Raw genomic sequence first — 71,840 nt, forward strand, 5'->3', positions numbered from 1 at the left:
TGAAAAACAAGTTTTGAAAACTGTGCTGTTCCTGCCCTATAAGTTACATGGGGGTGACCAAAGTTGCCAAAACGTGTTTATTTCTGCTGAAAAACACGTTTTGACAATTTCTGATCACTGGGGTTAAGGGCTGACTCAGTGTGCTCTTCTGAGCCAGGCAGTTACACTGCGATTCCAAGGGCTGACAAAAAGCGTTTATTTCGGGCTGAAAAACACGTTTTGAAAACTGTGCTGTTCCTGCCCTATAAGTTACATGGTGGTGACCAAAGTTGCCAAAACGTGTTTATTTCTGCTGAAAAACACGTTTTGACAATTTCTGCACACTGGGGTTAAGGGCTGACTCAGTGTGCTCTTCTGAGCCAGGCAGTTACACTGCGATTCTAAGGGATGAGAAAAAGCGTTTATTTCGGGCTGAAAGACACGTTTTGAAAACTGTGCTGTTCCTGCCCTATAAGTTACATGGTGGTGACCAAAGTTGCCAAAACGTGTTTATTTCTGCTGAAAAACACGTTTTGACAATTTCTGCACACTGGGGTTAAGGGCTGACTCAGTGTGCTCTTCTGAGCCAGGCAGTTACACTGCGATTCTAAGGTTTGAGAAAACGCGTTTATTTCGGGCTGAAAAACACGTTTTGAATAGTGTGCTGTTCCTGCCGTATAAGTTACATGGGGGTGACCAAAGTTGCCAAAACGTTTTTATTTCTGCTGAAAAACACGTTTTGACAATTTCTGATCACTGGGGTTAAGGGCTGATTCATGTGCTCTTCTGAGCCAGGCAGTTACACTGCGATTCTACGGGCTGAGAAAACGCGTTTATTTCGGGCTGAAAAACAAGTTTTGAAAACTGTGCTGTTCCTGCCCTATAAGTTTTATGGGGGTGACCAAAGTTGCCAAAACGTGTTTATTTCTGCTGAAAAACACGTTTTGACAATTTCTGCACACTGGGGTTAAGGGATGACTCAGTGTGCTCTTCTGAGCCAGGCAGTTACACTGCGATTCCAAGGGCTGAGAAAAAGCGTTTATTTCGGGCTGAAAAACACGTTTTGAAAACTGTGCTGTTCCTGCCCTATACGTTACATGGTGGTGACCAAAGTTGCCAAAACGTGTTTATTTCTGCTGAAAAACACGTTTTGACAATTTCTGATTACTGAGGTTAAGGGATGACTCAGTGTGCTCTTCTGAGCCAGGCAGTTACACTGCGATTCCAAGGGCTGAGAAAAAGCTTTTATTTCGGGTGAAAAACACGTTTTGAAAACTGTGCTGTTCCTGCCCTATAACTTACATGGGGGTGACCAAAGTTGCCAAAACGTGTTTATTTCTGCCGAAAAACACGTTTTGACAATTTCTGATCACTGGGGTTAAGGGCTGACTCAGTGTGCTCTTCTGAGCCAGGTAGTTTCATTGCGATTCCAAGGGCTGAGAAAAAGCGTTTATTTCGGGCTGAAAAACACGTTTTGAAAACTGTGCTGTTCCTGCCCTATAACTTACATGGGGGTGACCAAAGTTGCCAAAACGTGTTTATTTCTGCTTAAAAACACGTTTTGACAATTTCTGCACACTGGGGTTAAGGGCTGACTCAGTGTGCTCTTCTGAGCCAGGCAGTTACACTGCGATTCTAAGGGCTGAGAAAAAGCGTTTATTTCGGGCTGAAAAACACGTCTTGAAAACAGTGCTGTTCCTGCCCTATAAGTTACATGGGGGTGACCAAAGTTGCCAAAACGTGTTTATTTCTGCTGAAAAACACGTTTTGACAATTTCAGATCACTGAGGTTAAGGGCTGACTCAGTGTGCTCTTCTGAGCCAGGCAGTTACACTGCGATTCTAAGGGCTGAGAAAACGCGTTTATTTCGGGCTGAAAAACACGTTTTGAAAACTGTGCTGTTCCTGCCCTATAAGTTACATGGGGGTGACCAAAGTTGCCAAAACGTGTTTATTTCTGCTGAAAAACACGTTTTGACAATTTCAGATCACTGAGGTTAAGGGCTGACTCAGTGTGCTCTTCTGAGCCAGGCATATACACTGCGATTCTAAGGGCTGAGAAAACGCGTTTATTTCGGGCTGAAAAACACGTTTTGAAAACTGTGCTTTTCCTGCCCTATAAGTTACATTGGGGTGACCAAAGTTGCCAAAACGTGTTTATTTCTGCTGAAAAATACGTTTTGACAATTTCTGCACACTGGGGTTAAGGGCTGACTCAGTGTGCTCTTCTGAGAAAGGCAGTTACACTGCGATTCTAAGGGCTGAGAAAACGCGTTTATTTCGGGCTGAAAAACACGTTTTGAAAACTGTGCTGTTCCTGCCCTATAAGTTACATGGTGGTGACCAAAGTTGCCAAAACGTGTTTATTTCTGCTGAAAAACACGTTTTCACAATTTCTGCACACTGGGGTTAAGGGCTGACTCAGTGTGCTCTTCTGAGCCAGGCAGTTACACTGCGATTCTAAGGGCTGAGAAAATGCGTTTATTTTGGGCTGAAAAACACGTTTTGAATAGTGTGCTGTTCCTGCCCTATAACTTACATGGGGGTGACCAAAGTTGCCAAAACGTTTTTATTTCTGCTGAAAAACATGTTTTGACAATTTCTGATCACTGGGGTTAAGGGCTGATTCAGTGTGCTCTTCTGAGCCAGGCAGTTACACTGCGATTCTAAGGGCTGAGAAAACGCGTTTATTTCGGGCTGAAAAACAAGTTTTGAAAACTGTGCTGTTCCTGCCCTATAAGTTTTATGGGGGTGACCAAAGTTGCCAAAACGTGTTTATTTCTGCTGAAAAACACGTTTTGACAATTTCTGATCACTGGAGTTAAGGGCTGACTCAGTGTGCTCTTCTGAGCCAGGCAGTTACACTGCAATTCTAAGGTCTGAGAAAATGCGTTTATTTTGGGCTGAAAAACACGTTTTGAATAGTGTGCTGTTCCTGCCGTATAAGTTACATGGGGGTGACCAAAGTTGCCAAAACGTTTTTATTTCTGCTGAAAAACATGTTTTGACAATTTCTGATCACTGGGGTTAAGGGCTGATTCAGTGTGCTCTTCTGAGCCAGGCAGTTACACTGCGATTCTAAGGGCTGAGAAAACGCGTTTATTTCGGGCTGAAAAACAAGTTTTGAAAACTGTGCTGTTCCTGCCCTATAAGTTACATGGGGGTGACCAAAGTTGCCAAAACGTGTTTATTTCTGCTGAAAAACACGTTTTGACAATTTCTGATCACTGGGGTTAAGGGCTGACTCAGTGTGCTCTTCTGAGCCAGGCAGTTACACTGCGATTCCAAGGGCTGAGAAAAAGCTTTTATTTCGGGTGAAAAACACGTTTTGAAAACTGTGCTGTTCCTGCCCTATAACTTACATGGGGGTGACCAAAGTTGCCAAAACGTGTTTATTTCTGCTGAAAAACACGTTTTGACAATTTCTGATCACTGGGGTTAAGGGCTGATTCAGTGTGCTCTTCTTAGCCAGGCAGTTACACTGCGATTCCAAGGGCTGAGAAAACGCGTTTATTTATGGCTGAAAAACACGTTTTGAAAACTGTGCTGTTCCTGCCATATAACTTACATGGTGGTGACCCAAGTTGCCGAAACGTGTTTATTTCTGCTGAAAAACACGTTTTGACAATTTCTGATCACTGGGGTTAAGGGCTGATTCATGTGCTCTTCTGAGCCAGGCAGTTACACTGCGATTCTACGGGCTGAGAAAACGCATTTATTTCGGGCTGAAAAACAAGTTTTGAAAACTGTGCTGTTCCTGCCCTATAAGTTTTATGGGGGTGACCAAAGTTGCCAAAACGTGTTTATTTCTGCTGAAAAACACGTTTTGACAATTTCTGATCACTGAGGTTAAGGGATGACTCAGTGTGCTCTTCTGAGCCAGGCAGTTACACTGCGATTCCAAGGGCTGAGAAAAAGCTTTTATTTCGGGTGAAAAACACGTTTTGAAAACTGTGCTGTTCCTGCCCTATAACTTACATGGGGGTGACCAAAGTTGCCAAAACGTGTTTATTTCTGCTGAAAAACACGTTTTGACAATTTCTGATCACTGGGGTTAAGGGCTGATTCAGTGGGCTCTTCTTAGCCAGGCAGTTACACTGCGATTCCAAGGGCTGAGAAAACGCGTTTATTTATGGCTGAAAAACACGTTTTGAAAACTGTGCTGTTCCTGCCATATAACTTACATGGTGGTGACCCAAGTTGCCGAAACGTGTTTATTTCTGCTGAAAAACACGTTTTGACAATGTCTGCACACTGGGGTTAAGGGCTGACTCAGTGTGCTCTTCTGAGCCAGGCAGTTACACTGCGATTCCAAGGGCTGAGAAAAAGCGTTTATGTCGGGCTGAAAAACACGTTTTGAAAACTGTGCTGTTCCTGCCCTATAAGTTACATGGTGGTGACCAAAGTTGCCATAACGTGTTTATTTCTGCTGAAAAAAACGTTTTGACAATTTCTGCACAATGGGGTTAAGGGCTGACTCAGTGTGCTCTTCTGAGCCAGGCAGTTACACTGCGATTCTAAGGGCTGAGAAAACGCGTTTATTTCGGGCTGAAAAACACGTTTTGAAAACTGTGCTGTTCCTGCCCTATAAGTTACATGGGGGTGACCAAAGTTGCCAAAACGTGTTTATTTCTGCTGAAAAACACGTTTTGACAATTTCTGATCACTGGGGTTAAGGGCTGACTCAGTGTGCTCTTCTGAGCAAGGCAGTTACACTGCGATTCCAAGGGCTGACAAAAAGCGTTTATTTCGGGCTGAAAAACACGTTTTGAAAACTGTGCTGTTCCTGCCCTATAAGTTACATGGTGGTGACCAAAGTTGCCAAAACGTGTTTATTTCTGCTGAAAAACACGTTTTGACAATTTCTGATCACTGGGGTTAAGGGCTGACTCAGTGTGCTCTTCTGAGCCAGGCAGTTACACTGCGATTCCAAGGGCTTAGAAAAAGCGTTTATTTCGGGCTGAAAAACAAGTTTTGAAAACTGTGCTGTTCCTGCCCTATAAGTTACATGGTGGTGACCAAAGTTGCCAAAACGTGTTTATTTCTGCTGAAAAACACGTTTTGACAATTTCTGCACACTGGGGTTAAGGGCTGACTCAGTGTGCTCTTCTGAGAAAGGCAGTTACACTGCGATTCTAAGGGCTGAGAAAACGCGTTTATTTCGGGCTGAAAAACACGTTTTGAAAACTGTGCTGTTCCTGCCCTATAAGTTACATGGTGGTGACCAAAGTTGCCAAAACGTGTTTATTTCTGCTGAAAAACACGTTTTGACAATTTCTGCACACTGGGGTTAAGGGCTGACTCAGTGTGCTCTTCTGAGCCAGGCAGTTACACTGCGATTCTAAGGGCTGAGAAAACGCGTTTATTTCGGGCTGAAAGACACGTTTTGAAAACTGTGCTGTTCCTGCCCTATAAGTTACATGGTGGTGACCAAAGTTGCCAAAACGTGTTTATTTCTGCTGAAAAACACGTTTTGACAATTTCTGCACACTGGGGTTAAGGGCTGACTCACTGTGCTCTTCTGAGCCAGGCAGTTACACTGCGATTCTAAGGTTTGAGAAAACGCGTTTATTTCGGGCTGAAAAACACGTTTTGAATAGTGTGCTGTTCCTGCCGTATAAGTTACATGGGGGTGACCAAAGTTGCCAAAACGTTTTTATTTCTGCTGAAAAACACGTTTTGACAATTTCTGATCACTGGGGTTAAGGGCTGATTCATGTGCTCTTCTGAGCCAGGCAGTTACACTGCGATTCTACGGGCTGAGAAAACGCGTTTATTTCGGGCTGAAAAACAAGTTTTGAAAACTGTGCTGTTCCTGCCCTATAAGTTTTATGGGGGTGACCAAAGTTGCCAAAACGTGTTTATTTCTGCTGAAAAACACGTTTTGACAATTTCTGATCACTGAGGTTAAGGGATGACTCAGTGTGCTCTTCTGAGCCAGGCAGTTACACTGCGATTCCAAGGGCTGAGAAAAAGCTTTTATTTCGGGTGAAAAACACGTTTTGAAAACTGTGCTGTTCCTGCCCTATAACTTACATGGGGGTGACCAAAGTTGCCAAAACGTGTTTATTTCTGCTGAAAAACACGTTTTGACAATTTCTGATCACTGGGGTTAAGGGCTGATTCAGTGGGCTCTTCTTAGCCAGGCAGTTACACTGCGATTCCAAGGGCTGAGAAAACGCGTTTATTTATGGCTGAAAAACACGTTTTGAAAACTGTGCTGTTCCTGCCATATAACTTACAGGGGGTGACCCAACTTGCCGAAACGTGTTTATTTCTGCTGAAAAACACGTTTTGACAATGTCTGCACACTGGGGTTAAGGGCTGACTCAGTGTGCTCTTCTGAGCCAGGCAGTTACACTGCGATTCCAAGGGCTGAGAAAAAGCGTTTATGTCGGGCTGAAAAACACGTTTTGAAAACTGTGCTGTTCCTGCCCTATAAGTTACATGGTGGTGACCAAAGTTGCCATAACGTGTTTATTTCTGCTGAAAAAAACGTTTTGACAATTTCTGCACAATGGGGTTAAGGGCTGACTCAGTGTGCTCTTCTGAGCCAGGCAGTTACACTGCGATTCCAAGGGCTGAGAAAAAGCGTTTATTTCGGGCTGAAAAACACGTTTTGAAAACTGTGCTGTTCCTGCCCTATAAGTTACATGGTGGTGACCAAAGTTGCAAAAACGTGTTTATTTCTGCTGAAAAACACGTTTTGACAATTTCTGCACACTGGGGTTAAGGGCTGACTCAGTGTGCTCTTCTGAGCCAGGCAGTTACACTGCGATTCTAATGGCTGAGAAAACGCGTTTATTTCGGGCTGAAAAACACGTTTTGAAAACTGTGCTGTTCCTGCCCTATAAGTTACATGGGGGTGACCAAAGTTGCCAAAACGTGTTTATTTCTGCTGAAAAACACGTTTTGACAATTTCTGATCACTGGGGTTAAGGGCTGACTCAGTGTGCTCTTCTGAGCCAGGCAGTTACACTGCGATTCCAAAGGCTGAGAAAAAGCGTTTATGTCGGGCTGAAAAACACGTTTTGAAAACTGTGCTGTTCCTGCCCTATAAGTTACATGGGGGTGACCAAAGTTGCCAAAACGTGTTTATTTCTGCTGAAAAACACGTTTTGACAATTTCTGATCACTGGGGTTAAGGGCTGACTCAGTGTGCTCTTCTGAGCCAGGCAGTTACACTGCGATTCTAAGGGCTGAGAAAAAGCGTTTATTTCGGGCTGAAAGACACGTTTTGAAAACTGTGCTGTTCCTGCCCTATAAGTTACATGGTGGTGACCAAAGTTGCCAAAACGTGTTTATTTCTGCTGAAAAACACATTTTGACAATTTCTGCACACTGGGGTTAAGGGCTGACTCAGTGTGCTCTTCTGAGCCAGGTAGTTACACTGCGATTCTAAGATTTGAGAAAACGCGTTTATTTCGGGCTGAAAAACACGTTTTGAATAGTTTGCTGTTCCTGCTGTATAAGTTACATGGGGGTGACACAAGATGCCGAAACGTGTTTATTTTTGCTGAAAAACACGTTTTGACAATGTCTGCACACTGGGGTTAAGGGCTGACTCAGTGTGCTCTTCTGAGCCAGGCAGTTACACTGCGATTCCAAGGGCTGAGAAAAAGCGTTTATTTCGGGCTGAAAAACACGTTTTGAAAACTGTGCTGTTCCTGCCCTATAAGTTACATGGTGGTGACCAAAGTTGCCAAAACGTGTTTATTTCTGCTGAAAAACACGTTTTGACAATTTCTGCACACTGGGGTTAAGGGCTGACTCAGTGTGCTCTTCTGAGCCAGGCAGTTACACTGCGATTCTAAGGGATGAGAAAAAGCGTTTATTTCGGGCTGAAAGACACGTTTTGAAAACTGTGCTGTTCCTGCCCTATAAGTTACATGGTGGTGACCAAAGTTGCCAAAACGTGTTTATTTCTGCTGAAAAACACGTTTTGACAATTTCTGCACACTGGGGTTAAGGGCTGACTCAGTGTGCTCTTCTGAGCCAGGCAGTTACACTGCGATTCTAAGGTTTGAGAAAACGCGTTTATTTCGGGCTGAAAAACACGTTTTGAATAGTGTGCTGTTCCTGCCGTATAAGTTACATGGGGGTGACCAAAGTTGCCAAAACGTTTTTATTTCTGCTGAAAAACACGTTTTGACAATTTCTGATCACTGGGGTTAAGGGCTGATTCATGTGCTCTTCTGAGCCAGGCAGTTACACTGCGATTCTACGGGCTGAGAAAACGCGTTTATTTCGGGCTGAAAAACAAGTTTTGAAAACTGTGCTGTTCCTGCCCTATAAGTTTTATGGGGGTGACCAAAGTTGCCAAAACGTGTTTATTTCTGCTGAAAAACACGTTTTGACAATTTCTGATCACTGAGGTTAAGGGATGACTCAGTGTGCTCTTCTGAGCCAGGCAGTTACACTGCGATTCCAAGGGCTGAGAAAAAGCTTTTATTTCGGGTGAAAAACACGTTTTGAAAACTGTGCTGTTCCTGCCCTATAACTTACATGGGGGTGACCAAAGTTGCCAAAACGTGTTTATTTCTGCTGAAAAACACGTTTTGACAATTTCTGATCACTGGGGTTAAGGGCTGATTCAGTGGGCTCTTCTTAGCCAGGCAGTTACACTGCGATTCCAAGGGCTGAGAAAACGCGTTTATTTATGGTTGAAAAACACGTTTTGAAAACTGTGCTGTTCCTGCCATATAACTTACAGGGGGTGACCCAAGTTGCCGAAACGTGTTTATTTCTGCTGAAAAACACGTTTTGACAATTTCTGATCACTGGGGTTAAGGGCTGACTCAGTGTGCTCTTCTGAGCCAGGCAGTTACACTGCGATTCTAAGGGATGAGAAAAAGCGTTTATTTCGGGCTGAAAGACACGTTTTGAAAACTGTGCTGTTCCTGCCCTATAAGTTACATGGTGGTGACCAAAGTTGCCAAAACGTGTTTATTTCTGCTGAAAAACACGTGTTGACAATTTCTGCACACTGGGGTTAAGGGCTGACTCACTGTGCTCTTCTGAGCCAGGCAGTTACACTGCGATTCTAAGGTTTGAGAAAACGCGTTTATTTCGGGCTGAAAAACACGTTTTGAATAGTGTGCTGTTCCTGCCGTATAAGTTACATGGGGGTGACCAAAGTTGCCAAAACGTTTTTATTTCTGCTGAAAAACACGTTTTGACAATTTCTGATCACTGGGGTTAAGGGCTGATTCATGTGCTCTTCTGAGCCAGGCAGTTACACTGCGATTCTACGGGCTGAGAAAACGCATTTATTTCGGGCTGAAAAACAAGTTTTGAAAACTGTGCTGTTCCTGCCCTATAAGTTTTATGGGGGTGACCAAAGTTGCCAAAACGTGTTTATTTCTGCTGAAAAACACGTTTTGACAATTTCTGATCACTGAGGTTAAGGGATGACTCAGTGTGCTCTTCTGAGCCAGGCAGTTACACTGCGATTCCAAGGGCTGAGAAAAAGCTTTTATTTCGGGTGAAAAACACGTTTTGAAAACTGTGCTGTTCCTGCCCTATAACTTACATGGGGGTGACCAAAGTTGCCAAAACGTGTTTATTTCTGCTGAAAAACACGTTTTGACAATTTCTGATCACTGGGGTTAAGGGCTGATTCAGTGGGCTCTTCTTAGCCAGGCAGTTACACTGCGATTCCAAGGGCTGAGAAAACGCGTTTATTTATGGCTGAAAAACACGTTTTGAAAACTGTGCTGTTCCTGCCATATAACTTACATGGTGGTGACCCAAGTTGCCGAAACGTGTTTATTTCTGCTGAAAAACACGTTTTGACAATGTCTGCACACTGGGGTTAAGGGCTGACTCAGTGTGCTCTTCTGAGCCAGGCAGTTACACTGCGATTCCAAGGGCTGAGAAAAAGCGTTTATGTCGGGCTGAAAAACACGTTTTGAAAACTGTGCTGTTCCTGCCCTATAAGTTACATGGTGGTGACCAAAGTTGCCATAACGTGTTTATTTCTGCTGAAAAAAACGTTTTGACAATTTCTGCACAATGGGCTTAAGGGCTGACTCAGTGTGCTCTTCTGAGCCAGGCAGTTACACTGCGATTCCAAGGGCTGAGAAAACGCGTTTATTTCGGGCTGAAAAACACGTTTTGAAAACTGTGCTGTTCCTGCCCTATAAGTTACATGGGGGTGACCAAAGTTGCCAAAACGTGTTTATTTCTGCTGAAAAACACGTTTTGACAATTTCTGATCACTGGGGTTAAGGGCTGACTCAGTGTGCTCTTCTGAGCAAGGCAGTTACACTGCGATTCCAAGGGCTGACAAAAAGCGTTTATTTCGGGCTGAAAAACACGTTTTGAAAACTGTGCTGTTCCTGCCCTATAAGTTACATGGTGGTGACCAAAGTTGCCAAAACGTGTTTATTTCTGCTGAAAAACACGTTTTGACAATTTCTGATCACTGGGGTTAAGGGCTGACTCAGTGTGCTCTTCTGAGCCAGGCAGTTACACTGCGATTCCAAGGGCTTAGAAAAAGCGTTTATTTCGGGCTGAAAAACAAGTTTTGAAAACTGTGCTGTTCCTGCCCTATAAGTTACATGGTGGTGACCAAAGTTGCCAAAACGTGTTTATTTCTGCTGAAAAACACGTTTTGACAATTTCTGCACACTGGGGTTAAGGGCTGACTCAGTGTGCTCTTCTGAGAAAGGCAGTTACACTGCGATTCTAAGGGCTGAGAAAACGCGTTTATTTCGGGCTGAAAAACACGTTTTGAAAACTGTGCTGTTCCTGCCCTATAAGTTACATGGTGGTGACCAAAGTTGCCAAAACGTGTTTATTTCTGCTGAAAAACACGTTTTGACAATTTCTGCACACTGGGGTTAAGGGCTGACTCAGTGTGCTCTTCTGAGCCAGGCAGTTACACTGCGATTCTAAGGTCTGAGAAAATGCGTTTATTTTGGGCTGAAAAACACGTTTTGAATAGTGTGCTGTTCCTGCCGTATAAGTTACATGGGGGTGACCAAAGTTGCCAAAACGTTTTTATTTCTGCTGAAAAACATGTTTTGACAATTTCTGATCACTGGGGTTAAGGGCTGATTTAGTGTGCTCTTCTGAGCCAGGCAGTTACACTGCGATTCTAAGGGCTGAGAAAACGCGTTTATTTCGGGCTGAAAAACAAGTTTTGAAAACTGTGCTGTTCCTGCCCTATAAGTTACATGGGGGTGACCAAAGTTGCCAAAACGTGTTTATTTCTGCTGAAAAACACGTTTTGACAATTTCTGATCACTGGGGTTAAGGGCTGACTCAGTGTGCTCTTCTGAGCCAAGCAGTTACACTGCGATTCCAAGGGCTGAGAAAAAGCGTTTATTTCGGGCTGAAAAACACGTTTTGAAAACTGTGCTGTTCCTGCCCTATAAGTTACATGGTGGTGACCAAAGTTGCCAAAACGTGTTTATTTCTGCTGAAAAACACGTTTTGACAATTTCTGCACACTGGGGTTAAGGGCTGACTCAGTGTGCTCTTCTGAGCCAGGCAGTTACACTGCGATTCTAAGGGATGAGAAAAAGCGTTTATTTCGGGCTGAAAGACACGTTTTGAAAACTGTGCTGTTCCTGCCCTATAAGTTACATGGTGGTGACCAAAGTTGCCAAAACGTGTTTATTTCTGCTGAAAAACACGTGTTGACAATTTCTGCACACTGGGGTTAAGGGCTGACTCACTGTGCTCTTCTGAGCCAGGCAGTTACACTGCGATTCTAAGGTTTGAGAAAACGCGTTTATTTCGGGCTGAAAAACACGTTTTGAATAGTGTGCTGTTCCTGCCGTATAAGTTACATGGGGGTGACCAAAGTTGCCAAAACGTTTTTATTTCTGCTGAAAAACACGTTTTGACAATTTCTGATCACTGGGGTTAAGGGCTGATTCATGTGCTCTTCTGAGCCAGGCAGTTACACTGCGATTCTACGGGCTGAGAAAACGCATTTATTTCGGGCTGAAAAACAAGTTTTGAAAACTGTGCTGTTCCTGCCCTATAAGTTTTATGGGGGTGACCAAAGTTGCCAAAACGTGTTTATTTCTGCTGAAAAACACGTTTTGACAATTTCTGATCACTGAGGTTAAGGGATGACTCAGTGTGCTCTTCTGAGCCAGGCAGTTACACTGCGATTCCAAGGGCTGAGAAAAAGCTTTTATTTCGGGTGAAAAACACGTTTTGAAAACTGTGCTGTTCCTGCCCTATAACTTACATGGGGGTGACCAAAGTTGCCAAAACGTGTTTATTTCTGCTGAAAAACACGTTTTGACAATTTCTGATCACTGGGGTTAAGGGCTGATTCAGTGGGCTCTTCTTAGCCAGGCAGTTACACTGCGATTCCAAGGGCTGAGAAAACGCGTTTATTTATGGCTGAAAAACACGTTTTGAAAACTGTGCTGTTCCTGCCATATAACTTACATGGTGGTGACCCAAGTTGCCGAAACGTGTTTATTTCTGCTGAAAAACACGTTTTGACAATGTCTGCACACTGGGGTTAAGGGCTGACTCAGTGTGCTCTTCTGAGCCAGGCAGTTACACTGCGATTCCAAGGGCTGAGAAAAAGCGTTTATGTCGGGCTGAAAAACACGTTTTGAAAACTGTGCTGTTCCTGCCCTATAAGTTACATGGTGGTGACCAAAGTTGCCATAACGTGTTTATTTCTGCTGAAAAAAACGTTTTGACAATTTCTGCACAATGGGGTTAAGGGCTGACTCAGTGTGCTCTTCTGAGCCAGGCAGTTACACTGCGATTCTAAGGGCTGAGAAAACGCGTTTATTTCGGGCTGAAAAACACGTTTTGAAAACTGTGCTGTTCCTGCCCTATAAGTTACATGGGGGTGACCAAAGTTGCCAAAACGTGTTTATTTCTGCTGAAAAACACGTTTTGACAATTTCTGATCACTGGGGTTAAGGGCTGACTCAGTGTGCTCTTCTGAGCAAGGCAGTTACACTGCGATTCCAAGGGCTGACAAAAAGCGTTTATTTCGGGCTGAAAAACACGTTTTGAAAACTGTGCTGTTCCTGCCCTATAAGTTACATGGTGGTGACCAAAGTTGCCAAAACGTGTTTATTTCTGCTGAAAAACACGTTTTGACAATTTCTGATCACTGGGGTTAAGGGCTGACTCAGTGTGCTCTTCTGAGCCAGGCAGTTACACTGCGATTCCAAGGGCTTAGAAAAAGCGTTTATTTCGGGCTGAAAAACAAGTTTTGAAAACTGTGCTGTTCCTGCCCTATAAGTTACATGGTGGTGACCAAAGTTGCCAAAACGTGTTTATTTCTGCTGAAAAACACGTTTTGACAATTTCTGCACACTGGGGTTAAGGGCTGACTCAGTGTGCTCTTCTGAGAAAGGCAGTTACACTGCGATTCTAAGGGCTGAGAAAACGCGTTTATTTCGGGCTGAAAAACACGTTTTGAAAACTGTGCTGTTCCTGCCCTATAAGTTACATGGTGGTGACCAAAGTTGCCAAAACGTGTTTATTTCTGCTGAAAAACACGTTTTGACAATTTCTGCACACTGGGGTTAAGGGCTGACTCAGTGTGCTCTTCTGAGCCAGGCAGTTACACTGCGATTCTAAGGGCTGAGAAAACGCGTTTATTTCGGGCTGAAAGACACGTTTTGAAAACTGTGCTGTTCCTGCCCTATAAGTTACATGGTGGTGACCAAAGTTGCCAAAACGTGTTTATTTCTGCTGAAAAACACGTTTTGACAATTTCTGCACACTGGGGTTAAGGGCTGACTCACTGTGCTCTTCTGAGCCAGGCAGTTACACTGCGATTCTAAGGTTTGAGAAAACGCGTTTATTTCGGGCTGAAAAACACGTTTTGAATAGTGTGCTGTTCCTGCCGTATAAGTTACATGGGGGTGACCAAAGTTGCCAAAACGTTTTTATTTCTGCTGAAAAACACGTTTTGACAATTTCTGATCACTGGGGTTAAGGGCTGATTCATGTGCTCTTCTGAGCCAGGCAGTTACACTGCGATTCTACGGGCTGAGAAAACGCGTTTATTTCGGGCTGAAAAACAAGTTTTGAAAACTGTGCTGTTCCTGCCCTATAAGTTTTATGGGGGTGACCAAAGTTGCCAAAACGTGTTTATTTCTGCTGAAAAACACGTTTTGACAATTTCTGATCACTGAGGTTAAGGGATGACTCAGTGTGCTCTTCTGAGCCAGGCAGTTACACTGCGATTCCAAGGGCTGAGAAAAAGCTTTTATTTCGGGTGAAAAACACGTTTTGAAAACTGTGCTGTTCCTGCCCTATAACTTACATGGGGGTGACCAAAGTTGCCAAAACGTGTTTATTTCTGCTGAAAAACACGTTTTGACAATTTCTGATCACTGGGGTTAAGGGCTGATTCAGTGTGCTCTTCTTAGCCAGGCAGTTACACTGCGATTCCAAGGGCTGAGAAAACGCGTTTATTTATGGCTGAAAAACACGTTTTGAAAACTGTGCTGTTCCTGCCATATAACTTACATGGTGGTGACCCAAGTTGCCGAAACGTGTTTATTTCTGCTGAAAAACACGTTTTGACAATTTCTGATCACTGGGGTTAAGGGCTGATTCATGTGCTCTTCTGAGCCAGGCAGTTACACTGCGATTCTACGGGCTGAGAAAACGCATTTATTTCGGGCTGAAAAACAAGTTTTGAAAACTGTGCTGTTCCTGCCCTATAAGTTTTATGGGGGTGACCAAAGTTGCCAAAACGTGTTTATTTCTGCTGAAAAACACGTTTTGACAATTTCTGATCACTGAGGTTAAGGGATGACTCAGTGTGCTCTTCTGAGCCAGGCAGTTACACTGCGATTCCAAGGGCTGAGAAAAAGCTTTTATTTCGGGTGAAAAACACGTTTTGAAAACTGTGCTGTTCCTGCCCTATAACTTACATGGAGGTGACCAAAGTTGCCAAAACGTGTTTATTTCTGCTGAAAAACACGTTTTGACAATTTCTGATCACTGGGGTTAAGGGCTGATTCAGTGGGCTCTTCTTAGCCAGGCAGTTACACTGCGATTCCAAGGGCTGAGAAAACGCGTTTATTTATGGCTGAAAAACACGTTTTGAAAACTGTGCTGTTCCTGCCATATAACTTACATGGTGGTGACCCAAGTTGCCGAAACGTGTTTATTTCTGCTGAAAAACACGTTTTGACAATGTCTGCACACTGGGGTTAAGGGCTGACTCAGTGTGCTCTTCTGAGCCAGGCAGTTACACTGCGATTCCAAGGGCTGAGAAAAAGCGTTTATGTCGGGCTGAAAAACACGTTTTGAAAACTGTGCTGTTCCTGCCCTATAAGTTACATGGTGGTGACCAAAGTTGCCATAACGTGTTTATTTCTGCTGAAAAAAACGTTTTGACAATTTCTGCACAATGGGGTTAAGGGCTGACTCAGTGTGCTCTTCTGAGCCAGGCAGTTACACTGCGATTCTAAGGGCTGAGAAAACGCGTTTATTTCGGGCTGAAAAACACGTTTTGAAAACTGTGCTGTTCCTGCCCTATAAGTTACATGGGGGTGACCAAAGTTGCCAAAACGTGTTTATTTCTGCTGAAAAACACGTTTTGACAATTTCTGATCACTGGGGTTAAGGGCTGACTCAGTGTGCTCTTCTGAGCAAGGCAGTTACACTGCGATTCCAAGGGCTGACAAAAAGCGTTTATTTCGGGCTGAAAAACACGTTTTGAAAACTGTGCTGTTCCTGCCCTATAAGTTACATGGTGGTGACCAAAGTTGCCAAAACGTGTTTATTTCTGCTGAAAAACACGTTTTGACAATTTCTGATCACTGGGGTTAAGGGCTGACTCAGTGTGCTCTTCTGAGCCAGGCAGTTACACTGCGATTCCAAGGGCTTAGAAAAAGCGTTTATTTCGGGCTGAAAAACAAGTTTTGAAAACTGTGCTGTTCCTGCCCTATAAGTTACATGGTGGTGACCAAAGTTGCCAAAACGTGTTTATTTCTGCTGAAAAACACGTTTTGACAATTTCTGCACACTGGGGTTAAGGGCTGACTCAGTGTGCTCTTCTGAGAAAGGCAGTTACACTGCGATTCTAAGGGCTGAGAAAACGCGTTTATTTCGGGCTGAAAAACACGTTTTGAAAACTGTGCTGTTCCTGCCCTATAAGTTACATGGTGGTGACCAAAGTTGCCAAAACGTGTTTATTTCTGCTGAAAAACACGTTTTGACAATTTCTGCACACTGGGGTTAAGGGCTGACTCAGTGTGCTCTTCTGAGCCAGGCAGTTACACTGCGATTCTAAGGGCTGAGAAAACGCGTTTATTTCGGGCTGAAAGACACGTTTTGAAAACTGTGCTGTTCCTGCCCTATAAGTTACATGGTGGTGACCAAAGTTGCCAAAACGTGTTTATTTCTGCTGAAAAACACGTTTTGACAATTTCTGCACACTGGGGTTAAGGGCTGACTCACTGTGCTCTTCTGAGCCAGGCAGTTACACTGCGATTCTAAGGTTTGAGAAAACGCGTTTATTTCGGGCTGAAAAACACGTTTTGAATAGTGTGCTGTTCCTGCCGTATAAGTTACATGGGGGTGACCAAAGTTGCCAAAACGTTTTTATTTCTGCTGAAAAACACGTTTTGACAATTTCTGATCACTGGGGTTAAGGGCTGATTCATGTGCTCTTCTGAGCCAGGCAGTTACACTGCGATTCTACGGGCTGAGAAAACGCGTTTATTTCGGGCTGAAAAACAAGTTTTGAAAACTGTGCTGTTCCTGCCCTATAAGTTTTATGGGGGTGACCAAAGTTGCCAAAACGTGTTTATTTCTGCTGAAAAACACGTTTTGACAATTTCTGATCACTGAGGTTAAGGGATGACTCAGTGTGCTCTTCTGAGCCAGGCAGTTACACTGCGATTCCAAGGGCTGAGAAAAAGCTTTTATTTCGGGTGAAAAACACGTTTTGAAAACTGTGCTGTTCCTGCCCTATAACTTACATGGGGGTGACCAAAGTTGCCAAAACGTGTTTATTTCTGCTGAAAAACACGTTTTGACAATTTCTGATCACTGGGGTTAAGGGCTGATTCAGTGGGCTCTTCTTAGCCAGGCAGTTACACTGCGATTCCAAGGGCTGAGAAAACGCGTTTATTTATGGCTGAAAAACACGTTTTGAAAACTGTGCTGTTCCTGCCATATAACTTACAGGGGGTGACCCAACTTGCCGAAACGTGTTTATTTCTGCTGAAAAACACGTTTTGACAATGTCTGCACACTGGGGTTAAGGGCTGACTCAGTGTGCTCTTCTGAGCCAGGCAGTTACACTGCGATTCCAAGGGCTGAGAAAAAGCGTTTATGTCGGGCTGAAAAACACGTTTTGAAAACTGTGCTGTTCCTGCCCTATAAGTTACATGGTGGTGACCAAAGTTGCCATAACGTGTTTATTTCTGCTGAAAAAAACGTTTTGACAATTTCTGCACAATGGGGTTAAGGGCTGACTCAGTGTGCTCTTCTGAGCCAGGCAGTTACACTGCGATTCCAAGGGCTGAGAAAAAGCGTTTATTTCGGGCTGAAAAACACGTTTTGAAAACTGTGCTGTTCCTGCCCTATAAGTTACATGGTGGTGACCAAAGTTGCAAAAACGTGTTTATTTCTGCTGAAAAACACGTTTTGACAATTTCTGCACACTGGGGTTAAGGGCTGACTCAGTGTGCTCTTCTGAGCCAGGCAGTTACACTGCGATTCTAATGGCTGAGAAAACGCGTTTATTTCGGGCTGAAAAACACGTTTTGAAAACTGTGCTGTTCCTGCCCTATAAGTTACATGGGGGTGACCAAAGTTGCCAAAACGTGTTTATTTCTGCTGAAAAACACGTTTTGACAATTTCTGATCACTGGGGTTAAGGGCTGACTCAGTGTGCTCTTCTGAGCCAGGCAGTTACACTGCGATTCCAAAGGCTGAGAAAAAGCGTTTATGTCGGGCTGAAAAACACGTTTTGAAAACTGTGCTGTTCCTGCCCTATAAGTTACATGGGGGTGACCAAAGTTGCCAAAACGTGTTTATTTCTGCTGAAAAACACGTTTTGACAATTTCTGATCACTGGGGTTAAGGGCTGACTCAGTGTGCTCTTCTGAGCCAGGCAGTTACACTGCGATTCTAAGGGCTGAGAAAAAGCGTTTATTTCGGGCTGAAAGACACGTTTTGAAAACTGTGCTGTTCCTGCCCTATAAGTTACATGGTGGTGACCAAAGTTGCCAAAACGTGTTTATTTCTGCTGAAAAACACATTTTGACAATTTCTGCACACTGGGGTTAAGGGCTGACTCAGTGTGCTCTTCTGAGCCAGGTAGTTACACTGCGATTCTAAGATTTGAGAAAACGCGTTTATTTCGGGCTGAAAAACACGTTTTGAATAGTTTGCTGTTCCTGCTGTATAAGTTACATGGGGGTGACACAAGATGCCGAAACGTGTTTATTTTTGCTGAAAAACACGTTTTGACAATGTCTGCACACTGGGGTTAAGGGCTGACTCAGTGTGCTCTTCTGAGCCAGGCAGTTACACTGCGATTCCAAGGGCTGAGAAAAAGCGTTTATTTCGGGCTGAAAAACACGTTTTGAAAACTGTGCTGTTCCTGCCCTATAAGTTTTATGGGGGTGAACAAAGTTGCCAAAACGTGTTTATTTCTGCTGAAAAACACGTTTTGACAATTTCTGCACACTGGGGTTAAGGGCTGACTCAGTGTGCTCTTCTGAGCCAGGTAGTTACACTGCGATTCTAAGGTTTGAGAAAACGCGTTTATTTCGGGCTGAAAAACACGTTTTGAATAGTGTGCTGTTCGTGCCGTATAAGTTACATGGGGGTGACCAAAGTTGCCAAAACGTTTTTATTTCTGCTGAAAAACACGTTTTGACAATTTCTGATCACTGGGGTTAAGGGCTGATTCATCTGCTCTTCTGAGCCAGGCAGTTACACTGCGATTCTACGGGCTGAGAAAACGCGTTTATTTCGGGCTGAAAAACAAGTTTTGAAAACTGTGCTGTTCCTGCCCTATAAGTTTTATGGGGGTGAACAAAGTTGCCAAAACGTGTTTATTTCTGCTGAAAAACACGTTTTGACAATTTCTGATCACTGAGGTTAAGGGATGACTCAGTGTGCTCTTCTGAGCCAGGCAGTTACACTGCGATTCCAAGGGCTGAGAAAAAGCTTTTATTTCGGGTGAAAAACACGTTTTGAAAACTGTGCTGTTCCTGCCCTATAACTTACATGGGGGTGACCAAAGTTGCCAAAACGTGTTTATTTCTGCTGAAAAACACGTTTTGACAATTTCTGATCACTGGGGTTAAGGGCTGATTCAGTGGGCTCTTCTTAGCCAGGCAGTTACACTGCGATTCCAAGGGCTGAGAAAACGCGTTTATTTATGGCTGAAAAACACGTTTTGAAAACTGTGCTGTTCCTGCCATATAACTTACAGGGGGTGACCCAAGTTGCCGAAACGTGTTTATTTCTGCTGAAAAACACGTTTTGACAATGTCTGCACACTGGGGTTAAGGGCTGACTCAGTGTGCTCTTCTGAGCCAGGCAGTTACACTGCGATTCCAAGGGCTGAGAAAAAGCGTTTATGTCGGGCTGAAAAACACGTTTTGAAAACTGTGCTGTTCCTGCCCTATAAGTTACATGGTGGTGACCAAAGTTGCCATAACGTGTTTATTTCTGCTGAAAAAAACGTTTTGACAATTTCTGCACAATGGGGTTAAGGGCTGACTCAGTGTGCTCTTCTGAGCCAGGCAGTTACACTGCGATTCTAAGGGCTGAGAAAACGCGTTTATTTCGGGCTGAAAAACACGTTTTGAAAACTGTGCTGTTCCTGCCCTATAAGTTACATGGGGGTGACCAAAGTTGCCAAAACGTGTTTATTTCTGCTGAAAAACACGTTTTGACAATTTCTGATCACTGGGGTTAAGGGCTGACTCAGTGTGCTCTTCTGAGCCAGGTAGTTACATTGCGATTCCAAGGGCTGTGAAAAAGCGTTTATTTCGGGCTGAAAAACACGTTTTGAAAACTGTGCTGTTCCTGCCCTGTAACTTACATGGGGGTGACCAAAGTTGCCAAAACCTGTTTATTTCTGCTGAAAAACACGTTTTGACAATTTCTTCACACTGGGGTTAAGGGCTGACTCAGTGTGCTCTTCTGAACCAGGCAGTTACACTGCGATTCCAAGGGATGAGAAAACGCGTTTATTTCGGGCTGAAAAACACGTTTTGAAAACTGTGCTGTTCCTGCCCTATAAGTTACATGAGGGTGACCAAAGTTGCCAAAACGTGTTTATTTCTGCTGAAAAACACGTTTTGACAATTTCTGATCACTGGGGTTAAGGGCTGACTCAGTGTGCTCTTCTGAGCAAGCCAGTTACACTGCGATTCCAAGGGCTGAGAAAAAGCGTTTATTTCGGGCTGAAAAACACGTTTTGAAAACTGTGCTGTTCCTGCCCTATAAGTTACATGGTGGTGACCAAAGTTGCCAAAACGTGTTTATTTCTGCTGAAAAACACGTTTTGACAATTTCTGATCACTTGGGTTAAGGGCTGACTCAGTGTGCTCTTCTGAGCCAGGCAGTTACACTGCGATTCCAAGGGCTTAGAAAAAGCGTTTATTTCGGGCTGAAAAACAAGTTTTGAAAACTGTGCTGTTCCTGCCCTATAAGTTACATGGTGGTGACCAAAGTTGCCAAAACGTGTTTATTTCTGCTGAAAAACACGTTTTGACAATTTCTGATCACTGGGGTTAAGGGCTGATTCATCTGCTCTTCTGAGCCAGGCAGTTACACTGCGATTCTACGGGCTGAGAAAACGCGTTTATTTCGGGCTGAAAAACAAGTTTTGAAAACTGTGCTGTTCCTGCCCTATAAGTTTTATGGGGGTGACCAAAGTTGCCAAAACGTGTTTATTTCTGCTGAAAAACACGTTTTGACAATTTCTGATCACTGAGGTTAAGGGATGACTCAGTGTGCTCTTCTGAGCCAGGCAGTTACACTGCGATTCCAAGGGCTGAGAAAAAGCGTTTATGTCGGGCTGAAAAACACGTTTTGAAAACTGTGCTGTTCCTGCCCTATAACTTACATGGGGGTGACCAAAGTTGCCAAAACGTGTTTATTTCTGCTGAAAAACACGTTTTGACAATTTCTGATCACTGGGGTTAAGGGCTGATTCAGTGGGCTCTTCTTAGCCAGGCAGTTACACTGCGATTCCAAGGGCTGAGAAAACGCGTTTATTTATGGCTGAAAAACACGTTTTGAAAACTGTGCTGTTCCTGCCATATAACTTACAGGGGGTGACCCAACTTGCCGAAACGTGTTTATTTCTGCTGAAAAACACGTTTTGACAATGTCTGCACACTGGGGTTAAGGGCTGACTCAGTGTGCTCTTCTGAGCCAGGCAGTTACACTGCGATTCCAAGGGCTGAGAAAAAGCGTTTATGTCGGGCTGAAAAACACGTTTTGAAAACTGTGCTGTTCCTGCCCTATAAGTTACATGGTGGTGACCAAAGTTGCCATAACGTGTTTATTTCTGCTGAAAAAAACGTTTTGACAATTTCTGCACAATGGGGTTAAGGGCTGACTCAGTGTGCTCTTCTGAGCCAGGCAGTTACACTGCGATTCCAAGGGCTGAGAAAAAGCGTTTATTTCGGGCTGAAAAACACGTTTTGAAAACTGTGCTGTTCCTGCCCTATAAGTTACATGGTGGTGACCAAAGTTGCAAAAACGTGTTTATTTCTGCTGAAAAACACGTTTTGACAATTTCTGCACACTGGGGTTAAGGGCTGACTCAGTGTGCTCTTCTGAGCCAGGCAGTTACACTGCGATTCTAATGGCTGAGAAAACGCGTTTATTTCGGGCTGAAAAACACGTTTTGAAAACTGTGCTGTTCCTGCCCTATAAGTTACATGGGGGTGACCAAAGTTGCCAAAACGTGTTTATTTCTGCTGAAAAACACGTTTTGACAATTTCTGATCACTGGGGTTAAGGGCTGACTCAGTGTGCTCTTCTGAGCCAGGCAGTTACACTGCGATTCCAAAGGCTGAGAAAAAGCGTTTATGTCGGGCTGAAAAACACGTTTTGAAAACTGTGCTGTTCCTGCCCTATAAGTTACATGGGGGAGACCAAAGTTGCCAAAACGTGTTTATTTCTGCTGAAAAACACGTTTTGACAATTTCTGATCACTGGGGTTAAGGGCTGACTCAGTGTGCTCTTCTGAGCCAGGCAGTTACACTGCGATTCTAAGGGCTGAGAAAAAGCGTTTATTTCGGGCTGAAAGACACGTTTTGAAAACTGTGCTGTTCCTGCCCTATAAGTTACATGGTGGTGACCAAAGTTGCCAAAACGTGTTTATTTCTGCTGAAAAACACATTTTGACAATTTCTGCACACTGGGGTTAAGGGCTGACTCAGTGTGCTCTTCTGAGCCAGGTAGTTACACTGCGATTCTAAGATTTGAGAAAACGCGTTTATTTCGGGCTGAAAAACACGTTTTGAATAGTTTGCTGTTCCTGCTGTATAAGTTACATGGGGGTGACACAAGATGCCGAAACGTGTTTATTTTTGCTGAAAAACACGTTTTGACAATGTCTGCACACTGGGGTTAAGGGCTGACTCAGTGTGCTCTTCTGAGCCAGGCAGTTACACTGCGATTCCAAGGGCTGAGAAAAAGCGTTTATTTCGGGCTGAAAAACACGTTTTGAAAACTGTGCTGTTCCTGCCCTATAAGTTACATGGTGGTGACCAAAGTTGCCAAAACGTGTTTATTTCTGCTGAAAAACACGTTTTGACAATTTCTGCACACTGGGGTTAAGGGCTGACTCAGTGTGCTCTTCTGAGCCAGGTAGTTACACTGCGATTCTAAGGTTTGAGAAAACGCGTTTATTTCGGGCTGAAAAACACGTTTTGAATAGTGTGCTGTTCGTGCCGTATAAGTTACATGGGGGTGACCAAAGTTGCCAAAACGTTTTTATTTCTGCTGAAAAACACGTTTTGACAATTTCTGATCACTGGGGTTAAGGGCTGATTCATCTGCTCTTCTGAGCCAGGCAGTTACACTGCGATTCTACGGGCTGAGAAAACGCGTTTATTTCGGGCTGAAAAACAAGTTTTGAAAACTGTGCTGTTCCTGCCCTATAAGTTTTATGGGGGTGAACAAAGTTGCCAAAACGTGTTTATTTCTGCTGAAAAACACGTTTTGACAATTTCTGATCACTGAGGTTAAGGGATGACTCAGTGTGCTCTTCTGAGCCAGGCAGTTACACTGCGATTCCAAGGGCTGAGAAAAAGCTTTTATTTCGGGTGAAAAACACGTTTTGAAAACTGTGCTGTTCCTGCCCTATAACTTACATGGGGGTGACCAAAGTTGCCAAAACGTGTTTATTTCTGCTGAAAAACACGTTTTGACAATTTCTGATCACTGGGGTTAAGGGCTGATTCAGTGGGCTCTTCTTAGCCAGGCAGTTACACTGCGATTCCAAGGGCTGAGAAAACGCGTTTATTTATGGCTGAAAAACACGTTTTGAAAACTGTGCTGTTCCTGCCATATAACTTACAGGGGGTGACCCAAGTTGCCGAAACGTGTTTATTTCTGCTGAAAAACACGTTTTGACAATGTCTGCACACTGGGGTTAAGGGCTGACTCAGTGTGCTCTTCTGAGCCAGGCAGTTACACTGCGATTCCAAGGGCTGAGAAAAAGCGTTTATGTCGGGCTGAAAAACACGTTTTGAAAACTGTGCTGTTCCTGCCCTATAAGTTACATGGTGGTGACCAAAGTTGCCATAACGTGTTTATTTCTGCTGAAAAAAACGTTTTGACAATTTCTGCACAATGGGGTTAAGGGCTGACTCAGTGTGCTCTTCTGAGCCAGGCAGTTACACTGCGATTCTAAGGGCTGAGAAAACGCGTTTATTTCGGGCTGAAAAACACGTTTTGAAAACTGTGCTGTTCCTGCCCTATAAGTTACATGGGGGTGACCAAAGTTGCCAAAACGTGTTTATTTCTGCTGAAAAACACGTTTTGACAATTTCTGATCACTGGGGTTAAGGGCTGACTCAGTGTGCTCTTCTGAGCCAGGTAGTTACATTGCGATTCCAAGGGCTGTGAAAAAGCGTTTATTTCGGGCTGAAAAACACGTTTTGAAAACTGTGCTGTTCCTGCCCTGTAACTTACATGGGGGTGACCAAAGTTGCCAAAACGTGTTTATTTCTGCTGAAAAACACGTTTTGACAATTTCTGATCACTGGGGTTAAGGGCTGACTCAGTGTGCTCTTCTGAGCAAGCCAGTTACACTGCGATTCCAAGGGCTGAGAAAAAGCGTTTATTTCGGGCTGAAAAACACGTTTTGAAAACTGTGCTGTTCCTGCCCTATAAGTTACATGGTGGTGACCAAAGTTGCCAAAACGTGTTTATTTCTGCTGAAAAACACGTTTTGACAATTTCTGATCACTTGGGTTAAGGGCTGACTCAGTGTGCTCTTCTGAGCCAGGCAGTTACACTGCGATTCCAAGGGCTTAGAAAAAGCGTTTATTTCGGGCTGAAAAACAAGTTTTGAAAACTGTGCTGTTCCTGCCCTATAAGTTACATGGTGGTGACCAAAGTTGCCAAAACGTGTTTATTTCTGCTGAAAAACACGTTTTGACAATTTCAGATCACTGAGGTTAAGGGCTGACTCAGTGTGCTCTTCTGAGCCAGGCAGTTACACTGCGATTCTAAGGGCTGAGAAAACGCGTTTATTTCGGGCTGAAAAACACGTTTTGAAAACTGTGCTGTTCCTGCCCTATAAGTTACATGGTGGTGACCAAAGTTGCCAAAACGTGTTTATTTCTGCTGAAAAACACGTTTTGACAATTTCTGCACACTGGGGTTAAGGGCTGACTCAGTGTGCTCTTCTGAGCCAGGCAGTTACACTGCGATTCCAAGGGCTGAGAAAAAGCGTTTATTTCGGGCTGAAAAACACGTTTTGAAAACTGTGCTGTTCCTGCCCTATAAGTTACATGGTGGTGACCAAAGTTGCCAAAACGTGTTTATTTCTGCTGAAAAACACGTTTTGACAATTTCAGATCACTGAGGTTAAGGGCTGACTCAGTGTGCTCTTCTGAGCCAGGCAGTTACACTGCGATTCCAAGGGCTGAGAAAAAGCTTTTATTTCGGGTGAAAAACACGTTTTGAAAACTGTGCTGTTCCTGCCCTATAACTTACATGGGGGTGACCAAAGTTGCCAAAACGTGTTTATTTCTGCCGAAAAACACGTTTTGACAATCTCTGATCACTGGGGTTAAGGGTGATTCAGTGGGCTCTTCTGAGCCAGGCAGTTACACTGCGATTCCAAGGGCTGAGAAAAAGCTTTTATTTCGGGTGAAAAACACGTTTTGAAAACTGTGCTGTTCCTGCCCTATAAGTTACATGGGGGTGACCAAAGTTGCCAAAACGTGTTTATTTCTGCTGAAAAACACGTTTTGACAATTTCTGATCACTGGGGTTAAGTGCTGATTCAGTGGGCTCTTCTTAGCCAGGCAGTTAAACTGCGATTCCAAGGGCTGAGAAAACGCGTTTATTTATGGCTGAAAAACACGTTTTGAAAACTGTGCTGTTCCTGCCATATAACTTACATGGTGGTGACCCAAGTTGCCGAAACGTGTTTATTTCTGCTGAAAAACACGTTTTGACAATGTCTGCACACTGGGGTTAAGGGCTGACTCAGTGTGCTCTTCTGAGCCAGGCAGTTACACTGCGATTCCAAGGGCTGAGAAAAAGCGTTTATGTCGGGCTGAAAAACACGTTTTGAAAACTGTGCTGTTCCTGCCCTATAAGTTACATGGTGGTGACCAAAGTTGCCATAACGTGTTTATTTCTGCTGAAAAAAACGTTTTGACAATTTCTGCACAATGGGGTTAAGGGCTGACTCAGTGTGCTCTTCTGAGCCAGGCAGTTACACTGCGATTCTAAGGGCTGAGAAAACGCGTTTATTTCGGGCTGAAAAACACGTTTTGAAAACTGTGCTGTTCCTGCCCTATAAGTTACATGGTGGTGACCAAAGTTGCCAAAACGTGTTTATTTCTGCTGAAAAACACGTTTTGACAATTTCTGCACACTGGGGTTAAGGGCTGACTCAGTGTGCTCTTCTGAGAAAGGCAGTTACACTGCGATTCTAAGGGCTGAGAAAACGCGTTTATTTCGGGCAGAAAAACACGTTTTGAAAACTGTGCTGTTCCTGCCCTATAAGTTACATGGTGGTGACCAAAGTTGCCAAAACGTGTTTATTTCTGCTGAAAAACACGTTTTGACAATTTCTGCACACTGGGGTTAAGGGCTGACTCAGTGTGCTCTTCTGAGCCAGGCAGTTACACTGCGATTCTAAGGTCTGAGAAAATGCGTTTATTTTGGGCTGAAAAACACGTTTTGAATAGTGTGCTGTTCCTGCCGTATAAGTTACATGGGGGTGACCAAAGTTGCCAAAACGTTTTTATTTCTGCTGAAAAACACGTTTTGACAATTTCTGCACACTGGGGTTAAGGGCTGACTCACTGTGCTCTTCTGAGCCAGGCAGTTACACTGCGATTCTAAGGTTTGAGAAAACGCGTTTATTTCGGGCTGAAAAACACGTTTTGAATAGTGTGCTGTTCCTGCAGTATAAGTTACATGGGGGTGACCAAAGTTGCCAAAACGTTTTTATTTCTGCTGAAAAACACGTTTTGACAATTTCTGATCAGTGGGGTTAAGGGCTGATTCATCTGCTCTTCTGAGCCAGGCAGTTACACTGCGATTCTACGGGCTGAGAAAACGCGTTTATTTCGGGCTGAAAAACAAGTTTTGAAAACTGTGCTGTTCCTGCCCTATAAGTTTTATGGGGGTGACCAAAGTTGCCAAAACGTGTTTATTTCTGCTGAAAAACACGTTTTGACAATTTCTGATCACTGAGGTTAAGGGATGACTCAGTGTGCTCTTCTGAGCCAGGCAGTTACACTGCGATTCCAAGGGCTGAGAAAAAGCTTTTATTTCGGGTGAAAAACACGTTTTGAAAACTGTGCTGTTCCTGCCCTATAACTTACATGGGGGTGACCAAAGTTGCCAAAACGTGTTTATTTCTGCTGAAAAACACGTTTTGACAATTTCTGATCACTGGGGTTAAGGGCTGATTCAGTGGGCTCTTCTTAGCCAGGCAGTTACACTGCGATTCCAAGGGCTGAGAAAACGCGTTTATTTATGGCTGAAAAACACGTTTTGAAAACTGTGCTGTTCCTGCCATATAAGTTACATGGGGGTGACCAAAGTTGCCAAAACGTGTTTATTTCTGCTGAAAAACACGTTTTGACAATTTCTGATCACTGGGGTTAAGGGCTGACTCAGTGTGCTCTTCTGAGCCAGGCAGTTACACTGCGATTCTAAGGGCTGAGAAAACGCGTTTATTTCGGGCTGAAAAACACGTTTTGAAAACTGTGCTGTTCCTGCCCTATAAGTTACATGGGGGTGACCAAAGTTGCCAAAACGTGTTTATTTCTGCTGAAAAACACGTTTTGACAATTTCTGATCACTGGGGTTAAGGGCTGACTCAGTGTGCTCTTCTGAGCCAGGTAGTTACATTGCGATTCCAAGGGCTGAGAAAAAGCGTTTATTTCGGGCTGAAAAACACGTTTTGAAAACTGTGCTGTTCCTGCCCTGTAACTTACATGGGGGTGACCAAAGTTGCCAAAACCTGTTTATTTCTGCTGAAAAACACGTTTTGACAATTTTTGCACACTGGGGTTAAGGGCTGACTCAGTGTGCTCTTCTGAACCAGGCAGTTACACTGCGATTCCAAGGGATGAGAAAACACGTTTATTTCGGGCTGAAAAACACGTTTTGAAACCTGTGCTGTTCCTGCCCTATAAGTTACATGAGGGTGACCAAAGTTGCCAAAACGTGTTTATTTCTGCCGAAAAACACGTTTTGACAATTTCTGATCAGTGGGGTTAAGGGTGATTCAGTGGGCTCTTCTGAGCCAGGCAGTTACACTGCGATTCCAAGGGCTGAGAAAACGCGTTTATTTCTGTCTGAAAAACACGTTTTGAAAACTGTGCTGTTCCTGCCGTATAACTTACAGGGGGTGACCTAAGTTGCCGAAACGTGTTTATTTCTGCTGAAAAACACGTTTTGACAATTTCTGCACACTGGGGTTAAGGGCTGACTCAGTGTGCTCTTTTGAGCCAGGCAGTTACACTGCGATTCCAAGGGCTGAGAAAAAGCGTTTATGTCGGGCTGAAAAACACGTTTTGAAAACTGTGCTGTTCCTGCCCTATAGCTTACATGGGGGTGACCAAAGTTGCCATAACGTGTTTATTTCTGCTGAAAAACACGTTTTGACAATTTCTGCACACTGGGGTTAAGGGCTGACTCAGTGTGCTCTTCTGAGCCAGGCAGTTACACTGCGATTCTAAAAGCTGAGAAAACGCGTTTATTTCGGGCTGAAAAACACGTTTTGAAAACTGTGCTGTTCCTGCCCTATAACTTACATGGGGGTGACCAAAGTTGCCAAAACCTGTTTATTTCTGCTGAAAAACACGTTTTGACAATTTCTACACACTGGGCTTAAGGGCTGACTCAGTGTGCTCTTCTGAGCCAGGCAGTTACACTGCGATTCCAAAGGATGAGAAAACTCGTTTATTTCGGGCTGAAAAACACGTTTTGAAAACTGTGCTGTTCCTGCCCTATAACTTACATGGGGGTGACCAAAGTTGCCAAAACGTGTTTATTTCTGCTGAAAAACACATTTTGACAATTTCTGATCACTGGGGTTAAGGGCTGACTCAGTGTGCTCTTCTGAGCCAGGCAGTTACACTGCGATTCCAAGGGCTGAGAAAAAGCGTTTATGTCGGGCTGAAAAACACGTTTTGAAAACTGTGCTGTTCCTGCCCTATAAGTTACATGGGGGTGACCAAAGTTGCCAAAACGTGTTTATTTCTGCTGAAAAACACTTTTTGACAATTTCTGCACACTGGGGTTAAGGGATGACTCAGTGTGCTCTTCTGAGCCAGGCAGTTACACTGCGATTCTAAGGGCTGAGAAAAAGCGTTTATTTCGGGCTGAAAGACACGTTTTGAAAACTGTGCTGTTCCTGCCCTATAAGTTACATGGTGGTGACCAAAGTTGCCAAAACGTGTTTATTTCTGCTGAAAAACACGTTTTGACAATTTCTGCACACTGGGGTTAAGGGCTGACTCAGTGTGCTCTTCTGAGCCAGGTAGTTACACTGCGATTCTAAGGTTTGAGAAAACGCGTTTATTTCGGGTTGAAAAACACGTTTTGAATAGTGTGCTGTTCCTGCCGTATAAGTTACATGGGGGTGACCAAAGTTGCCAAAACGTTTTTATTTCTGCTGAAAAACACGTTTTGACAATTTCTGATCACTGGGGTTAAGGGCTGATTCATCTGCTCTTCTGAGCCAGGCAGTTACACTGCGATTCTACGGGCTGAGAAAACGCGTTTATTTCGGGCTGAAAAACAAGTTTTGAAAACTGTGCTGTTCCTGCCCTATAAGTTTTATGGGGGTGACCAAAGTTGCCAAAACGTGTTTATTTCTGCTGAAAAACACGTTTTGACAATTTCTGATCACTGAGGTTAAGGGATGACTCAGTGTGCTCTTCTGAGCCAGGCAGTTACACTGCGATTCCAAGGGCTGAGAAAAAGCTTTTATTTCGGGTGAAAAACACGTTTTGAAAACTGTGCTGTTCCTGCCCTATAACTTACATGGGGGTGACCAAAGTTGCCAAAACGTGTTTATTTCTGCTGAAAAACACGTTTTGACAATTTCTGATCACTGGGGTTAAGGGCTGATTCAGTGGGCTCTTCTTAGCCAGGCAGTTACACTGCGATTCCAAGGGCTGAGAAAACGCGTTTATTTATGGCTGAAAAACACGTTTTGAAAACTGTGCTGTTCCTGCCATATAACTTACAGGGGGTGACCCAACTTGCCGAAACGTGTTTATTTCTGCTGAAAAACACGTTTTGACAATGTCTGCACACTGGGGTTAAGGGCTGACTCAGTGTGCTCTTCTGAGCCAGGCAGTTACACTGCGATTCCAAGGGCTGAGAAAAAGCGTTTATGTCGGGCTGAAAAACACGTTTTGAAAACTGTGCTGTTCCTGCCCTATAAGTTACATGGTGGTGACCAAAGTTGCCATAACGTGTTTATTTCTGCTGAAAAAAACGTTTTGACAATTTCTGCACAATGGGGTTAAGGGCTGACTCAGTGTGCTCTTCTGAGCCAGGCAGTTACACTGCGATTCCAAGGGCTGAGAAAAAGCGTTTATTTCGGGCTGAAAAACACGTTTTGAAAACTGTGCTGTTCCTGCCCTATAAGTTACATGGTGGTGACCAAAGTTGCAAAAACGTGTTTATTTCTGCTGAAAAACACGTTTTGACAATTTCTGCACACTGGGGTTAAGGGCTGACTCAGTGTGCTCTTCTGAGCCAGGCAGTTACACTGCGATTCTAATGGCTGAGAAAACGCGTTTATTTCGGGCTGAAAAACACGTTTTGAAAACTGTGCTGTTCCTGCCCTATAAGTTACATGGGGGTGACCAAAGTTGCCAAAACGTGTTTATTTCTGCTGAAAAACACGTTTTGACAATTTCTGATCACTGGGGTTAAGGGCTGACTCAGTGTGCTCTTCTGAGCCAGGCAGTTACACTGCGATTCCAAAGGCTGAGAAAAAGCGTTTATGTCGGGCTGAAAAACACGTTTTGAAAACTGTGCTGTTCCTGCCCTATAAGTTACATGGGGGTGACCAAAGTTGCCAAAACGTGTTTATTTCTGCTGAAAAACACGTTTTGACAATTTCTGATCACTGGGGTTAAGGGCTGACTCAGTGTGCTCTTCTGAGCCAGGCAGTTACACTGCGATTCTAAGGGCTGAGAAAAAGCGTTTATTTCGGGCTGAAAGACACGTTTTGAAAACTGTGCTGTTCCTGCCCTATAAGTTACATGGTGGTGACCAAAGTTGCCAAAACGTGTTTATTTCTGCTGAAAAACACATTTTGACAATTTCTGCACACTGGGGTTAAGGGCTGACTCAGTGTGCTCTTCTGAGCCAGGTAGTTACACTGCGATTCTAAGATTTGAGAAAACGCGTTTATTTCGGGCTGAAAAACACGTTTTGAATAGTTTGCTGTTCCTGCTGTATAAGTTACATGGGGGTGACACAAGATGCCGAAACGTGTTTATTTTTGCTGAAAAACACGTTTTGACAATGTCTGCACACTGGGGTTAAGGGCTGACTCAGTGTGCTCTTCTGAGCCAGGCAGTTACACTGCGATTCCAAGGGCTGAGAAAAAGCGTTTATTTCGGGCTGAAAAACACGTTTTGAAAACTGTGCTGTTCCTGCCCTATAAGTTACATGGTAGTGACCAAAGTTGCCAAAACGTGTTTATTTCTGCTGAAAAACACGTTTTGACAATTTCTGCACACTGGGGTTAAGGGCTGACTCAGTGTGCTCTTCTGAGCCAGGCAGTTACACTGCGATTCTAAGGGCTGAGAAAAAGCGTTTATTTCGGGCTGAAAGACACGTTTTGAAAACTGTGCTGTTCCTGCCCTATAAGTTACATGGTGGTGACCAAAGTTGCCAAAACGTGTTTATTTCTGCTGAAAAACACGTTTTGACAATTTCTGCACACTGGGGTTAAGGGCTGACTCAGTGTGCTCTTCTGAGCCAGGTAGTTACACTGCGATTCTAAGGTTTGAGAAAACGCGTTTATTTCGGGCTGAAAAACACGTTTTGAATAGTGTGCTGTTCGTGCCGTATAAGTTACATGGGGGTGACCAAAGTTGCCAAAACGTTTTTATTTCTGCTGAAAAACACGTTTTGACAATTTCTGATCACTGGGGTTAAGGGCTGATTCATCTGCTCTTCTGAGCCAGGAAGTTACACTGCGATTCTACGGGCTGAGAAAACGCGTTTATTTCGGGCTGAAAAACAAGTTTTGAAAACTGTGCTGTTCCTGCCCTATAAGTTTTATGGGGGTGAACAAAGTTGCCAAAACGTGTTTATTTCTGCTGAAAAACACGTTTTGACAATTTCTGATCACTGAGGTTAAGGGATGACTCAGTGTGCTCTTCTGAGCCAGGCAGTTACACTGCGATTCCAAGGGCTGAGAAAAAGCTTTTATTTCGGGTGAAAAACACGTTTTGAAAACTGTGCTGTTCCTGCCCTATAACTTACATGGGGGTGACCAAAGTTGCCAAAACGTGTTTATTTCTGCTGAAAAACACGTTTTGACAATTTCTGATCACTGGGGTTAAGGGCTGATTCAGTGGGCTCTTCTTAGCCAGGCAGTTACTCTGCGATTCCAAGGGCTGAGAAAACGCGTTTATTTATGGCTGAAAAACACGTTTTGAAAACTGTGCTGTTCCTGCCATATAACTTACATGGTGGTGACCCAAGTTGCCGAAACGTGTTTATTTCTGCTGAAAAACACGTTTTGACAATGTCTGCACACTGGGGTTAAGGGCTGACTCAGTGTGCTCTTCTGAGCCAGGCAGTTACACTGCGATTCCAAGGGCTGAGAAAAAGCGTTTATGTCGGGCTGAAAAACACGTTTTGAAAACTGTGCTGTTCCTGCCCTATAAGTTACATGGTGGTGACCAAAGTTGCCATAACGTGTTTATTTCTGCTGAAAAAAACGTTTTGACAATTTCTGCACAATGGGGTTAAGGGCTGACTCAGTGTGCTCTTCTGAGCCAGGCAGTTACACTGCGATTCTAAGGGCTGAGAAAACGCGTTTATTTCGGGCTGAAAAACACGTTTTGAAAACTGTGCTGTTCCTGCCCTATAAGTTACATGGTGGTGACCAAAGTTGCCAAAACGTGTTTATTTCTGCTGAAAAACACGTTTTGACAATTTCTGCACACTGGGGTTAAGGGCTGACTCAGTGTGCTCTTCTGAGAAAGGCAGTTACACTGCGATTCTAAGGGCTGAGAAAACGCGTTTATTTCGGGCAGAAAAACACGTTTTGAAAACTGTGCTGTTCCTGCCCTATAAGTTACATGGTGGTGACCAAAGTTGCCAAAACGTGTTTATTTCTGCTGAAAAACACGTTTTGACAATTTCTGCACACTGGGGTTAAGGGCTGACTCAGTGTGCTCTTCTGAGCCAGGCAGTTACACTGCGATTCTAAGGTCTGAGAAAATGCGTTTATTTTGGGCTGAAAAACACGTTTTGAATAGTGTGCTGTTCCTGCCGTATAAGTTACATGGGGGTGACCAAAGTTGCCAAAACGTTTTTATTTCTGCTGAAAAACACGTTTTGACAATTTCTGCACACTGGGGTTAAGGGCTGACTCACTGTGCTCTTCTGAGCCAGGCAGTTACACTGCGATTCTAAGGTTTGAGAAAACGCGTTTATTTCGGGCTGAAAAACACGTTTTGAATAGTGTGCTGTTCCTGCAGTATAAGTTACATGGGGGTGACCAAAGTTGCCAAAACGTTTTTATTTCTGCTGAAAAACACGTTTTGACAATTTCTGATCAGTGGGGTTAAGGGCTGATTCATCTGCTCTTCTGAGCCAGGCAGTTACACTGCGATTCTACGGGCTGAGAAAACGCGTTTATTTCGGGCTGAAAAACAAGTTTTGAAAACTGTGCTGTTCCTGCCCTATAAGTTTTATGGGGGTGACCAAAGTTGCCAAAACGTGTTTATTTCTGCTGAAAAACACGTTTTGACAATTTCTGATCACTGAGGTTAAGGGATGACTCAGTGTGCTCTTCTGAGCCAGGCAGTTACACTGCGATTCCAAGGGCTGAGAAAAAGCTTTTATTTCGGGTGAAAAACACGTTTTGAAAACTGTGCTGTTCCTGCCCTATAACTTACATGGGGGTGACCAAAGTTGCCAAAACGTGTTTATTTCTGCTGAAAAACACGTTTTGACAATTTCTGATCACTGGGGTTAAGGGCTGATTCAGTGGGCTCTTCTTAGCCAGGCAGTTACACTGCGATTCCAAGGGCTGAGAAAACGCGTTTATTTATGGCTGAAAAACACGTTTTGAAAACTGTGCTGTTCCTGCCATATAAGTTACATGGGGGTGACCAAAGTTGCCAAAACGTGTTTATTTCTGCTGAAAAACACGTTTTGACAATTTCTGATCACTGGGGTTAAGGGCTGACTCAGTGTGCTCTTCTGAGCCAGGCAGTTACACTGCGATTCTAAGGGCTGAGAAAACGCGTTTATTTCGGGCTGAAAAACACGTTTTGAAAACTGTGCTGTTCCTGCCCTATAAGTTACATGGGGGTGACCAAAGTTGCCAAAACGTGTTTATTTCTGCTGAAAAACACGTTTTGACAATTTCTGATCACTGGGGTTAAGGGCTGACTCAGTGTGCTCTTCTGAGCCAGGTAGTTACATTGCGATTCCAAGGGCTTAGAAAAAGCGTTTATTTCGGGCTGAAAAACACGTTTTGAAAACTGTGCTGTTCCTGCCCTGTAACTTACATGGGGGTGACCAAAGTTGCCAAAACCTGTTTATTTCTGCTGAAAAACACGTTTTGACAATTTCTTCACACTGGGGTTAAGGGCTGACTCAGTGTGCTCTTCTGAACCAGGCAGTTACACTGCGATTCCAAGGGATGAGAAAACGCGTTTATTTCGGGCTGAAAAACACGTTTTGAAAACTGTGCTGTTCCTGCCCTATAAGTTACATGAGGGTGACCAAAGTTGCCAAAACGTGTTTATTTCTGCTGAAAAACACGTTTTGACAATTTCTGATCACTGGGGTTAAGGGCTGACTCAGTGTGCTCTTCTGAGCAAGCCAGTTACACTGCGATTCCAAGGGCTGAGAAAAAGCGTTTATTTCGGGCTGAAAAACACGTTTTGAAAACTGTGCTGTTCCTGCCCTATAAGTTACATGGTGGTGACCAAAGTTGCCAAAACGTGTTTATTTCTGCTGAAAAACACGTTTTGACAATTTCTGATCACTTGGGTTAAGGGCTGACTCAGTGTGCTCTTCTGAGCCAGGCAGTTACACTGCGATTCCAAGGGCTTAGAAAAAGCGTTTATTTCGGGCTGAAAAACAAGTTTTGAAAACTGTGCTGTTCCTGCCCTATAAGTTACATGGTGGTGACCAAAGTTGCCAAAACGTGTTTATTTCTGCTGAAAAACACGTTTTGACAATTTCAGATCACTGAGGTTAAGGGCTGACTCAGTGTGCTCTTCTGAGCCAGGCAGTTACACTGCGATTCTAAGGGCTGAGAAAACGCGTTTATTTCGGGCTGAAAAACACGTTTTGAAAACTGTGCTGTTCCTGCCCTATAAGTTACATGGTGGTGACCAAAGTTGCCAAAACGTGTTTATTTCTGCTGAAAAACACGTTTTGACAATTTCTGCACACTGGGGTTAAGGGCTGACTCAGTGTGCTCTTCTGAGCCAGGCAGTTACACTGCGATTCCAAGGGCTGAGAAAAAGCGTTTATTTCGGGCTGAAAAACACGTTTTGAAAACTGTGCTGTTCCTGCCCTATAAGTTACATGGTGGTGACCAAAGTTGCCAAAACGTGTTTATTTCTGCTGAAAAACACGTTTTGACAATTTCTGATCACTTGGGTTAAGGGCTGACTCAGTGTGCTCTTCGGAGCCAGGCAGTTACACTGCGATTCCAAGGGCTTAGAAAAAGCGTTTATTTCGGGCTGAAAAACAAGTTTTGAAAACTGTGCTGTTCCTGCCCTATAAGTTACATGGTGGTGACCAAAGTTGCCAAAACGTGTTTATTTCTGCTGAAAAACACGTTTTGACAATTTCAGATCACTGAGGTTAAGGGCTGACTCAGTGTGCTCTTCTGAGCCAGGCAGTTACACTGCGATTCCAAGGGCTGAGAAAAAGCTTTTATTTCGGGTGAAAAACACGTTTTGAAAACTGTGCTGTTCCTGCCCTATAACTTACATGGGGGTGACCAAAGTTGCCAAAACGTGTTTATTTCTGCCGAAAAACACGTTTTGACAATCTCTGATCACTGGGGTTAAGGGTGATTCAGTGGGCTCTTCTGAGCCAGGCAGTTACACTGCGATTCCAAGGGCTGAGAAAAAGCTTTTATTTCGGGTGAAAAACACATTTTGAAAACTGTGCTGTTCCTGCCCTATAAGTTACATGGGGGTGACCAAAGTTGCCAAAACGTGTTTATTTCTGCTGAAAAACACGTTTTGACAATTTCTGATCACTGGGGTTAAGTGCTGATTCAGTGGGCTCTTCTTAGCCAGGCAGTTAAACTGCGATTCCAAGGGCTGAGAAAACGCGTTTATTTATGGCTGAAAAACACGTTTTGAAAACTGTGCTGTTCCTGCCATATAACTTACAGGGGGTGACCCAAGTTGCCGAAACGTGTTTATTTCTGCTGAAAAACACGTTTTGACAATGTCTGCACACTGGGGTTAAGGGCTGACTCAGTGTGCTCTTCTGAGCCAGGCAGTTACACTGCGATTCCAAGGGCTGAGAAAAAGCGTTTATGTCGGGCTGAAAAACACGTTTTGAAAACTGTGCTGTTCCTGCCCTATAAGTTACATGGTGATGACCAAAGTTGCCATAACGTGTTTATTTCTGCTGAAAAAAACGTTTTGACAATTTCTGCACAATGGGGTTAAGGGCTGACTCAGTGTGCTCTTCTGAGCCAGGCAGTTACACTGCTATTCTAAGGGCTGAGAAAACGCGTTTATTTCGGGCTGAAAAACACGTTTTGAAAACTGTGCTGTTCCTGCCCTATAAGTTACATGGGGGTGACCAAAGTTGCCAAAACGTGTTTATTTCTGCTGAAAAACACGTTTTGACAATTTCTGCACACTGGGGTTAAGGGCTGACTCAGTGTGCTCTTCTGAGCCAGGTAGTTACACTGCGATTCTAAGGTTTGAGAAAACGCATTTATTTCGGGTTGAAAAACACGTTTTGAATAGTGTGCTGTTCCTGCCGTATAAGTTACATGGGGGTGACCAAAGTTGCCAAAACGTTTTTATTTCTGCTGAAAAACACGTTTTGACAATTTCTGATCACTGGGGTTAAGGGCTGATTCATCTGCTCTTCTGAGCCAGGCAGTTACACTGCGATTCTACGGGCTGAGAAAACGCGTTTATTTCGGGCTGAAAAACAAGTTTTGAAAACTGTGCTGTTCCTGCCCTATAAGTTTTATGGGGGTGACCAAAGTTGCCAAAACGTGTTTATTTCTGCTGAAAAACACGTTTTGACAATTTCTGATCACTGAGGTTAAGGGATGACTCAGTGTGCTCTTCTGAGCCAGGCAGTTACACTGCGATTCCAAGGGCTGAGAAAAAGCTTTTATTTCGGGTGAAAAACACGTTTTGAAAACTGTGCTGTTCCTGCCCTATAACTTACATGGGGGTGACCAAAGTTGCCAAAACGTGTTTATTTCTGCTGAAAAACACGTTTTGACAATTACTGATCACTGGGGTTAAGGGCTGATTCAGTGGGCTCTTCTTAGCCAGGCAGTTACACTGCGATTCCAAGGGCTGAGAAAACGCGTTTATTTATGGCTGAAAAACACGTTTTGAAAACTGTGCTGTTCCTGCCATATAACTTACAGGGGGTGACCCAACTTGCCGAAACGTGTTTATTTCTGCTGAAAAACACGTTTTGACAATGTCTGCACACTGGGGTTAAGGGCTGACTCAGTGTGCTCTTCTGAGCCAGGCAGTTACACTGCGATTCCAAAGGCTGAGAAAAAGCGTTTATGTCGGGCTGAAAAACACGTTTTGAAAACTGTGCTGTTCCTGCCCTATAAGTTACATGGGGGTGACCAAAGTTGCCAAAACGTGTTTATTTCTGCTGAAAAACACGTTTTGACAATTTCTGATCACTGGGGTTAAGGGCTGACTCAGTGTGCTCTTCTGAGCCAGGCAGTTACACTGCGATTCTAAGGGCTGAGAAAAAGCGTTTATTTCGGGCTGAAAGACACGTTTTGAAAACTGTGCTGTTCCTGCCCTATAAGTTACATGGTGGTGACCAAAGTTGCCAAAACGTGTTTATTTCTGCTGAAAAACACATTTTGACAATTTCTGCACACTGGGGTTAAGGGCTGACTCAGTGTGCTCTTCTGAGCCAGGTAGTTACACTGCGATTCTAAGATTTGAGAAAACGCGTTTATTTCGGGCTGAAAAACACGTTTTGAATAGTTTGCTGTTCCTGCTGTATAAGTTACATGGGGGTGACCCAAGTTGCCGAAACGTGTTTATTTCTGCTGAAAAACACGTTTTGACAATGTCTGCACACTGGGGTTAAGGGCTGACTCAGTGTGCTCTTCTGAGCCAGGCAGTTACACTGCGATTCCAAGGGCTGAGAAAAAGCGTTTATTTCGGGCTGAAAAACACGTTTTGAAAACTGTGCTGTTCCTGCCCTATAAGTTACATGGTGGTGACCAAAGTTGCCAAAACGTGTTTATTTCTGCTGAAAAACACGTTTTGACAATTTCTGCACACTGGGGTTAAGGGCTGACTCAGTGTGCTCTTCTGAGCCAGGCAGTTACACTGCGATTCTAAGGGCTGAGAAAAAGCGTTTATTTCGGGCTGAAAGACACGTTTTGAAAACTGTGCTGTTCCTGCCCTATAAGTTACATGGTGGTGACCAAAGTTGCCAAAACGTGTTTATTTCTGCTGAAAAACACGTTTTGACAATTTCTGCACACTGGGGTTAAGGGCTGACTCAGTGTGCTCTTCTGAGCCAGGTAGTTACACTGCGATTCTAAGGTTTGAGAAAACGCGTTTATTTCGGGCTGAAAAACACGTTTTGAATAGTGTGCTGTTCCTGCCGTATAAGTTACATGGTGGTGACCAAAGTTGCCAAAACGTGTTTATTTCTGCTGAAAAACACGTTTTGACAATTTCTGCACACTGGGGTTAAGGGCTGACTCAGTGTGCTCTTCTGAGCCAGGTAGTTACACTGCGATTCTAAGGTTTGAGAAAACGCGTTTATTTCGGGCTGAAAAACACGTTTTGAATAGTGTGCTGTTCCTGCCGTATAAGTTACATGGGGGTGACCAAAGTTGCCAAAACGTTTTTATTTCTGCTGAAAAACACGTTTTGACAATTTCTGATCACTGGGGTTAAGGGCTGATTCATCTGCTCTTCTGAGCCAGGCAGTTACACTGCGATTCTACGGGCTGAGAAAACGCGTTTATTTCGGGCTGAAAAACAAGTTTTGAAAACTGTGCTGTTCCTGCCCTATAAGTTTTATGGGGGTGACCAAAGTTGCCAAAACGTGTTTATTTCTGCTGAAAAACACGTTTTGACAATTTCTGATCACTGAGGTTAAGGGATGACTCAGTGTGCTCTTCTGAGCCAGGCAGTTACACTGCGATTCCAAGGGCTGAGAAAAAGCTTTTATTTCGGGTGAAAAACACGTTTTGAAAACTGTGCTGTTCCTGCCCTATAACTTACATGGGGGTGACCAAAGTTGCCAAAACGTGTTTATTTCTGCTGAAAAACACGTTTTGACAATTTCTGATCACTGGGGTTAAGGGCTGATTCAGTGGGCTCTTCTTAGCCAGGCAGTTACACTGCGATTCCAAGGGCTGAGAAAACGCGTTTATTTATGGCTGAAAAACACGTTTTGAAAACTGTGCTGTTCCTGCCCTATAAGTTACATGGGGGTGACCAAAGTTGCCAAAACGTGTTTATTTCTGCTGAAAAACACGTTTTGACAATGTCTGCACACTGGGGTTAAGGGCTGACTCAGTGTGCTCTTCTGAGCCAGGCAGTTACACTGCGATTCCAAGGGCTGAGAAAAAGCGTTTATGTCGGGCTGAAAAACACGTTTTGAAAACTGTGCTGTTCCTGCCCTATAAGTTACATGGTGGTGACCAAAGTTGCCATAACGTGTTTATTTCTGCTGAAAAAAACGTTTTGACAATTTCTGCACAATGGGGTTAAGGGCTGACTCAGTGTGCTCTTCTGAGCCAGGCAGTTACACTGCGATTCTAAGGGCTGAGAAAACGCGTTTATTTCGGGCTGAAAAACACGTTTTGAAAACTGTGCTGTTCCTGCCCTATAAGTTACATGGGGGTGACCAAAGTTGCCAAAACGTGTTTATTTCTGCTGAAAAACACGTTTTGACTATTTCTGATCACTGGGGTTAAGGGCTGACTCAGTGTGCTCTTCTGAGCCAGGTAGTTACATTGCGATTCCAAGGGCTGTGAAAAAGCGTTTATTTCGGGCTGAAAAACACGTTTTGAAAACTGTGCTGTTCCTGCCCTGTAACTTACATGGGGGTGACCAAAGTTGCCAAAACCTGTTTATTTCTGCTGAAAAACACGTTTTGACAATTTCTTCACACTGGGGTTAAGGGCTGACTCAGTGTGCTCTTCTGAACCAGGCAGTTACACTGCGATTCCAAGGGATGAGAAAACGCGTTTATTTCGGGCTGAAAAACACGTTTTGAAAACTGTGCTGTTCCTGCCCTATAAGTTACATGAGGGTGACCAAAGTTGCCAAAACGTGTTTATTTCTGCTGAAAAACACGTTTTGACAATTTCTGATCACTGGGGTTAAGGGCTGACTCAGTGTGCTCTTCTGAGCAAGCCAGTTACACTGCGATTCCAAGGGCTGAGAAAAAGCGTTTATTTCGGGCTGAAAAACACATTTTGAAAACTGTGCTGTTCCTGCCCTATAAGTTACATGGTGGTGACCAAAGTTGCCAAAACGTGTTTATTTCTGCTGAAAAACACGTTTTGACAATTTCTGATCACTTGGGTTAAGGGCTGACTCAGTGTGCTCTTCTGAGCCAGGCAGTTACACTGCGATTCTAAGGGCTGAGAAAACGCGTTTATTTCGGGCTGAAAAACACGTTTTGAAAACTGTGCTGTTCCTGCCCTATAAGTTACATGGTGGTGACCAAAGTTGCCAAAACGTGTTTATTTCTGCTGAAAAACACGTTTTGACAATTTCTGCACACTGGGGTTAAGGGCTGACTCAGTGTGCTCTTCTGAGCCAGGCAGTTACACTGCGATTCCAAGGGCTGAGAAAAAGCGTTTATTTCGGGCTGAAAAACACGTTTTGAAAACTGTGCTGTTCCTGCCCTATAAGTTACATGGTGGTGACCAAAGTTGCCAAAACGTGTTTATTTCTGCTGAAAAACACGTTTTGACAATTTCTGATCACTTGGGTTAAGGGCTGACTCAGTGTGCTCTTCTGAGCCAGGCAGTTACACTGCGATTCCAAGGGCTTAGAAAAAGCGTTTATTTCGGGCTGAAAAACACGTTTTGAAAACTGTGCTGTTCCTGCCCTATAAGTTACATGGGGGTGACCAAAGTTGCCAAAACGTGTTTATTTCTGCTGAAAAACACGTTTTGACAATTTCTGATCACTGGGGTTAAGGGCTGACTCAGTGTGCTCTTCTGAGCCAAATAGTTACATTGCGATTCCAAGGGCTGAGAAAAAGCGTTTATTTCGGGCTGAAAAACACGTTTTGAAAACTGTGCTGTTCCTGCCCTGAAACTTACATGGGGGTGACCAAAGTTGCCAAAACCTGTTTATTTCTGCTGAAAAACACGTTTTGACAATTTCTTCACACTGGGGTTAAGGGCTGACTCAGTGTGCTCTTCTGAACCAGGCAGTTACACTGCGATTCCAAGGGATGAGAAAACGCGTTTATTTCGGGCTGAAAAACACGTTTTGAAAACTGTGCTGTTCCTGCCCTATAAGTTACATGGGGGTGACCAAAGTTGCCAAAACGTGTTTATTTCTGCTGAAAAACACGTTTTGACAATTTCAGATCACTGAGGTTAAGGGCTGACTCAGTGTGCTCTTCTGAGACAGGCATTTACACTGCGATTCTAAGGGCTGAGAAAACGCGTTTATTTCGGGCTGAAAAACTCGTTTTGAAAACTGTGCTTTTCCTGCCCTATAAGTTACATTGGGGTGACCAAAGTTGCCAAAACGTGTTTATTTCTGCTGAAAAATACGTTTTGACAATTTCTGCACACTGGGGTTAAGGGCTGATTCAGTGTGCTCTTCTGAGAAAGGCAGTTACACTGCGATTCTAAGGGCTGAGAAAACGCGTTTATTTCGGGCTGAAAAACACGTTTTGAAAACTGTGCTGTTCCTGCCCTATAAGTTTTATGGGGGTGACCAAAGTTGCCAAAACGTGTTTATTTCTGCTGAAAAACACGTTTTGACAATTTCTGATCACTGAGGTTAAGGGATGACTCAGTGTGCTCTTCTGAGCCAGGCAGTTACACTGCGATTCCAAGGGCTGAGAAAAAGCTTTTATTTCGGGTGAAAAACACGTTTTGAAAACTGTGCTGTTCCTGCCCTATAACTTACATGGGGGTGACCAAAGTTGCCAAAACGTGTTTATTTCTGCCGAAAAACACGTTTTGACAATTTCTGATCACTGGGGTTAAGGGCTGATTCAGTGGGCTCTTCTTAGCCAGGCAGTTAAACTGCGATTCCAAGGGCTGAGAAAACGCGTTTATTTATGGCTGAAAAACACGTTTTGAAAACTGTGCTGTTCCTGCCATATAACTTACAGGGGGTGACCCAAGTTGCCGAAAGTGTTTATTTCTGCTGAAAAACACGTTTTGACAATGTCTGCACACTGGGGTTAAGGGCTGACTCAGTGTGCTCTTCTGAGCCAGGCAGTTACACTGCGATTCCAAGGGATGAGAAAACGCGTTTATTTCGGGCTGAAAAACAAGTTTTGAAAACTGTGCTGTTCCTGCCCTATAAGTTACATGGTGGTGACCAAAGTTGCCAAAACGTGTTTATTTCTGCTGAAAAACACGTTTTGACAATTTCTGCACACTGGGGTTAAGGGCTGACTCAGTGTGCTCTTCTGAGAAAAGCAGTTACACTGCGATTCTAAGGGCTGAGAAAACGCGTTTATTTCGGGCTGAAAAACACGTTTTGAAAACTGTGCTGTTCCTGCCCTATAAGTTACATGGGGGTGACCAAAGTTGCCAAAACGTGTTTATTTCTGCTGAAAAACACGTTTTGACAATTTCAGATCACTGAGGTTAAGGGCTGACTCAGTGTGCTCTTCTGAGACAGGCTTTTACACTGCGATTCTAAGGGCTGAGAAAACGCGTTTATTTCGGGCTGAAAAACTCGTTTTGAAAACTGTGCTTTTCCTGCCCTATAAGTTACATTGGGGTGACCAAAGTTGCCAAAACGTGTTTATTTCTGCTGAAAAATACGTTTTGACAATTTCTGCACACTGGGGTTAAGGGCTGATTCAGTGTGCTCTTCTGAGAAAGGCAGTTACACTGCGATTCTAAGGGCTGAGAAAACGCGTTTATTTCGGGCTGAAAAACACGTTTTGAAAACTGTGCTGTTCCTGCCCTATAAGTTTTATGGGGGTGACCAAAGTTGCCAAAACGTGTTTATTTCTGCTGAAAAACACGTTTTGACAATTTCTGATCACTGAGGTTAAGGGATGACTCAGTGTGCTCTTCTGAGCCAGGCAGTTACACTGCGATTCCAAGGGCTGAGAAAAAGCTTTTATTTCGGGTGAAAAACACGTTTTGAAAACTGTGCTGTTCCTGCCCTATAACTTACATGGGGGTGACCAAAGTTGCCAAAACGTGTTTATTTCTGCCGAAAAACACGTTTTGACAATTTCTGATCACTGGGGTTAAGGGCTGATTCAGTGGGCTCTTCTTAGCCAGGCAGTTAAACTGCGATTCCAAGGGCTGAGAAAACGCGTTTATTTATGGCTGAAAAACACGTTTTGAAAACTGTGCTGTTCCTGCCATATAACTTACAGGGGGTGACCCAAGTTGCCGAAAGTGTTTATTTCTGCTGAAAAACACGTTTTGACAATGTCTGCACACTGGGGTTAAGGGCTGACTCAGTGTGCTCTTCTGAGCCAGGCAGTTACACTGCGATTCCAAGGGATGAGAAAACGCGTTTATTTCGGGCTGAAAAACAAGTTTTGAAAACTGTGCTGTTCCTGCCCTATAAGTTACATGGTGGTGACCAAAGTTGCCAAAACGTGTTTATTTCTGCTGAAAAACACGTTTTGACAATTTCTGCACACTGGGGTTAAGGGCTGACTCAGTGTGCTCTTCTGAGAAAAGCAGTTACACTGCGATTCTAAGGGCTGAGAAAACGCGTTTATTTCGGGCTGAAAAACACGTTTTGAAAACTGTGCTGTTCCTGCCCTATAAGTTACATGGTGGTGACCAAAGTTGCCAAAACGTGTTTATTTCTGCTGAAAAACACGTTTTGACAATTTCTGCACACTGGGGTTAAGGGCTGACTCAGTGTGCTCTTCTGAGAAAAGCAGTTACACTGCGATTCTAAGGGCTGAGAAAACGCGTTTATTTCGGGCTGAAAAACACGTTTTGAAAACTGTGCTGTTCCTGCCCTATAAGTTACATGGTGGTGACCAAAGTTGCCAAAACGTGTTTATTTCTGCTGAAAAACACGTTTTGACAATTTCTGCACACTGGGGTTAAGGGCTGACTCAGTGTGCTCTTCTGAGCCAGGCAGTTACACTGCGATTCTAAGGTCTGAGAAAATGCGTTTATTTTGGGCTGAAAAACACGTTTTGAATAGTGTGCTGTTCCTGCCGTATAAGTTACATGGGGGTGACCAAAGTTGCCAAAACGTTTTTATTTCTGCTGAAAAACATGTTTTGACAATTTCTGATCACTGGGGTTAAGGGCTGATTCAGTGTGCTCTTCTGAGCCAGGCAGTTACACTGCGATTCTAAGGGCTGAGAAAACGCGTTTATTTCGGGCTGAAAAACAAGTTTTGAAAACTGTGCTGTTCCTGCCCTATAAGTTACATGGGGGTGACCAAAGTTGCCAAAACGTGTTTATTTCTGCTGAAAAACACGTTTTGACAATTTCTGATCACTGGGGTTAAGGGCTGACTCAGTGTGCTCTTCTGAGCCAGGCAGTTACACTGCGATTCCAAGGGCTGAGAAAAAGCGTTTATTTCGGGCTGAAAAACACGTTTTGAAAACTGTGCTGTTCCTGCCCTATAAGTTACATGGTGGTGACCAAAGTTGCCAAAACGTGTTTATTTCTGCTGAAAAACACGTTTTGACAATTTCTGCACACTGGGGTTAAGGGCTGACTCAGTGTGCTCTTCTGAGCCAGGCAGTTACACTGCGATTCTAAGGGATGAGAAAAAGCGTTTATTTCGGGCTGAAAGACACGTTTTGAAAACTGTGCTGTTCCTGCCCTATAAGTTACATGGTGGTGACCAAAGTTGCCAAAACGTGTTTATTTCTGCTGAAAAACACGTTTTGACAATTTCTGCACACTGGGGTTAAGGTCTGACTCACTGTGCTCTTCTGAGCCAGGCAGTTACACTGCGATTCTAAGGGCTGAGAAAACGCGTTTATTTCGGGCTGAAAAACACGTTTTGAAAACTGTGCTGTTCCTGCCCTATAAGTTACATGGGGGAGACCAAAGTTGCCAAAACGTGTTTATTTCTGCTGAAAAACACGTTTTGACAATTTCTGATCACTGGGGTTAAGGGCTGATTCATGTGCTCTTCTGAGCCAGGCAGTTACACTGCGATTCTACGGGCTGAGAAAACGCGTTTATTTCGGGCTGAAAAACAAGTTTTGAAAACTGTGTTGTTCCTGCCCTATAAGTTTTATGGGGGTGACCAAAGTTGCCAAAACGTGTTTATTTCTGCTGAAAAACACGTTTTGACAATTTCTGATCACTGAGGTTAAGGGATGACTCAGTGTGCTCTTCTGAGCCAGGCAGTTACACTGCGATTCCAAGGGCTGAGAAAAAGCTTTTATTTCGGGTGAAAAACACGTTTTGAAAACTGTGCTGTTCCTGCCCTATAACTTACATGGGGGTGACCAAAGTTGCCAAAACGTGTTTATTTCTGCTGAAAAACACGTTTTGACAATTTCTGATCACTGGGGTTAAGGGCTGATTCAGTGGGCTCTTCTTAGCCAGGCAGTTACACTGCGATTCCAAGGGCTGACAAAAAGCGTTTATTTATGGCTGAAAAACACGTTTTGAAAACTGTGCTGTTCCTGCCATATAACTTACAGGGGGTGACCCAAGTTGCCGAAACATGTTTATTTCTGCTGAAAAACACGTTTTGACAATGTCTGCACACTGGGGTTAAGGGCTGACTCAGTGTGCTCTTCTGAGCCAGGCAGTTACACTGCGATTCCAAGGGCTGAGAAAAAGCGTTTATGTCGGGCTGAAAAACACGTTTTGAAAACTGTGCTGTTCCTGCCCTATAAGTTACATGGTGGTGACCAAAGTTGCCATAACGTGTTTATTTCTGCTGAAAAAAACGTTTTGACAATTTCTGCACAATGGGGTTAAGGGCTGACTCAGTGTGCTCTTCTGAGCCAGGCAGTTACACTGCGATTCTAAGGGCTGAGAAAACGCGTTTATTTCGGGCTGAAAAACACGTTTTGAAAACTGTGCTGTTCCTGCCCTATAAGTTACATGAGGGTGACCAAAGTTGCCAAAACGTGTTTATTTCTGCTGAAAAACACGTTTTGACAATTTCTGATCACTGGGGTTAAGGGCTGACTCAGTGTGCTCTTCTGAGCAAGGCAGTTACACTGCGATTCCAAGGGCTGAGAAAAAGCGTTTATTTCGGGCTGAAAAACACGTTTTGAAAACTGTGCTGTTCCTGCCCTATAAGTTACATGGTGGTGACCAAAGTTGCCAAAACGTGTTTATTTCTGCTGAAAAACACGTTTTGACAATTTCTGATCACTGGGGTTAAGGGCTGACTCAGTGTGCTCTTCTGAGCCAGGCAGTTACACTGCGATTCCAAGGGCTTAGAAAAAGCGTTTATTTCGGGCTGAAAAACAAGTTTTGAAAACTGTGCTGTTCCTGCCCTATAAGTTACATGGTGGTGACCAAAGTTGCCAAAACGTGTTTATTTCTGCTGAAAAACACGTTTTGACAATTTCTGCACACTGGGGTTAAGGGCTGACTCAGTGTGCTCTTCTGAGCCAGGCAGTTACACTGCGATTCTAAGGTCTGAGAAAATGCGTTTATTTTGGGCTGAAAAACACGTTTTGAATAGTGTGCTGTTCCTGCCGTATAAGTTACATGGGGGTGACCAAAGTTGCCAAAACGTTTTTATTTCTGCTGAAAAACATGTTTTGACAATTTCTGATCACTGGGGTTAAGGGCTGATTCAGTGTGCTTTTCTGAGCCAGGCAGTTACACTGCTATTCTAAGGGCTGAGAAAACGCGTTTATTTCGGTGCTGAAAAACAAGTTTTGAAAACTGTGCTGTTCCTGCCCTATAAGTTACATGGTGGTGACCAAAGTTGCCAAAACGTGTTTATTTCTGCTGAAAAACACGTTTTGACAATTTCTGCACACTGGGGTTAAGGGCTGACTCAGTGTGCTCTTCTGAGCCACGCAGTTACACTGCGATTCTAAGGGATGAGAAAAAGCGTTTATTTCGGGCTGAAAGACACGTTTTGAAAACTGTGCTGTTCCTGCCCTATAAGTTACATGGTGGTGACCAAAGTTGCCAAAACGTGTTTATTTCTGCTGAAAAACACGTTTTGACAATTTCTGCACACTGGGGTTAAGGGCTGACTCACTGTGCTCTTCTGAGCCAGGCAGTTACACTGCGATTCTAAGGTTTGAGAAAACGCGTTTATTTCGGGCTGAAAAACACGTTTTGAATAGTGTGCTGTTCCTGCCGTATAAGTTACATGGGGGTGACCAAAGTTGCCAAAACGTTTTTATTTCTGCTGAAAAACACGTTTTGACAATTTCTGATCACTGGGGTTAAGGGCTGATTCATCTGCTCTTCTGAGCCAGGCAGTTACACTGCGATTCTACGGGCTGAGAAAACGCGTTTATTTCGGGCTGAAAAACAAGTTTTGAAAACTGTGCTGTTCCTGCCCTATAAGTTTTATGGGGGTGACCAAAGTTGCCAAAACGTGTTTATTTCTGCTGAAAAACACGTTTTGACAATTTCTTCACACTGGGGTTAAGGGCTGACTCAGTGTGCTCTTCTGAACCAGGCAGTTACACTGCGATTCCAAGGGATGAGAAAACGCGTTTATTTCGGGCTGAAAAACACGTTTTGAAAACTGTGCTGTTCCTGCCCTATAAGTTACATGAGGGTGACCAAAGTTGCCAAAACGTGTTTATTTCTGCTGAAAAACACGTTTTGACAATTTCTGATCACTGGGGTTAAGGGCTGACTCAGTGTGCTCTTCTGAGCAAGCCAGTTACACTGCGATTCCAAGGGCTGAGAAAAAGCGTTTATTTCGGGCTGAAAAACACGTTTTGAAAACTGTGCTGTTCCTGCCCTATAAGTTACATGGTGGTGACCAAAGTTGCCAAAACGTGTTTATTTCTGCTGAAAAACACGTTTTGACAATTTCTGATCACTTGGGTTAAGGGCTGACTCAGTGTGCTCTTCTGAGCCAGGCAGTTACACTGCGATTCCAAGGGCTTAGAAAAAGCGTTTATTTCGGGCTGAAAAACAAGTTTTGAAAACTGTGCTGTTCCTGCCCTATAAGTTACATGGTGGTGACCAAAGTTGCCAAAACGTGTTTATTTCTGCTGAAAAACACGTTTTGACAATTTCAGATCACTGAGGTTAAGGGCTGACTCAGTGTGCTCTTCTGAGCCAGGCAGTTACACTGCGATTCTAAGGGCTGAGAAAACGCGTTTATTTCGGGCTGAAAAACACGTTTTGAAAACTGTGCTGTTCCTGCCCTATAAGTTACATGGTGGTGACCAAAGTTGCCAAAACGTGTTTATTTCTGCTGAAAAACACGTTTTGACAATTTCTGCACACTGGGGTTAAGGGCTGACTCAGTGTGCTCTTCTGAGCCAGGCAGTTACACTGCGATTCCAAGGGCTGAGAAAAAGCGTTTATTTCGGGCTGAAAAACACGTTTTGAAAACTGTGCTGTTCCTGCCCTATAAGTTACATGGTGGTGACCAAAGTTGCCAAAACGTGTTTATTTCTGCTGAAAAACACGTTTTGACAATTTCTGATCACTTGGGTTAAGGGCTGACTCAGTGTGCTCTTCTGAGCCAGGCAGTTACACTGCGATTCCAAGGGCTTAGAAAAAGCGTTTATTTCGGGCTGAAAAACACGTTTTGAAAACTGTGCTGTTCCTGCCCTATAAGTTACATGGGGGTGACCAAAGTTGCCAAAACGTGTTTATTTCTGCTGAAAAACACGTTTTGACAATTTCTGATCACTGGGGTTAAGGGCTGACTCAGTGTGCTCTTCTGAGCCAAATAGTTACATTGCGATTCCAAGGGCTGAGAAAAAGCGTTTATTTCGGGCTGAAAAACACGTTTTGAAAACTGTGCTGTTCCTGCCCTGTAACTTACATGGGGGTGACCAAAGTTGCCAAAACCTGTTTATTTCTGCTGAAAAACACGTTTTGACAATTTCTTCACACTGGGGTTAAGGGCTGACTCAGTGTGCTCTTCTGAACCAGGCAGTTACACTGCGATTCCAAGGGATGAGAAAACGCGTTTATTTCGGGCTGAAAAACACATTTTGAAAACTGTGCTGTTCCTGCCCTATAAGTTACATGGTGGTGATCAAAGTTGCCAAAACGTGTTTATTTCTGCTGAAAAACAAGTTTTGACAATTTCTGCACACTGGGGTTAAGGGCTGGCTCAGTGTGCTCTTCTGAGCCAGGCAGTTACACTGCGATTCTAAGGGCTGAGAAAACGCGTTTATTTCGGGCTGAAAAACACGTTTTGAAAACTGTGCTGTTCCTGCCCTATAAGTTACATGGGGGTGACCAAAGTTGCCAAAACGTGTTTATTTCTGCTGAAAAACACGTTTTGACAATTTCAGATCACTGAGGTTAAGGGCTGACTCAGTGTGCTCTTCTGAGACAGGCATTTACACTGCGATTCTAAGGGCTGAGAAAACGCGTTTATTTCGGGCTGAAAAACTCGTTTTGAAAACTGTGCTTTTCCTGCCCTATAAGTTACATTGGGGTGACCAAAGTTGCCAAAACGTGTTTATTTCTGCTGAAAAATACGTTTTGACAATTTCTGCACACTGGGGTTAAGGGCTGACTCAGTGTGCTCTTCTGAGAAAGGCAGTTACACTGCGATTCTAAGGGCTGAGAAAACGCGTTTATTTCGGGCTGAAAAACACGTTTTGAAAACTGTGCTGTTCCTGCCCTATAAGTTACATGGCGGTGACCAAAGTTGCCAAAACGTGTTTATTTCTGCTGAAAAACACGTTTTGACAATTTCTGCACACTGGGGTTAAGGGCTGACTCAGTGTGCTCTTCTGAGCCAGGCAGTTACACTGCGATTCTAAGGTCTGAGAAAATGCGTTTATTTTGGGCTGAAAAACACATTTTGAATAGTGTGCTGTTCCTGCCGTATAAGTTACATGGGGGTGACCAAAGTTGCCAAAACGTTTTTATTTCTGCTGAAAAACATGTTTTGACAATTTCTGATCACTGGGGTTAAGGGCTGATTCAGTGTGCTCTTCTGAGCCAGGCAGTTACACTGCGATTCTAAGGGCTGAGAAAACGCGTTTATTTCGGGCTGAAAAACAAGTTTTGAAAACTGTGCTGTTCCTGCCCTATAAGTTTTATGGGGGTGACCAAAGTTGCCAAAACGTGTTTATTTCTGCTGAAAAACACGTTTTGACAATTTCTGATCACTGAGGTTAAGGGATGACTCAGTGTGCTCTTCTGAGCCAGGCAGTTACACTGCGATTCCAAGGGCTGAGAAAAAGCTTTTATTTCGGGTGAAAAACACGTTTTGAAAACTGTGCTGTTCCTGCCCTATAACTTACATGGGGGTGACCAAAGTTGCCAAAACGTGTTTATTTCTGCCGAAAAACACGTTTTGACAATTTCTGATCACTGGGGTTAAGGGCTGATTCAGTGGGCTCTTCTTAGCCAGGCAGTTAAACTGCGATTCCAAGGGCTGAGAAAACGCGTTTATTTATGGCTGAAAAACACGTTTTGAAAACTGTGCTGTTCCTGCCATATAACTTACAGGGGGTGACCCAAGTTGCCGAAAGTGTTTATTTCTGCTGAAAAACACGTTTTGACAATGTCTGCACACTGGGGTTAAGGGCTGACTCAGTGTGCTCTTCTGAGCCAGGCAGTTACACTGCGATTCCAAGGGATGAGAAAACGCGTTTATTTCGGGCTGAAAAACAAGTTTTGAAAACTGTGCTGTTCCTGCCCTATAAGTTACATGGTGGTGACCAAAGTTGCCAAAACGTGTTTATTTCTGCTGAAAAACACGTTTTGACAATTTCTGATCACTGGGGTTAAGGGCTGACTCAGTGTGCTCTTCTGAGCCAAATAGTTACATTGCGATTCCAAGGGCTGAGAAAAAGCGTTTATTTCGGGCTGAAAAACACGTTTTGAAAACTGTGCTGTTCCTGCCCTGTAACTTACATGGGGGTGACCAAAGTTGCCAAAACCTGTTTATTTCTGCTGAAAAACACGTTTTGACAATTTCTTCACACTGGGGTTAAGGGCTGACTCAGTGTGCTCTTCTGAACCAGGCAGTTACACTGCGATTCCAAGGGATGAGAAAACGCGTTTATTTCGGGCTGAAAAACACGTTTTGAAAACTGTGCTGTTCCTGCCCTATAAGTTACATGAGGGTGACCAAAGTTGCCAAAACGTGTTTATTTCTGCTGAAAAACACGTTTTGACAATTTGTGATCACTGGGGTTAAGAGCTGACTCAGTGTGCTCTTCTGAGCAAGGCAGTTACACTGCGATTCCAAGGGCTGAGAAAAAGCGTTTATTTCGGGCTGAAAAACACGTTTTGAAAACTGTGCTGTTCCTGCCCTATAAGTTACATGGTGGTGACCAAAGTTGCCAAAACGTGTTTATTTCTGCTGAAAAACACGTTTTGACAATTTCTGATCACTGGGGTTAAGGGCTGACTCAGTGTGCTCTTCTGAGCCAGGCAGTTACACTGCGATTCCAAGGGCTTAGAAAAAGCGTTTATTTCGGGCTGAAAAACAAGTTTTGAAAACTGTGCTGTTCCTGCCCTATAAGTTACATGGTGGTGACCAAAGTTGCCAAAACGTGTTTATTTCTGCTGAAAAACACGTTTTGACAATTTCTGCACACTGGGGTTAAGGGCTGACTCAGTGTGCTCTTCTGAGCCAGGCAGTTACACTGCGATTCCAAGGGCTTAGAAAAAGCGTTTATTTCGGGCTGAAAAACAAGTTTTGAAAACTGTGCTGTTCCTGCCCTATAAGTTACATGGTGGTGACCAAAGTTGCCAAAACGTGTTTATTTCTGCTGAAAAACACGTTTTGACAATTTCTGCACACTGGGGTTAAGGGCTGACTCAGTGTGCTCTTCTGAGAAAAGCAGTTACACTGCGATTCTAAGGGCTGAGAAAACGCGTTTATTTCGGGCTGAAAAACACGTTTTGAAAACTGTGCTGTTCCTGCCCTATAAGTTACATGGGGGTGACCAAAGTTGCCAAAACGTGTTTATTTCTGCTGAAAAACACGTTTTGACAATTTCTGCACACTGGGGTTAAGGGCTGACTCAGTGTGCTCTTCTGAGCCAGGCAGTTACACTGCGATTCTAAGGTCTGAGAAAATGCGTTTATTTTGGGATGAAAAACACGTTTTGAATAGTGTGCTGTTCCTGCCGTATAAGTTACATGGGGGTGACCAAAGTTGCCAAAACGTTTTTATTTCTGCTGAAAAACATGTTTTGACAATTTCTGATCACTGGGGTTAAGGGCTGATTCAGTGTGCTCTTCTGAGCCAGGCAGTTACACTGCGATTCTAAGGGCTGAGAAAACGCGTTTATTTCGGGCTGAAAAACAAGTTTTGAAAACTGTGCTGTTCCTGCCCTATAAGTTACATGGGGGTGACCAAAGTTGCCAAAACGTGTTTATTTCTGCTGAAAAACACGTTTTGACAATTTCTGATCACTGGGGTTAAGGGCTGACTCAGTGTGCTCTTCTGAGCCAGGCAGTTACACTGCGATTCCAAGGGCTGAGAAAAAGCGTTTATTTCGGGCTGAAAAACACGTTTTGAAAACTGTGCTGTTCCTGCCCTATAAGTTACATGGTGGTGACCAAAGTTGCCAAAACGTGTTTATTTCTGCTGAAAAACACGTTTTGACAATTTCTATACACTGGGGTTAAGGGCTGACTCAGTGTGCTCTTCTGAGCCAGGCAGTTACACTGCGATTCTAAGGGATGAGAAAAAGCGTTTATTTCGGGCTGAAAGACACGTTTTGAAAACTGTGCTGTTCCTGCCCTATAAGTTACATGGTGGTGACCAAAGTTGCCAAAACGTGTTTATTTCTGCTGAAAAACACGTTTTGACAATTTCTGATCACTGGGGTTAAGGGCTGATTCATGTGCTCTTCTGAGCCAGGCAGTTACACTGCGATTCTACGGGCTGAGAAAACGCGTTTATTTCGGGCTGAAAAACAAGTTTTGAAAACTGTGTTGTTCCTGCCCTATAAGTTTTATGGGGGTGACCAAAGTTGCCAAAACGTGTTTATTTCTGCTGAAAAACACGTTTTGACAATTTCTGATCACTGAGGTTAAGGGATGACTCAGTGTGCTCTTCTGAGCCAGGCAGTTACACTGCGATTCCAAGGGCTGAGAAAAAGCTTTTATTTCGGGTGAAAAACACGTTTTGAAAACTGTGCTGTTCCTGCCCTATAACTTACATGGGGGTGACCAAAGTTGCCAAAACGTGTTTATTTCTGCTGAAAAACAAGTTTTGACAATTTCTGATCACTGGGGTTAAGGGCTGATTCAGTGGGCTCCTCTTAGCCAGGCAGTTACACTGCGATTCCAAGGGCTGAGAAAAAGCGTTTATTTATGGCTGAAAAACACGTTTTGAAAACTGTGCTGTTCCTGCCATATAACTTACAGTGGGTGACCCAAGTTGCCGAAACATGTTTATTTCTGCTGAAAAACACGTTTTGACAATGTCTGCACACTGGGGTTAAGGGCTGACTCAGTGTGCTCTTCTGAGCCAGGCAGTTACACTGCGATTCCAAGGGCTGAGAAAAAGCGTTTATGTCGGGCTGAAAAACACGTTTTGAAAACTGTGCTGTTCCTGCCCTATAAGTTACATGGTGGTGACCAAAGTTGCCATAACGTGTTTATTTCTGCTGAAAAACACGTTTTGACAATTTCTGATCACTGGGGTTAAGGGCTGACTCAGTGTGCTCTTCTGAGCAAGGCAGTTACACTGCGATTCCAAGGGCTGAGAAAAAGCGTTTATTTCGGGCTGAAAAACACGTTTTGAAAACTGTGCTGTTCCTGCCCTATAAGTTACATGGTGGTGACCAAAGTTGCCAAAACGTGTTTATTTCTGCTGAAAAACACGTTTTGACAATTTCTGATCACTGGGGTTAAGGGCTGACTCAGTGTGCTCTTCTGAGCCAGGCAGTTACACTGCGATTCTAAGGGCTGAGAAAACGCGTTTATTTCGGGCTGAAAAACAAGTTTTGAAAACTGTGCTGTTCCTGCCCTATAAGTTACATGGTGGTGACCAAAGTTGCCAAAACGTGTTTATTTCTGCTGAAAAACACGTTTTGACAATTTCTGCACACTGGGGTTAAGGGCTGACTCAGTGTGCTCTTCTGAGCCACGCAGTTACACTGCGATTCTAAGGGATGAGAAAAAGCGTTTATTTCGGGCTGAAAGACACGTTTTGAAAACTGTGCTGTTCCTGCCCTATAAGTTACATGGTGGTGACCAAAGTTGCCAAAACGTGTTTATTTCTGCTGAAAAACACATTTTGACAATTTCTGCACACTGGGGTTAAGGGCTGACTCACTGTGCTCTTCTGAGCCAGGCAGTTACACTGCGATTCTAAGGTTTGAGAAAACGCGTTTATTTCGGGCTGAAAAACACGTTTTGAATAGTGTGCTGTTCCTGCCGTATAAGTTACATGGGGGTGACCAAAGTTGCCAAAACGTTTTTATTTCTGCTGAAAAACACGTTTTGACAATTTCTGATCACTGGGGTTAAGGGCTGATTCATGTGCTCTTCTGAGCCAGGCAGTTACACTGCGGTTCTACGGGCTGAGAAAACGCGTTTATATCGGGCTGAAAAACAAGTTTTGAAAACTGTGCTGTTCCTGCCCTATAAGTTTTATGGGGGTGACCAAAGTTGCCAAAACGTGTTTATTTCTGCTGAAAAACACGTTTTGACAATTTCTGATCACTGAGGTTAAGGGATGACTCAGTGTGCTCTTCTGAGCCAGGCAGTTACACTGCGATTCCAAGGGCTGAGAAAAAGCTTTTATTTCGGGTGAAAAACACGTTTTGAAAACTGTGCTGTTCCTGCCCTATAACTTACATGGGGGTGACAAAAGTTGCCAAAACGTGTTTATTTCTGCTGAAAAACACGTTTTGACAATTTCTGATCACTGGGGTTAAGGGCTGATTCAGTGGGCTCTTCTTAGCCAGGCAGTTACACTGCGATTCCAAGGGCTGAGAAAACGCGTTTATTTATGGCTGAAAAACACGTTTTGAAAACTGTGCTGTTCCTGCCATATAACTTACAGGGGGTGACCCAAGTTGCCGAAACATGTTTATTTCTGCTGAAAAACACGTTTTGACAATGTCTGCACACTGGGGTTAAGGGCTGACTCAGTGTGCTCTTCTGAGCCAGGCAGTTACACTGTGATTCCAAGGGCTGAGAAAAAGCGTTTATGTCGGGCTGAAACACACGTTTTGAAATTGTGCTGTTCCTGCCCTATAAGTTACATGGTGGTGACCAAAGTTGCCATAACGTGTTTATTTCTGCTGAAAAAAACGTTTTGACAATTTCTGCACAATGGGGTTAAGGGCTGACTCAGTGTGCTCTTCTGAGCCAGGCAGTTACACTGCGATTCTAAGGGCTGAGAAAACGCGTTTATTTCGGGCTGAAAAACACGTTTTGAAAACTGTGCTGTTCCTGCCCTATAAGTTACATGAGGGTGACCAAAGTTGCCAAAACGTGTTTATTTCTGCTGAAAAACACGTTTTGACAATTTCTGATCACTGGGGTTAAGGGCTGACTCAGTGTGCTCTTCTGAGCAAGGCAGTTACACTGCGATTCCAAGGGCTGAGAAAAAGCGTTAATTTCGGGCTGAAAAACACGTTTTGAAAACTGTGCTGTTCCTGCCCTATAAGTTACATGGTGGTGACCAAAGTTGCCAAAACGTGTTTATTTCTGCTGAAAAACACGTTTTGACAATTTCTGATCACTGGGGTTAAGGGCTGACTCAGTGTGCTCTTCTGAGCCAGGCAGTTACACTGCGATTCCAAGGGCTTAGAAAAAGCGTTTATTTCGGGCTGAAAAACAAGTTTTGAAAACTGTGCTGTTCCTGCCCTATAAGTTACATGGTGGTGACCAAAGTTGCCAAAACGTGTTTATTTCTGCTGAAAAACAAGTTTTGACAATTTCTGCACACTGGGGTTAAGGGCTGGCTCAGTGTGCTCTTCTGAGCCAGGCAGTTACACTGCGATTCTAAGGGCTGAGAAAACGCGTTTATTTCGGGCTGAAAAACACGTTTTGAAAACTGTGCTGTTCCTGCCCTATAAGTTACATGGGGGTGACCAAAGTTGCCAAAACGTGTTTATTTCTGCTGAAAAACACGTTTTGACAATTTCAGATCACTGAGGTTAAGGGCTGACTCAGTGTGCTCTTCTGAGACAGGCATTTACACTGCGATTCTAAGGGCTGAGAAAACGCGTTTATTTCGGGCTGAAAAACTCGTTTTGAAAACTGTGCTTTTCCTGCCCTATAAGTTACATTGGGGTGACCAAAGTTGCCAAAACGTGTTTATTTCTGCTGAAAAATACGTTTTGACAATTTCTGCACACTGGGGTTAAGGGCTGACTCAGTGTGCTCTTCTGAGAAAGGCAGTTACACTGCGATTCTAAGGGCTGAGAAAACGCGTTTATTTCGGGCTGAAAAACACGTTTTGAAAACTGTGCTGTTCCTGCCCTATAAGTTACATGGCGGTGACCAAAGTTGCCAAAACGTGTTTATTTCTGCTGAAAAACACGTTTTGACAATTTCTGCACACTGGGGTTAAGGGCTGACTCAGTGTGCTCTTCTGAGCCAGGCAGTTACACTGCGATTCTAAGGTCTGAGAAAATGCGTTTATTTTGGGCTGAAAAACACATTTTGAATAGTGTGCTGTTCCTGCCGTATAAGTTACATGGGGGTGACCAAAGTTGCCAAAACGTTTTTATTTCTGCTGAAAAACATGTTTTGACAATTTCTGATCACTGGGGTTAAGGGCTGATTCAGTGTGCTCTTCTGAGCCAGGCAGTTACACTGCGATTCTAAGGGCTGAGAAAACGCGTTTATTTCGGGCTGAAAAACAAGTTTTGAAAACTGTGCTGTTCCTGCCCTATAAGTTTTATGGGGGTGACCAAAGTTGCCAAAACGTGTTTATTTCTGCTGAAAAACACGTTTTGACAATTTCTGATCACTGAGGTTAAGGGATGACTCAGTGTGCTCTTCTGAGCCAGGCAGTTACACTGCGATTCCAAGGGCTGAGAAAAAGCTTTTATTTCGGGTGAAAAACACGTTTTGAAAACTGTGCTGTTCCTGCCCTATAACTTACATGGGGGTGACCAAAGTTGCCAAAACGTGTTTATTTCTGCCGAAAAACACGTTTTGACAATTTCTGATCACTGGGGTTAAGGGCTGATTCAGTGGGCTCTTCTTAGCCAGGCAGTTAAACTGCGATTCCAAGGGCTGAGAAAAAGCGTTTATTTATGGCTGAAAAACACGTTTTGAAAACTGTGCTGTTCCTGCCATATAACTTACAGGGGGTGACCCAAGTTGCCGAAAGTGTTTATTTCTGCTGAAAAACACGTTTTGACAATGTCTGCACACTGGGGTTAAGGGCTGACTCAGTGTGCTCTTCTGAGCCAGGCAGTTACACTGCGATTCCAAGGGATGAGAAAACGCGTTTATTTCGGGCTGAAAAACAAGTTTTGAAAACTGTGCTGTTCCTGCCCTATAAGTTACATGGTGGTGACCAAAGTTGCCAAAACGTGTTTATTTCTGCTGAAAAACACGTTTTGACAATTTCTGATCACTGGGGTTAAGGGCTGACTCAGTGTGCTCTTCTGAGCCAAATAGTTACATTGCGATTCCAAGGGCTGAGAAAAAGCGTTTATTTCGGGCTGAAAAACACGTTTTGAAAACTGTGCTGTTCCTGCCCTGTAACTTACATGGGGGTGACCAAAGTTGCCAAAACCTGTTTATTTCTGCTGAAAAACACGTTTTGACAATTTCTTCACACTGGGGTTAAGGGCTGACTCAGTGTGCTCTTCTGAACCAGGCAGTTACACTGCGATTCCAAGGGATGAGAAAACGCGTTTATTTCGGGCTGAAAAACACGTTTTGAAAACTGTGCTGTTCCTGCCCTATAAGTTACATGAGGGTGACCAAAGTTGCCAAAACGTGTTTATTTCTGCTGAAAAACACGTTTTGACAATTTCTGATCACTGGGGTTAAGAGCTGACTCAGTGTGCTCTTCTGAGCAAGGCAGTTACACTGCGATTCCAAGGGCTGAGAAAAAGCGTTTATTTCGGGCTGAAAAACACGTTTTGAAAACTGTGCTGTTCCTGCCCTATAAGTTACATGGTGGTGACCAAAGTTGCCAAAACGTGTTTATTTCTGCTGAAAAACACGTTTTGACAATTTCTGATCACTGGGGTTAAGGGCTGACTCAGTGTGCTCTTCTGAGCCAGGCAGTTACACTGCGATTCCAAGGGCTTAGAAAAAGCGTTTATTTCGGGCTGAAAAACAAGTTTTGAAAACTGTGCTGTTCCTGCCCTATAAGTTACATGGTGGTGACCAAAGTTGCCAAAACGTGTTTATTTCTGCTGAAAAACACGTTTTGACAATTTCTGCACACTGGGGTTAAGGGCTGACTCAGTGTGCTCTTCTGAGCCAGGCAGTTACACTGCGATTCCAAGGGCTTAGAAAAAGCGTTTATTTCGGGCTGAAAAACAAGTTTTGAAAACTGTGCTGTTCCTGCCCTATAAGTTACATGGTGGTGACCAAAGTTGCCAAAACGTGTTTATTTCTGCTGAAAAACACGTTTTGACAATTTCTGCACACTGGGGTTAAGGGCTGACTCAGTGTGCTCTTCTGAGAAAAGCAGTTACACTGCGATTCTAAGGGCTGAGAAAACGCGTTTATTTCGGGCTGAAAAACACGTTTTGAAAACTGTGCTGTTCCTGCCCTATAAGTTACATGGGGGTGACCAAAGTTGCCAAAACGTGTTTATTTCTGCTGAAAAACACGTTTTGACAATTTCTGCACACTGGGGTTAAGGGCTGACTCAGTGTGCTCTTCTGAGCCAGGCAGTTACACTGCGATTCTAAGGGCTGAGAAAACGCGTTCATTTCGGGCTGAAAAACAAGTTTTGAAAACTGTGCTGTTCCTGCCCTATAAGTTACATGGGGGTGACCAAAGTTGCCAAAACGTGTTTATTTCTGCTGAAAAACACGTTTTGACAATTTCTGATCACTGGGGTTAAGGGCTGACTCAGTGTGCTCTTCTGAGCCAGGCAGTTACACTGCGATTCCAAGGGCTGAGAAAAAGCGTTTATTTCGGGCTGAAAAACACGTTTTGAAAACTGTGCTGTTCCTGCCCTATAAGTTACATGGTGGTGACCAAAGTTGCCAAAACGTGTTTATTTCTGCTGAAAAACACGTTTTGACAATTTCTGTACACTGGGGTTAAGGGCTGACTCAGTGTGCTCTTCTGAGCCAGGCAGTTACACTGCGATTCTAAGGGATGAGAAAAAGCGTTTATTTCGGGCTGAAAGACACGTTTTGAAAACTGTGCTGTTCCTGCCCTATAAGTTACATGGTGGTGACCAAAGTTGCCAAAACGTGTTTATTTCTGCTGAAAAACACGTTTTGACAATTTCTGATCACTGGGGTTAAGGGCTGATTCATGTGCTCTTCTGAGCCAGGCAGTTACACTGCGATTCTACGGGCTGAGAAAACGCGTTTATTTCGGGCTGAAAAACAAGTTTTGAAAACTGTGTTGTTCCTGCCCTATAAGTTTTATGGGGGTGACCAAAGTTGCCAAAACGTGTTTATTTCTGCTGAAAAACACGTTTTGACAATTTCTGATCACTGAGGTTAAGGGATGACTCAGTGTGCTCTTCTGAGCCAGGCAGTTACACTGCGATTCCAAGGGCTGAGAAAAAGTTTTTTTTTCGGGTGAAAAACACGTTTTGAAAACTGTGCTGTTCCTGCCCTATAACTTACATGGGGGTGACCAAAGTTGCCAAAACGTGTTTATTTCTGCTGAAAAACACGTTTTGACAATTTCTGATCACTGGGGTTAAGGGCTGATTCAGTGGGCTCTTCTTAGCCAGGCAGTTACACTGCGATTCCAAGGGCTGAGAAAAAGCGTTTATTTATGGCTGAAAAACACGTTTTGAAAACTGTGCTGTTCCTGCCATATAACTTACAGTGGGTGACCCAAGTTGCCGAAACATGTTTATTTCTGCTGAAAAACACGTTTTGACAATGTCTGCACACTGGGGTTAAGGGCTGACTCAGTGTGCTCTTCTGAGCCAGGCAGTTACACTGCGATTCCAAGGGCTGAGAAAAAGCGTTTATGTCGGGCTGAAAAACACGTTTTGAAAACTGTGCTGTTCCTGCCCTATAAGTTACATGGTGGTGACCAAAGTTGCCATAACGTGTTTATTTCTGCTGAAAAACACGTTTTGACAATTTCTGATCACTGGGGTTAAGGGCTGACTCAGTGTGCTCTTCTGAGCAAGGCAGTTACACTGCGATTCCAAGGGCTGAGAAAAAGCGTTTATTTCGGGCTGAAAAACACGTTTTGAAAACTGTGCTGTTCCTGCCCTATAAGTTACATGGTGGTGACCAAAGTTGCCAAAACGTGTTTATTTCTGCTGAAAAACACGTTTTGACAATTTCTGATCACTGGGGTTAAGGGCTGACTCAGTGTGCTCTTCTGAGCCAGGCAGTTACACTGCGATTCCAAGGGCTTAGAAAAAGCGTTTATTTCGGGCTGAAAAACAAGTTTTGAAAACTGTGCTGTTCCTGCCCTATAAGTTACATGGTGGTGACCAAAGTTGCCAAAACGTGTTTATTTCTGCTGAAAAACACGTTTTGACAATTTCTGCACACTGGGGTTAAGGGCTGACTCAGTGTGCTCTTCTGAGCCAGGCAGTTACACTGCGATTCTAAGGTCTGAGAAAATGCGTTTATTTTGGGCTGAAAAACACGTTTTGAATAGTGTGCTGTTCCTGCCGTATAAGTTACATGGGGGTGACCAAAGTTGCCAAAACGTTTTTATTTCTGCTGAAAAACATGTTTTGACAATTTCTGATCACTGGGGTTAAGGGCTGATTCAGTGTGCTCTTCTGAGCCAGGCAGTTACACTGCTATTCTAAGGGCTGAGAAAACGCGTTTATTTCGGGCTGAAAAACAAGTTTTGAAAACTGTGCTGTTCCTGCCCTATAAGTTACATGGTGGTGACCAAAGTTGCCAAAACGTGTTTATTTCTGCTGAAAAACACGTTTTGACAATTTCTGCACACTGGGGTTAAGGGCTGACTCAGTGTGCTCTTCTGAGCCACGCAGTTACACTGCGATTCTAAGGGATGAGAAAAAGCGTTTATTTCGGGCTGAAAGACACGTTTTGAAAACTGTGCTGTTCCTGCCCTATAAGTTACATGGTGGTGACCAAAGTTGCCAAAACGTGTTTATTTCTGCTGAAAAACACATTTTGACAATTTCTGCACACTGGGGTTAAGGGCTGACTCACTGTGCTCTTCTGAGCCAGGCAGTTACACTGCGATTCTAAGGTTTGAGAAAACGCGTTTATTTCGGGCTGAAAAACACGTTTTGAATAGTGTGCTGTTCCTGCCGTATAAGTTACATGGGGGTGACCAAAGTTGCCAAAACGTTTTTATTTCTGCTGAAAAACACGTTTTGACAATTTCTGATCACTGGGGTTAAGGGCTGATTCATGTGCTCTTCTGAGCCAGGCAGTTACACTGCGATTCTACGGGCTGAGAAAACGCGTTTATATCGGGCTGAAAAACAAGTTTTGAAAACTGTGCTGTTCCTGCCCTATAAGTTTTATGGGGGTGACCAAAGTTGCCAAAACGTGTTTATTTCTGCTGAAAAACACGTTTTGACAATTTCTGATCACTGAGGTTAAGGGATGACTCAGTGTGCTCTTCTGAGCCAGGCAGTTACACTGCGATTCCAAGGGCTGAGAAAAAGCTTTTATTTCGGGTGAAAAACACGTTTTGAAAACTGTGCTGTTCCTGCCCTATAACTTACATGGGGGTGACAAAAGTTGCCAAAACGTGTTTATTTCTGCTGAAAAACACGTTTTGACAATTTCTGATCACTGGGGTTAAGGGCTGATTCAGTGGGCTCTTCTTAGCCAGGCAGTTACACTGCGATTCCAAGGGCTGAGAAAACGCGTTTATTTATGGCTGAAAAACACGTTTTGAAAACTGTGCTGTTCCTGCCATATAACTTACAGGGGGTGACCCAAGTTGCCGAAACATGTTTATTTCTGCTGAAAAACACGTTTTGACAATGTCTGCACACTGGGGTTAAGGGCTGACTCAGTGTGCTCTTCTGAGCCAGGCAGTTACACTGTGATTCCAAGGGCTGAGAAAAAGCGTTTATGTCGGGCTGAAACACACGTTTTGAAATTGTGCTGTTCCTGCCCTATAAGTTACATGGTGGTGACCAAAGTTGCCATAACGTGTTTATTTCTGCTGAAAAAAACGTTTTGACAATTTCTGCACAATGGGGTTAAGGGCTGACTCAGTGTGCTCTTCTGAGCCAGGCAGTTACACTGCGATTCTAAGGGCTGAGAAAACGCGTTTATTTCGGGCTGAAAAACACGTTTTGAAAACTGTGCTGTTCCTGCCCTATAAGTTACATGAGGGTGACCAAAGTTGCCAAAACGTGTTTATTTCTGCTGAAAAACACGTTTTGACAATTTCTGATCACTGGGGTTAAGGGCTGACTCAGTGTGCTCTTCTGAGCAAGGCAGTTACACTGCGATTCCAAGGGCTGAGAAAAAGCGTTAATTTCGGGCTGAAAAACACGTTTTGAAAACTGTGCTGTTCCTGCCCTATAAGTTACATGGTGGTGACCAAAGTTGCCAAAACGTGTTTATTTCTGCTGAAAAACACGTTTTGACAATTTCTGATCACTGGGGTTAAGGGCTGACTCAGTGTGCTCTTCTGAGCCAGGCAGTTACACTGCGATTCCAAGGGCTTAGAAAAAGCGTTTATTTCGGGCTGAAAAACAAGTTTTGAAAACTGTGCTGTTCCTGCCCTATAAGTTACATGGTGGTGACCAAAGTTGCCAAAACGTGTTTATTTCTGCTGAAAAACACGTTTTGACAATTTCTGCACACTGGGGTTAAGGGCTGACTCAGTGTGCTCTTCTGAGAAAGGCAGTTACACTGTGATTCTAAGGGCTGAGAAAACGCGTTTATTTCGGGCTGAAAAACACGTTTTGAAAACTGTGCTGTTCCTGCCCTATAAGTTACATGGTGGTGACCAAAGTTGCCAAAACGTGTTTATTTCTGCTGAAAAACACGTTTTGACAATTTCTGCACACTGGGGTTAAGGGCTGACTCAGTGTGCTCTTCTGAGCCAGGCAGTTACACTGCGATTCTAAGGTCTGAGAAAATGCGTTTATTTTGGGCTGAAAAACACGTTTTGAATAGTGTGCTGTTCCTGCCGTATAAGTTACATGGGGGTGACCAAAGTTGCCAAAACGTTTTTATTTCTGCTGAAAAACATGTTTTGACAATTTCTGATCACTGGGGTTAAGGGCTGATTCAGTGTGCTTTTCTGAGCCAGGCAGTTACACTGCTCTTCTAAGGGCTGAGAAAACGCGTTTATTTCGGTGCTGAAAAACAAGTTTTGAAAACTGTGCTGTTCCTGCCCTATAAGTTTTATGGGGGTGACCAAAGTTGCCAAAACGTGTTTATTTCTGCTGAAAAACACGTTTTGACAATTTCTTCACACTGGGGTTAAGGGCTGACTCAGTGTGCTCTTCTGAACCAGGCAGTTACACTGCGATTCCAAGGGATGAGAAAACGCGTTTATTTCGGGCTGAAAAACACGTTTTGAAAACTGTGCTGTTCCTGCCCTATAAGTTACATGAGGGTGACCAAAGTTGCCAAAACGTGTTTATTTCTGCTGAAAAACACGTTTTGACAATTTCTGATCACTGGGGTTAAGGGCTGACTCAGTGTGCTCTTCTGAGCAAGCCAGTTACACTGCGATTCCAAGGGCTGAGAAAAAGCGTTTATTTCGGGCTGAAAAACACGTTTTGAAAACTGTGCTGTTCCTGCCCTATAAGTTACATGGTGGTGACCAAAGTTGCCAAAACGTGTTTATTTCTGCTGAAAAACACGTTTTGACAATTTCTGATCACTTGGGTTAAGGGCTGACTCAGTGTGCTCTTCTGAGCCAGGCAGTTACACTGCGATTCCAAGGGCTTAGAAAAAGCGTTTATTTCGGGCTGAAAAACAAGTTTTGAAAACTGTGCTGTTCCTGCCCTATAAGTTACATGGTGGTGACCAAAGTTGCCAAAACGTGTTTATTTCTGCTGAAAAACACATTTTGACAATTTCAGATCACTGAGGTTAAGGGCTGACTCAGTGTGCTCTTCTGAGCCAGGCAGTTACACTGCGATTCTAAGGGCTGAGAAAACGCGTTTATTTCGGGCTGAAAAACACGTTTTGAAAACTGTGCTGTTCCTGCCCTATAAGTTACATGGTGGTGACCAAAGTTGCCAAAACGTGTTTATTTCTGCTGAAAAACACGTTTTGACAATTTCTGCACACTGGGGTTAAGGGCTGACTCAGTGTGCTCTTCTGAGCCAGGCAGTTACACTGCGATTCCAAGGGCTGAGAAAAAGCGTTTATTTCGGGCTGAAAAACACGTTTTGAAAACTGTGCTGTTCCTGCCCTATAAGTTACATGGTGGTGACCAAAGTTGCCAAAACGTGTTTATTTCTGCTGAAAAACACGTTTTGACAATTTCTGATCACTTGGGTTAAGGGCTGACTCAGTGTGCTCTTCTGAGCCAGGCAGTTACACTGCGATTCCAAGGGCTTAGAAAAAGCGTTTATTTCGGGCTGAAAAACACGTTTTGAAAACTGTGCTGTTCCTGCCCTATAAGTTACATGGGGGTGACCAAAGTTGCCAAAACGTGTTTATTTCTGCTGAAAAACACGTTTTGACAATTTCTGATCACTGGGGTTAAGGGCTGACTCAGTGTGCTCTTCTGAGCAAGGCAGTTACACTGCGATTCCAAGGGCTGAGAAAAAGCGTTAATTTCGGGCTGAAAAACACGTTTTGAAAACTGTGCTGTTCCTGCCCTATAAGTTACATGGTGGTGACCAAAGTTGCCAAAACGTGTTTATTTCTGCTGAAAAACACGTTTTGACAATTTCTGATCACTGGGGTTAAGGGCTGACTCAGTGTGCTCTTCTGACCCAGGCAGTTACACTGCGATTCCAAGGGCTTAGAAAAAGCGTTTATTTCGGGCTGAAAAACAAGTTTTGAAAACTGTGCTGTTCCTGCCCTATAAGTTACATGGTGGTGACCAAAGTTGCCAAAACGTGTTTATTTCTGCTGAAAAACACGTTTTGACAATTTCTGCACACTGGGGTTAAGGGCTGACTCAGTGTGCTCTTCTGAGAAAGGCAGTTACACTGTGATTCTAAGGGCTGAGAAAACGCGTTTATTTCGGGCTGAAAAACACGTTTTGAAAACTGTGCTGTTCCTGCCCTATAAGTTACATGGTGGTGACCAAAGTTGCCAAAACGTGTTTATTTCTGCTGAAAAACACGTTTTGACAATTTCTGCACACTGGGGTAAAGGGCTGACTCAGTGTGCTCTTCTGAGCCAGGCAGTTACATTGCGATTCTAAGGTCTGAGAAAATGCGTTTATTTTGGGCTGAAAAACACGTTTTGAATAGTGTGCTGTTCCTGCCGTATAAGTTACATGGGGGTGACCAAAGTTGCCAAAACGTGTTTATTTCTGCTGAAAAACACGTTTTGACAATTTCTGATCACTGGGGTTAAGGGCTGACTCAGTGTGCTCTTCTGAGCCAGGCAGTTACACTGCGATTCCAAGGGCTGAGAAAAAGCGTTTATTTCGGGCTGAAAAACACGTTTTGAAAACTCTGCTGTTCCTGCCCTATAAGTTACATGGTGGTGACCAAAGTTGCCAAAACGTGTTTATTTCTGCTGAAAAACACGTTTTGACAATTTCTGCACACTGGGGTTAAGGACTGACTCACTGTGCTCTTCTGAGCCAGGCAGTTACACTGCGATTCTAAGGTTTGAGAAAACGCGTTTATTTCGGGCTGAAAAACAAGTTTTGAAAACTGTGCTGTTCCTGCCCTATAAGTTTTATGGGGGTGACCAAAGTTGCCAAAACGTGTTTATTTCTGCTGAAAAACACGTTTTGACAATTTCTGATCACTGAGGTTAAGGGATGACTCAGTGTGCTCTTCTGAGCCAGGCAGTTACACTGCGATTCCAAGGGCTGAGAAAAAGCTTTTATTTCGGGTGAAAAACACGTTTTGAAAACTGTGCTGTTCCTGCCCTATAACTTACATGGGGGTGACCAAAGTTGCCAAAACGTGTTTATTTCTGTTGAAAAACACGTTTTGACAATTTCTGATCACTGGGGTTAAGGGCTGATTCAGTGGGCTCTTCTTAGCCAGGCAGTTACACTGCGATTCCAAGGGCTGAGAAAACGCGTTTATTTATGGCTGAAAAACACGTTTTGAAAACTGTGCTGTTCCTGCCATATAACTTACATGGTGGTGACCCAAGTTGCCGAAACGTGTTTATTTCTGCTGAAAAACACGTTTTGACAATGTCTGCACACTGGGGTTAAGGGCTGACTCAGTGTGCTCTTCTGAGCCAGGCAGTTACACTGCGATTCTAAGGGCTGAGAAAACGCGTTTATTTCGGGCTGAAAAACACGTTTTGAAAACTGTGCTGTTCCTGACCTATAAGTTACATGGGGGTGACCAAAGTTGCCAAAACGTGTTTATTTCTGCTGAAAAACACGTTTTGACAATTTCTGATCACTGGGGTTAAGGGCTGACTCAGTGTGCTCTTCTGAGCCAGGTAGTTACATTGCGATTCCAAGGGCTGAGAAAAAGCGTTTATTTCGGGCTGAAAAACAAGTTTTGAAAACTGTGCTGTTCCTGCCCTATAAGTTACATGGTGGTGACCAAAGTTGCCAAAACGTGTTTATTTCTGCTGAAAAACACGTTTTGACAAGTTCTGCACACTGGGGTTAAGGGCTGACTCAGTGTGCTCTTCTGTGAAAGGCAGTTACACTGCGATTCTAAGGGCTGAGAAAACGCGTTTATTTCGGGCTGAAAAACACGTTTTGAAAACTGTGCTGTTCCTGCCCTATAACTTACATGGGGGTGACCAAAGTTGCCAAAACCTGTTTATTTCTGCTGAAAAACACGTTTTGACAATTTCTACACACTGGGCTTAAGGGCTGACTCAGTGTGCTCTTCTGAGCCAGGCAGTTACACTGCGATTCTAAGGGCTGAGAAAAAGCTTTTATTTCGGGTGAAAAACACGTTTTGAAAACTGTGCTGTTCCTGCCCTATAACTTACATGGGGGTGACCAAAGTTGCCAAAACGTGTTTATTTCTGCTGAAAAACACGTTTTGACAATTTCTGATCACTGGGGTTAAGGGCTGATTCAGTGGGCTCTTCTTAGCCAGGCAGTTACACTGCGATTCCAAGGGCTGAGAAAACGCGTTTATTTATGGCTGAAAAACACGTTTTGAAAACTGTGCTGTTCCTGCCATATAACTTACAGGGGGTGACCCAAGTTGCCGAAACGTGTTTATTTCTGCTGAAAAACACGTTTTGACAATGTCTGCACACTGGGGTTAAGGGCTGACTCAGTGTGCTCTTCTGAGCCAGGCAGTTACACTGCGATTCCAAGGGCTGAGAAAAAGCGTTTATGTCGGGCTGAAAAACACGTTTTGAAAACTGTGCTGTTCCTGCCCTATAAGTTACATGGTGGTGACCAAAGTTGCCATAACGTGTTTATTTCTGCTGAAAAAAACGTTTTGACAATTTCTGCACAATGGGGTTAAGGGCTGACTCAGTGTGCTCTTCTGAGCCAGGCAGTTACACTGCGATTCTAAGGGCTGAGAAAACGCGTTTATTTCGGGCTGAAAAACACGTTTTGAAAACTGTGCTGTTCCTGCCCTATAAGTTACATGGGGGTGACCAAAGTTGCCAAAACGTGTTTATTTCTGCTGAAAAACACGTTTTGACAATTTCTGATCACTGGGGTTAAGGGCTGACTCAGTGTGCTCTTCTGAGCCAGGTAGTTACATTGCGATTCCAAGGGCTGTGAAAAAGCGTTTATTTCGGGCTGAAAAACACGTTTTGAAAACTGTGCTGTTCCTGCCCTGTAACTTACATGGGGGTGACCAAAGTTGCCAAAACCTGTTTATTTCTGCTGAAAAACACGTTTTGACAATTTCTTCACACTGGGGTTAAGGGCTGACTCAGTGTGCTCTTCTGAACCAGGCAGTTACACTGCGATTCCAAGGGATGAGAAAACGCGTTTATTTCGGGCTGAAAAACACGTTTTGAAAACTGTGCTGTTCCTGCCCTATAAGTTACATGAGGGTGACCAAAGTTGCCAAAACGTGTTTATTTCTGCTGAAAAACACGTTTTGACAATTTCTGATCACTGGGGTTAAGGGCTGACTCAGTGTGCTCTTCTGAGCAAGCCAGTTACACTGCGATTCCAAGGGCTGAGAAAAAGCGTTTATTTCGGGCTGAAAAACACGTTTTGAAAACTGTGCTGTTCCTGCCCTATAAGTTACATGGTGGTGACCAAAGTTGCCAAAACGTGTTTATTTCTGCTGAAAAACACGTTTTGACAATTTCTGATCACTTGGGTTAAGGGCTGACTCAGTGTGCTCTTCTGAGCCAGGCAGTTACACTGCGATTCCAAGGGCTTAGAAAAAGCGTTTATTTCGGGCTGAAAAACAAGTTTTGAAAACTGTGCTGTTCCTGCCCTATAAGTTACATGGTGGTGACCAAAGTTGCCAAAACGTGTTTATTTCTGCTGAAAAACACGTTTTGACAATTTCAGATCACTGAGGTTAAGGGCTGACTGAGTGTGCTCTTCTGAGCCAGGCAGTTACACTGCGATTCTAAGGGCTGAGAAAACGCGTTTATTTCGGGCTGAAAAACACGTTTTGAAAACTGTGCTGTTCATGCCCTATAAGTTACATGGTGGTGACCAAAGTTGCCAAAACGTGTTTATTTCTGCTGAAAAACACGTTTTGACAATTTCTGCACACTGGGGTTAAGGGCTGACTCAGTGTGCTCTTCTGAGCCAGGCAGTTACACTGCGATTCCAAGTGCTGAGAAAAAGCGTTTATGTCGGGCTGAAAAACACGTTTTGAAAACTGTGCTGTTCCTGCCCTATAGCTTACATGGGGGTGACCAAAGTTGCCATAACGTGTTTATTTCTGCTGAAAAACACGTTTTGACAATTTCTGCACACTGGGGTTAAGGGCTGACTCAGTGTGCTCTTCTGAGCCAGGCAGTTACACTGCGATTCTAAGGGCTGAGAAAACGCGTTTATTTCGGGCTGAAAAACACGTTTTGAAAACTGTGCTGTTCCTGCCCTATAACTTACATGGGGGTGACCAAAGTTGCCAAAACGTGTTTATTTCTGCCGAAAAACACGTTTTGACAATTTCTGATCACTGGGGTTAAGGGTGATTCAGTGGGCTCTTCTGAGCCAGGCAGTTACACTGTGATTCCAAGGGCTGAGAAAACGCGTTTATTTCTGGCTGAAAAACACGTTTTGAAAACTGTGCTGTTCCTGCCGTATAACTTACAGGGGGTGACCTAAGTTGCCGAAACGTGTTTATTTCTGCTGAAAAACACGTTTTGACAATTTCTGCACACTGGGGTTAAGGGCTGACTCAGTGTGCTCTTCTGAGCCAGGCAGTTACACTGCGATTCCAAGGGCTGAGAAAAAGCGTTTATGTCGGACTGAAAAACACGTTTTGAAAACTGTGCTGTTCCTGCCCTATAGCTTACATGGGGGTGACCAAAGTTGCCATAACGTGTTTATTTCTGCTGAAAAACACGTTTTGACAATTTCTGCACACTGGGGTTAAGGGCTGACTCAGTGTGCTCTTCTGAGCCAGGCAGTTACACTGCGATTCTAAGGGCTGAGAAAACGCGTTTATTTCGGGCTGAAAAACACGTTTTGAAAACTGTGCTGTTCCTGCCCTATAACTTACATGGGGGTGACCAAAGTTGCCAAAACCTGTTTATTTCTGCTGAAAAACACGTTTTGACAATTTCTACACACTGGGCTTAAGGGCTGACTCAGTGTGCTCTTCTGAGCCAGGCAGTTACACTGCGATTCTAAGGGCTGAGAAAAAGCTTTTATTTCGGGTGAAAAACACGTTTTGAAAACTGTGCTGTTCCTGCCCTATAACTTACATGGGGGTGACCAAAGTTGCCAAAACGTGTTTATTTCTGCTGAAAAACACGTTTTGACAATTTCTGATCACTGGGGTTAAGGGCTGATTCAGTGGGCTCTTCTTAGCCAGGCAGTTACACTGCGATTCCAAGGGCTGAGAAAACGCGTTTATTTATGGCTGAAAAACACGTTTTGAAAACTGTGCTGTTCCTGCCATATAACTTACAGGGGGTGACCCAAGTTGCCGAAACGTGTTTATTTCTGCTGAAAAACACGTTTTGACAATGTCTGCACACTGGGGTTAAGGGCTGACTCAGTGTGCTCTTCTGAGCCAGGCAGTTACACTGCGATTCCAAGGGCTGAGAAAAAGCGTTTATGTCGGGCTGAAAAACACGTTTTGAAAACTGTGCTGTTCCTGCCCTATAAGTTACATGGTGGTGACCAAAGTTGCCATAACGTGTTTATTTCTGCTGAAAAAAACGTTTTGACAATTTCTGCACAATGGGGTTAAGGGCTGACTCAGTGTGCTCTTCTGAGCCAGGCAGTTACACTGCGATTCTAAGGGCTGAGAAAACGCGTTTATTTCGGGCTGAAAAACACGTTTTGAAAACTGTGCTGTTCCTGCCCTATAAGTTACATGGGGGTGACCAAAGTTGCCAAAACGTGTTTATTTCTGCTGAAAAACACGTTTTGACAATTTCTGATCACTGGGGTTAAGGGCTGACTCAGTGTGCTCTTCTGAGCCAGGTAGTTACATTGCGATTCCAAGGGCTGTGAAAAAGCGTTTATTTCGGGCTGAAAAACACGTTTTGAAAACTGTGCTGTTCCTGCCCTATAAGTTACATGGTGGTGACCAAAGTTGCCAAAACGTGTTTATTTCTGCTGAAAAACACGTTTTGACAATTTCTGATCACTTGGGTTAAGGGCTGACTCAGTGTGCTCTTCTGAGCCAGGCAGTTACACTGCGATTCCAAGGGCTTAGAAAAAGCGTTTATTTCGGGCTGAAAAACAAGTTTTGAAAACTGTGCTGTTCCTGCCCTATAAGTTACATGGTGGTGACCAAAGTTGCCAAAACGTGTTTATTTCTGCTGAAAAACACGTTTTGACAATTTCAGATCACTGAGGTTAAGGGCTGACTGAGTGTGCTCTTCTGAGCCAGGCAGTTACACTGCGATTCTAAGGGCTGAGAAAACGCGTTTATTTCGGGCTGAAAAACACGTTTTGAAAACTGTGCTGTTCCTGCCCTATAAGTTACATGGTGGTGACCAAAGTTGCCAAAACGTGTTTATTTCTGCTGAAAAACACGTTTTGACAATTTCTGCACACTGGGGTTAAGGGCTGACTCAGTGTGCTCTTCTGAGCCAGGCAGTTACACTGCGATTCCAAGGCTGAGAAAAAGCGTTTATGTCGGGCTGAAAAACACGTTTTGAAAACTGTGCTGTTCCTGC

Source organism: Atractosteus spatula, unplaced genomic scaffold (genome assembly GCF_055471065.1).
Source record: "Atractosteus spatula isolate fAtrSpa1 unplaced genomic scaffold, fAtrSpa1.hap1 Scaffold_17, whole genome shotgun sequence".
Taxonomy (NCBI): Eukaryota; Metazoa; Chordata; class Actinopteri; order Semionotiformes; family Lepisosteidae; genus Atractosteus; species Atractosteus spatula.